Genomic DNA, 72089 nt, shown 5'->3' with positions numbered 1-72089 from the left:
TAAAATTGAAAGGGTAGGACAAATTTGGGGTATGACAGCTGCCCCTATTTAATCGTCTTAAACCTGAAGGTGAGATTGGCGTCAGCCTTTCGAACATTCGAGGTAGAAGAAGATTAAATATCAAAGTACCAGAAATTTGTCCTGAAGAGAAGATGGTGTAAGTGTTATCTTTATTTTTGTATTTTGATATCTGCTGGGGAAAGAGATTTTTTGTTTTTTCTGGTGGAAAAGTTTATGGTAAGCGATGGTTGGATGGTGATAGCTTGTAACGTAGCCTAAGGTGCCAATACAAGGTTCCCAAAGGAGATGCTTCATGAAACAATGACTGAAAGGAAATAGATCTCGTGCGATCCACGACTCAACATCGACTCGACAACAAAAGAGGAAAGAAAAGATCTCGTGCGACCTTCAGGACAAAAACAGAAAAGGATCTCGTGCGATCTAAGACCCGACATCGGGAGAAGACCTCGTACGATCTTCAAAACTGAAAGGAAAAGATCTCGTGCGACCTATGACTCAACATCGGGAGAAGACCTCGTACGATCTTCAGGACAGAATAGACCTCGTACGATCTAAGACTCAACATCGGGAGAAAACCTCGTACGATCTTCAAAACTGAAAGGAAAAGATCTCGTGCGACCTATGACTCAACATCGGGAGAAGACCTCGTACGATCTTCAGGACAGAATAGACCTCGTACGATCTAAGACTCAACATCGGGAGAAAACCTCGTACGATCTTCAAAACTGAAAGGAAAAGATCTCGTGCGACCTATGACTCAACATCGGGGTTCGGTTTTGAAATGGTTTGCCAAGTTGACAATTGGGCTTTGAAAAAGGTTTGCCAGGTTAGGAACCGGGCTTTGACAACACGGTGGTTGGACTTGAAAAGTTTTCCCGTGCGGGGGAAGGGACCACGGAGACTAGTGACGACTAGACTCGATCAAAAGACGTAATCACGAAGATGTTGATGCTCGCGAAGCATAAGAATTACATTAATCCCTCAGGCCAAAGGCGGGGTGTAACTCTTCAAGAGTGGCAATCGTTCGAATTGCCACACACCAAGTATGGTTTATTCAAACGCTTGAAAAATGAGATGGGTTGAATGCCCACCCTCATTCACGCTCTAATATGCACGCAGCATGCGGGAAATAACCTCGGAGACAACGATTCTGACGAAGAAAGACATTGTATCCGATCCATATTGGAGATAGAAGGTAAGATTTCTTTTTGGGGATTGAGAAAACCAAGTATCGGCATCGTGGTTTGAGGAGATTTGTAATGCAGTAGCAGATATCAATCGGCGTTTGTAAGGACAACTTTTTATGTGGGGAAGTATCATCGTCTTGATTGAATGTTGATTTGTATTATCTGGCTTATGCTTTGTATGCATGTCTGAATTTTTCTGTGGCGTAATGATCCGCTTTGACGGATATGCTACGCATTTGAGGATGCAATGTTATATGCAGTGAACACTATATGCAGGATGCCAAATAAAGGCATTGGTGAGGTAAACACCAGGGAGAATCCCCTTAGTGTTAAGGACCATGCGGAGGTGCCAATAGGTATTGGACTTTGATTTGTAAGATGCACCTTGAAGAATAGCTTGTGACTTCTCACCATGTGCCACCGCTTGGAGGATTTTCAACTTGAGGAGATTCCCTCGATTCACCATGTTGGGGATGAGAGATCCAGATAAGAAGCCCAGATGGGGGAAGTAGAACAACTCCTAGGAGAAATAAACTCCTATGCTTGAGGGATGGAACAAACTCTCGGGAGAAATAAACTCGATGCTTGGGGAGGGACCAAGATTCTAGGAGAAATAAACTCCTATGGTCATGGAGCGACAAAAAACTCAGAATTGTGCCCCAAGCTTCGTGACTTATGGAGGAATTTGCCCCCAGTGGATCCTTGGAGAGATTTGTCAAATCTCGACGTAACTGCCCCAGATTGGTTGAATTTGAGAGATTCCTCGATATGATTGCCCCAGTTTGACCAAAGCTTGAAGAGATTTATCGACATGATTGCCCCAGATTGATGGAATTTGAAGTCAAACAAACATGGAAACAACTTTACCACACTCAACGGAGTTTTCGAACTCTTCCCTTCAAGGTAATCAAAGGAAGCGTTAACTGTTCATGCCCAACGGAGTTCTTTGAATAACTTGCCCCTTGATGGTCAACATTTGAAATGATTAGCTTTTACTCCTCGGAGTTCTCAAGTCTTGTTGCTTTGACATGATCAAGTTACTCACTGATTCTCATCATGGTAACTTCCTTGATGTTAAGCACGTATTTGTATGCAAAAGAATGTTAATTCTAAGAATGATAATTCTAATGCAAAGCCTATGTTAATCTTGAAGTTGTAAAACTCTTTATGATATGAGGTTGCGACCTCTTGTGACTGAATCACTAGTTGACACAACCTCGATTTTTTGCATGTGAAAGATAGAGCAAACATACGATACCAACATGGATATGAGTCTCGCTTCATTGGGAGTCAGTTAAACGCTATCTCATAGGAGTGCGTCTTCGAAATAAACCCTACTTCAATTAGGACTTTTAAGGGTTGTAACTTGGCCGGGTTCGCGGTTTTCAAAAAACAAAGGAATTTTAGGCTCAAAATTATTTGTACCCACCCCCTTCGTGATGTTCTCCATTCCTACGTTCAATTAACTCGACATGAGTGTTCATTCCTCACAAGGAATTTGGAGTGGTTGAGGAATCAATGAGGTTTTTTGGACATGGCGGTCGCTCGCCTTTTATTCTTCTGATTCATTATCACACGACTTTGTTCTTGCTGGGCAATTTCATCATCTTTTTTTTTTTGCCATTTTCTTTTCACCTTTTATTTTCATTATTTTTCGCCATTTTTTTTCTTCTTTTTTTTTTTTTAACAAGTCGTGTGACCTCGCTTAGTCTTTGATTCGTTGGAGGTGATTGCGACCGCCTCACTCCTTTGATTTGATGAAGCATTACCATTGTGGTATCGTCATCTATTGATCTCTTGATGGAATAAGGATAATCATTGCGGTTTTGACATTCCTCAACCTTTTGAGGGATAACCATTGTTGTATCCTTGGATGCATACCCTTTTGGTGAGTTTTGAACACTCGATCAAGTTAAATGGACACTACCCTGCCCCAAGGTTAAAATAAGGGTTTTTATGATTAGAAAAGAAACTCCTTCTCCAGGGCTCAAAGGGGTTAACGAGGGTCTATCTCCCTTATATCTCCGGTGTTTGGGGATTCGAAACAATGCCTGTACATCCTCAGTAGGATTTTATTCAAAAACACATAATTGGAGATTTTCGCATTTTTATTTTTCATCATTCTCCCTCCGCTCTTTGCCTAAGCAAGCGATTAGTAAAGTTGGTATCGTAATGCCAAAAACATTTTATGAGTGAAAACGAATGGGTTTCTTCAAGACAAACATAAACAATGTATTTTTATTTTCATTCAACGATTAACAAGCTTTTACATGCTAACAATGCTTAAACAAACAAAGGGAAAATTACAATGAGAATGCAGTAAGAAACTAAATGAATGTCATTGTTGAGGAGACTTGACTCCGTCTGGACTTGTTGAGCTTGAATACTTTCCGCAGTTTCTTCCAAACACTTCAGGTTACTTCAAGAGAAAATTCCAACAAAGTCACCCAAGAGTTGTAAACTTTGCCTTACTTTTAGGGATTCGAGCAATGCGAGTGATGCAATGCTCAAGATAAGAGTACGTCTTGCTTATCCCTCGTGCGGGAGCCCCAAGCATAGTTGCTAGAGTAGTAATCGCCATCATAAATGGGAAGAATCTTGTATGATCATCAACTCAAGAGAGATACTTGTGGTGAAGAAGACCCAATACTAGAATCTTAACCAATTGTGATTCCAACAAACAGGGGAATGAATGAGCACAAGGCAATAGAATCACATCAATTTGTTTCTCATATTCTTCTTGTCTCTGTTAACTAGCAAGGCCACTGAGAAGGAGATCCTGAGAAGAGGCAACTAATATATGAAGTAGAACCTTGAGAATGAGAAGCATTGTGAAGAACACTCTTGATTATCACACGGAAGAAGATTCTGACGAAGTCACCCAAGAATTTGTAATGCTTTAGGGATTCGAGCAATGCGAACGATGCAGTGCTCAAGATAAGAGTGCGTCTTGCTTATCCCTCGTGCGGGAGCCCTAAGCATATTTATTGAAGAAGTATTTGCCATCAAACATGGAGGAACCTTGCGTGGTCATCAAACTTAGAGATACTATATGTTGTAAGGAAAGACCAAAACACCAACTGAAACACTAACCTCCACAGATACAACTGAGTACAAGAACCTTGAGAATGAGAGGTGCTTCTACAGAACAATCTTGATTATTTCTTGGAAAGATTCTGACAGAGTTGCTCGAGAATTTGTGGTGTTTTCATTATTATCATACCAACGAGTTCAAACAAGGAAGTGGCCTTCTACAAAATGAGAATACGAAAATGAAATGATGATTGCCATAGTTGAGGAGACTTGACTCCTTCTGGGCTTATTGTTTTTTTTATGATACTTTATGGAATACGGACATTCACTTGTGCATGAACTCTTCGTTTTATGTGCAGATCATTTGGGGTGAATGATATTGCTTTGGAGTCAATGAGATCTTGGACTTTATGTTTCAAAACATTACAATCCTCAGTTGAATGTCCAGATGTCCCAGAATGGTACTCACACTTTGCATTTAAGTCATATCCCTGAGGAATCGGTGTTGGAGGGGGCTTAAACTCCCTTAGTTGGACCATAGAATCCTTGAGCAAATGAGAAAGCAGCTGACTATAGGTCATAGGAATTGGGTCAATCCTTCTTGGTGGTCTCCTTGGCATTTGTGGACCCTGTTGATGGCAATGGTTCAAGTACCCATTCTGTTCGGGTGTCTTCCTCTTTTGATCTGGCTGTGAAACAAACAGAGACTGATGAAGTGGGAAATTTGGAAACCCAGATGGTGCATTTGAAGTAGATCCGACATAGAAGCATGAATCAACCTTTTCTTCCACCACATATGGAATCCTATTTCCTTGAACAATCATACCTTCGGGGGTGAACGAAATCACTTTTGAATCAACGAGATCTTGAACTTGATGTTTCATCGCCTTACAATTCTCAATGTCATGGCCAGGTGCCCCAGAATGGAACTCGCATCGAGCATTGACATCAAAATTGGGGGGAAGCTTTTCAGGCGTAGCCAAATCTCGTAGCTCAATCAACTGAAGTTCCAGCAAGCGAGGAAGTAACTGAGCATAAGGCAACGGGATAGGATTGAGAACTCTCTGAGGTATCTTAGGCTTTTTCCCACGCATTTGGCCCCCTTGATTCATTCTAGGGACATGAACAGATTGATGTGGAGGTAATGGCACTTGAAATTGAGGGAGAGCTCCCTGAGGCATTCCATGAGTGGAAAGGAATCCTATTGGGAAGAAGGAATCAACAACTTCTGTTGCGGTAGCAGGAACAACATCACCTTCCTTCCTTAATACCGTCTTCAGAACTTCCATGACCAAGCTCAATTGAGTCTTCAACTGACTATTCTCCTCTTTTAGTGCATCCTGATTACGGACCAAGTCTCGCATCTCCAACATAAGATGACCCATTTGTTCCCTCATCTCATCCATTTCCTCACGGAGTTGTTCCATATTTGATCTTGGAGTTGTGGCAGTGAGAAGTCAAATCTGTTGTTGATCTTGAAATCTGTTAGAAAGGGTCCCATAAGTCTCTGAGAGAACCATGAAATGCATGATAGTATGAATGCATGTTTCATTTACGAGAGATCCTAAAGTCTTTTCATACACTTTCATTTTTCTTTTTTTGGAATCGAAGCTTCTCTTTTTTGTATAGAATATCTTTTCTTTTCTTTTTATTTCTTTTCTTCTCCTTTTTTTTTGAAATAGACTTTAGGATCTCACATAAATGAAGTGGATAAATCAATGATGTTATGCAATGGAACATCATGGGATCAAGGTCCATATAATCTTAGTAACCACTGTACAATCCTCTGAATAACTGATGTAGGTCAGATGTCATGAGATCAAAGGTCCGACACCTTTTTGAATACCAGGAGAACCAATAGTCACCAACAGAACAGAATAGTCACCAACGGTACCTGTCATGTATATCCCTCCCCACTCACAGGTGAATCTAGGTCAGGGTAAGGTCATGAAACGCAGCATACGGTCCGCCCGGAGGTAAGCATCATCACAGCGCGGATGCGGGTGACGATAATACCTCCGTTTGAAACCACTACTCTGCTCGTAGTTACATGATCCATCCCGAGACGTACACCTCGAGACAAACCATGCTCCCACTCTATCCTAGGGTACCTAAAGTGCACTCATAGCCTGTGTATTGGGCCTTTTACCTCATAGAATCATCCCCACCCAACCTGCAAACAGAGAAAATATGTGGCCCCCACGGGGACCCATAATATAGTCCAGATGCATGCGGAAAGTAAACATGATATGCAAACAGGAAATAGACATGATATACAAACATATATACAGAATGTAAGCACATAAACAAAACAAAGAAACACCCAATAAAAGAAACAAACAAAGGCTAGGATCGACTTGCTTAGGTAGTCCCCAGCAGAGTCGCCAGCTGTCGCACGCTCGCGAAAAATGAACAGAGTCGCCACCAATATATTTATCCCATAAGGGAAAGGAATATCGGAAAACCTAACAAAGGAAGGAACAAGGTCTTGCGACCAGAGAATCAAGGTACGGGAGTCGGTTACGCGAGGGGAAGGTATTAGCACCCCTCACGCCCATCGTACTCGATGGTATCCACCTATGTTTGTTTCTATCTAAAGGGTGTATAACTATGTCTATGTCTAAATGCAAAATGAATGCAAAATGTAGGGAAAATAAAGAATTGTACTCGCACAGGCCCTACCCCGCTGCCTACGTATCCTTTTCAGGAATCAGAGTTACCGTAGCTCGGCTAAAGATTTTCTGTTTGTTTTTGTGTTTTTTAGTTGGGCGGCGTTAACGCTCGCGCTCTTGCATAAGGGATCGCCTAGGATGCAACGGAGCGGAGATAACTTGCCCTTGAGAAAAGAAAAAAGAGATTGGTTTGTATCTTTTAGGGTAATTCCATGATGACGAGAACCCACTACAAGGTCTCGCATCACTTCCTTACTTTGTGTTAAATCTGACCATTTATTAGTGTTTTAAGTGTTTTTGGTCGGTGTTTTTTAGGGGGATTTAATTTGTGACTTAGATCACACCAAAAAGAGTTTTGTTTTGCATATTTAGAGAACGCACATCGAGGCCTACGCCACAATCGTTTCTCTAAATAACGGTTAAGAAATATATCGAGGCCTCACACCTCAATCATTTCTTCTCCGCTAAGTAAAGGAAATACAAAAAGAAGTTATTTTGCGAATATTTAGAGAATGCACATCGAGGCCTACGCCACAATCGTTTCTCTAAATAACGGTTAAGAAATACATCGAGGCTTCACACCTCAATCATTTCTTCTCCGCTAAGTAGGAAAGAACATACATCGAGGCCTACGCCCCAATCATTTCTTTCCTACTATGAAATATAGTAACGGTATGATCTTCATCGATATTTATTAAGTATTTTAAAAGTTGAAAAGAAAAGAATGAAAGAAGGGAACTATTCTAATTCTAGTCTAAGTTGTTCTAATTCCTATTTATGTACAAAAGGAATCTAAAATAGGCCAAAAATATGGCCAAAGTCAAGTAACAAAGTCACACAAAAAGTCATATAGAAATCAATATATAAATGATACAAAAGCAATTCAAACATTAGTGCAAAATTAAACTAAAAAAACTATTATTTTTATGCGTTTTTCTGAAGAACTTAAATGTCAAAATTAACCTAAAATCTACTTAATTTTATGAGATATTTATGTGGGAAATTTTATCAATTAATGACTAAAAGAAACTACAAATTAAACTCAACAAAAGAAATCTAAAATCGATCAAGTTTATATGAGTCAGGGGGTGCAAACTGAGATTATGGGTGTGCGGTAGTAATCCTGGGCGCAGGCCCTAACATGAACTAGGCCCAACAGTTGTTCAATTTTATCAACAATGGTGGTGGTGCACGATTGGGCCGAGGGATGTGATTAGCGTTTTTGTGCCAGGCCCACTGTGATTTTTGTTACAGTTATTGTTCAGCCAAAACATGCATGGGCCGGAATGGGGTGCAGTTAACAATTTCGTGCTAGGGCCCAAAGAATTGTGATGATCCAAACAGATTTATTTTACAGAATTTGCCAATTATTGATTCAATTTGCATCAGATTGGATTTAACCCACATTAACAAACAAATTATTCCCCTTAATGACTCAATTATTATGATTAAACTAAAAATTAATACAAATTGAATTGAAAGAGGAATTAGGGTTTACCTGGTTGTGACTCTTCACATATACGACTCAGACTCCCTCCTTCTCCCTATGAACTCGCGGCGGTGGCGACGGTGGAGCCTCCTTCATCTTCTCCGACCTGCTTCTCTATTCACCGAAACCCGACCATAGCACCACTGCCTCTCATCTCCGATTCTTTTCTCGAATTGCTCGTCTCTCGCTCTCCGTTTCTCCGCTTTTGTCTCCGATTCAGTCTCTTTGCTCACGTCTCTGACCCCAACAATTTGTCTCCGACTCAACCCTTCATATCGTCGCCGGAGTGTTGTCCGGCACGTCTTCGAAGCTCGGGTATGATACTCTTTAACTTCTGCAATCTTCTTCTTCCTCTTTCCGTAGGTACGCTAACGTTCACGATTGTTGCGAAACTGTCATTACAGATGAATTGCAGAGAAGTTGATTGAAGATATTTCTTGAAGAATTGATGCTGGGGTGATGAAGCCAATTGGATCTACCGACGCGAGAACACGGAGGGCATATTCAGGTGAGTCTTCGATTCCTCTCTTCTCGAACCCTTCTTCTTCCTCCGTTTTCTGCGTGGGTGAGATGTTGTTGTGCGTATATGCAGATTCGTGTTGATGATGTATGTTGATGTAGAGCGAGGGTGATGATTTCTGCAGAGCCAGTTCAAGGAAGATGATGAAGGTTGTTTCGTTGTTGACAGTTGAAGAAGATGATGGATTTAGGGAGTTGGAAGATTGGGGGAAGAAGGCCGTAGAAGATGAGATGTGAAGACGAAGATGAATGTGGAGGGATTGTGAAAGTGGTGAATGTGCAGTGTGAAAGATGATGGGTGAATGATGCTTCTGCAGATGAAGATGTGGTTGATTGAAGGTGATTGAAAGTGATGAAAATGGAGGTTCGTGTTGGTTGATGAAGATGATGAGAGGCTCTAGGTATGAAGATTAAAGATGGAAGGAGAAGAAGTTTCAAAAGATGGTGAAGATTAGAGCCCAGGAAAAGATGGAGGTTGGTCTGTTATATAGAGGTTAGTTCCAAATCCTGTTTCGCTGAACCCTCTTCTTCTTTTCTGTTTTCTGTTATAAATTGGTTATATGAGTGAGAGTTGGTTAGAAATCTGTTATGGTGGTTATGATTCTGTTACAGGATGTTAGTATGGTTAGAGGTTGGTTACAAAATTGGTTATGCTGTTAGGATTAGTTACCTGTTAGTAAGTTAGTTACAATGTTATGAATAGGTTTTGATTCTGTTAGAACAGTTAGGAAAAAATGAAGGTTAGGAGTGTGGCTAGTAAGTTATGGATCAGTGAGAAATTCTGTCTTTGCTGTTTGTAAATGGTTTTTATTTTGAATGGGAAATATGAGGTTAATATGTATATATGGCAGCAGGTTAATTTGTGTTTATGCAGCTGGTTTTGTTGGTTTTATATGGTGCAGGGATCGGTTTCAGGTTCAGTCATGGACTTGGGTTGTTTTGCATAAGTATTGGGATTGGTTTTGAATTTGATTTTGATGTGAAATTGTATGGCTGGATGTTAATATGTGGGGCTGTTTGGTTTAGGAATTTGAACACTGTTATTCCACCTCTGTGCTGATGTGAATTCTGTATTGGTTTTGTCTTGATGCAGGGACTGTTCTTTGGCTTTATGAATGACATGGGAAGGACTTTGGGATGAATAACTCAAGATGGAGTCATGGAGATCTTTATAGTAAAGCAAAAGGCGAAGTCAGGGTGAAGTTGAATGAAGACATAGAAAACTAGAGGGAATAGGTTCTCCTGTAGATTTTTGTATTATTTTTGTAATGGAGTTTGAATGATAATGGACCTAGCTTTTTATCCAAATTTGGTTTTGATAGACTTTGGTAGTAAGTGTAATGGTTTTTTTTGGATTTTGTAATGAACGTGTAATCTTGCGGAAATTTGAAATGTATATTTGAGATTTTGGTTGATGATAATGGATGAACCCAAGATGAATGTTTTAAACTTTAAGTACCTTGTCTTCCGAATGAACCATACGCACACCTTCACCGACTTGTATTGTTGAATTGATTCTTGAAAACTTTGAATGGATTTGCATTAACAACCTTGAATCATGCTTCTTTCCTATTTAGGAATATCGAATTCATAGTACTTTCCAAATTAAATCTTCCATTCCTTTTCCCAACTTGGATCTCTAGCACCAATGACTCATGAAATGGGTAGATCTTGGATTAATGGTAAATAATTGCAATAACATTATGAAGAACTTGAATTTTGCAACTTTCATCAATAATCCCATGCAACTACTTAAGAACCTTAATCGTCTTTGAACTCAAATCCACTCCATATATCAATGAGCAATTCCAATCAACCTGATCTTTAATGAACCCTTTAACTCAATGCTAACCAATTCAAACCAAACTTGCGTATCACGCAACCAATGCACGAATGACTCTCTGAGTACAATGCGATCTTCAAGTTCATCCTTTTGCACCGTGGTTTATCAATGATCTCAAAACCTAATTCGACGATCCTTAGTTAGAAGCTTCCTCAAGCCCAGACACAACAGGTGAAAACTTTACCTTTGGTCAACCATAGGGAAATAAACCCTGATCCCCCACTTTACCGCTGGAAACATCAGAAGGATAAGACTTTAGTTGCCATGAACGCCTCAAACTTAATATGAAGCTCTAGGATTTCAAAATCCTTGATCCCAATGCCAAGTTATTGATTAATGAATGCATGAGTTATGTAAATGACCTAATGGGAGGTATGTACATGAGACTATGAAATGCATGAGCCTAAGCCAGATAAAATTGAAAGGGTAGGACAAATTTGGGGTATGACAAACGTGCCCCCAGGTAATGGGCTTGCCCCATGGGCTATTCAGCGTCCTTGAGAGGTTCCATGGATCTTGATTTGATTGCCCCATGTAAATGGGGTAAATGACGAGTTATACCCCGTGTGCATTTCAGCTATCTCAGTCATGTGTGAGAGATGCTTCTTCTTTTGACGAGCTTTTAAAAGCTACTTCGTCAGTCAGTTGGATTTTTAGACATTAACCATGCCCCATGCAACTTCTCCCTGATGTTAACATTTAAATCTATATAGACAAGTGTACTTTATAATGAAATGCAAATGCATACGTCTGTCTTGAAAGTTTGAAAACATTTTTTTTGAGTAAAACAAAGTTTTTTTTTTATTTTTTTAGAAAGTGATATCAACTCAAGAGTTATAGTAGACCTTAAGGAGTCAGGATACCCTTAGTAACGTTATGCTTTCGAACTAACCATGCTTCAGTTAGGACTTTTAAAGGTTGTAACGTGGTCTGGTTCACGGTTTAAAGAAACAAAAGATAAAGGCTCAAAGTTTATTTGTACCCATCCCAATCTTCGTGATGTTCTCCGGTCTTATGCTCAGTTAGCTATGCGTTTAGTCTCCAAAAGAATTTGGGAATTGTGACTTGACATTTATGATGGTTCAAGAACCAAAGGTTTATCTGCAAAAGCAGTCATCCTCCTTTTTTGTAGTATTTTCCTTTTGTCGAAGGTACATAGTAACCTTTTTCGACTTTGTTATCCCTAACTTTTTATGAACTGTTTGTCTTAAAACTACAGTCAGCGGGATGCCCCAATTTTGCCTAAGTCTCCTTAATAGGTTTTGACTTAGCAGGCTCTTGCATTGCTTTCTTTTTCTTTGAGGACCTTGACTGCCGGTCTTAATGATGACGGAGAACCATCGGTGGTTATGTTCAAAGGAACAGTTTGGAATAATTAAGTTAACTGAGCAGCTACCCTACCCCAGGTTATAAATTAAGGGTTTTATTTATATGAAGGAAAACTCCTACTTCTTTAGGCTCAAAGGGGTTAACGAGGGATTAACATCCTTATATCTCCATTATTTTAGGGATTGAACAAATGCCTGTACATCGTCAACACGGTCTGTTCGAAAGCGTAGTGTATGAAATTGTGGTATCGTTTTCGTCATTCTCCCTCAAAAGGTGTAAAACTTTCCACTAGAGTTGAATATCACAAACGAGAAAATCGAGTAAAAACACAGTTTTAAATATAGTGAAAACACTAGGAATGGATCAAGACAAACGTAAGCAATGCATTAATGATTTTTTGAAAAGTACATAGCATATGTCCTAAGACTAATGTTTAAACAAACGGAAAGAAATTGCAAATGGAAACAAAACTAATGATCTAAGAAATCCTCCTTCTAGCCACCTATGGTGTTAGACTTGCTAGGATCTTCGAACTCAATGAGCCCTTATTCAATCAAATCTTGGATCTTGTGCTTCAATGGACCACAATCCTCTGTGTCATGACCAGGACTATCTGAATGATAAGCGCACCTAGCATGATGCTTGTACCCGGGAGCGGGGTTAGCCGGAGCTGAGTATGGAGGCAGCAGAGTTACCAAGTTCTGACTGAGCAAATGTTGTAGAGCTTGAGATAGTGGCATGTGCAACGGGGTGAATGACCGTTTTGGCTTGGACCTCCAGGGGCGTTGGCCACCCTGTTGTTTTTGTTGTAGTGCCGGGGTCTGATTAACCAGGATTGCCCCCACAGTGTTGGGTTCCTTTTTCCCATCATATGATTTCTTTGCTTGATAGGAACCTGAGGGTGCCCCTTGTATCTTCCCATTTTTGATTCCATCTTCAATTCTCTCACCAATGACTACCAAGTCCGAGAACCCTGAAGATATGCTTCCGACCATCTTGTCGTAGTATGGTCCTTGCAAAGTGGTCATAAATATGTCCACCAGTTCTTTGTCCATTAGGGGAGGTTGGACTCGAGAAGCCATCTCCCTCCACCTTTGGGCATACTCCTTGAATGATTCATCCTTCTTCTGTGACATATTTTGTAATTGCATCCGATCGGGTGCCATGTACAGGTTGTACTTGTAATGCTTTAAGAAGGTGTTGGCCAGATCATTCCAGCTTCGGACAGAGGACTTCTCTAATTGCATGTACCAGTCAATAGACGCTCCGCTTAAACTTTCTTGAAAGAAATGTATCATTAGCTTTTGATCGCGGGCGTAAGCAGCCATTTTCCGCACATACATGCGCAAGTGATTCCTCGGACATGTGAGTCCTTTGTATTTCTCGAAGTCGGGAATCTTGAATTTGCGAGGGATAGTCAAGTCTGAGACCAAACTCATTTCGAAGGCATCCACATCAAAGACATCGTATCCTTCTATCACTTTTAGTCTCTCCTCCAGTGCCTTGATTTGTTCACTACCCTTGGAGTCTTCCCTAGAGTTAGGAATAGACTGTTGTGTTTGAGGTACTTGGTCTGAGTTGTCCACCTCTTGCACTCCGTATTGTAGATCCAGGTAATCATCGTCCTTAGGGACATTGCTAGCAGGAATGCGCACTGTGCGGGTTGTCCCTTTTGTTTGTGGAGTGGGGACAAATCCTTCTTAGGAGGCCTCTCCTTTCTCTTGGAATTGGATAGATCTCCTAACAGATCGGACTTGAGGTCTGTCCTTAGCAGGGCCAAAGCCTGGAACAAATCCTAGCAGCGGGTTTTCGTCATTGGGGATCTCATCCTGAACCAGGGTATCCCCAGACTGAACCTCTTTTGCTTTGTCTTGTTTGTCTAGGAGGGCTTTCATGAACTCTAGCATCTGAGCCATACCTCCTTTAACCTCTTCCACACTGACCTTCAGTTGATCTACTTCCTCACGAAGGGCGGCTTGATTCTGTTCCAACTGATCCATTGATTTCTTCTGCTGAAATCTTGTTTGATATTATGGTCGGGATGTTAGGTTATCCTTCCCAATGGTCCCTTGCTCTGGAGATAGAAGAGGAATCTTCTCTTAATGTCATGAAAATGATGTGTATGCCATGCATGATGCGTATGATATCCTTTTTTCTTTTTTCTTTTTTTGAATAAAATACGATGCAAGAATGCACATGATGTATGATGAATGAAAAAAAGAAATAATAAAAATAATGATCAACACAATATATACATATAGGACAAATCACATAAGTTCATAGGTTCGACGTAGCGGCTCTTGGGAGCCAACCTTTTAATAGGGGGTGTTCTAGAAGGTCTCATGGGGTCGTTCGTAGCCTCCGAGACTTTTTGTCTCTTCGGATTTTGGAACAACTCATTTTATCCATGAGGTTCGAATTTTTGGGGTAGGTTCCCGGAGAGATCAGCTAAGTATCCAGTCCAGCCCTCCACAAAGTCGAGCTTCGTTTCGGACCTTTCCAAATACCTAACCCACTCCGAGTGGAGTTATCAGTGAGACTCGTAAGGCGATTCATGTCCCCTTTTGGTCTCAAAGTTAACTCCCACACTTAGGGTTTTAACACTACATAATATATCCAGCAGTATATAAAAATATAGCAGGAAATAAAAATATAAACATATTCACATAAGTGATCAAATATAAACATATCCTGAATAATTAAATATTTTTAAATAAAAATAAATAAATAAACAAATTTAAAAAAATTAGAAATAAAAATAATTATAAACCCTAAAAAAAAAAGCGCGTTAGCCAAACCCTAAAAAGTTGCCAAACCTAAACCCTGCCAAAACCTAAAACCTATAGGAGCATAGTAATTCACCGAAATAATTGCCCCCAGCAGAGTCGCCAGCTGTAGCAACCTGCCTAAAAATTAACTTAGAGAGTCGCCACCTATTCTGAAGGGCGAATAGGAAACCCTATGCAGTATAGAGATCAGGGTAAGATAATATATTCAGGTCGAGGGAAGGTGTTAGGCACCCTCAACCCTTTCCTATTGGCTTTGAATCTAAGGTCAAGGTTTATGACTAAAATATTGAATAGGGGAAAATTGAGATTTTGAGGAGGGGGACTCGCCTTGTTGCCAAGTGCCTACGTATCTCCTTATGGAGAATCAGAGTCAACGTAGTTCGGGGGACGGGTTGTACGCCCTTAAGGTTTGAAATTTGATTTGAAGGTTTGAAGGCTTTGAATAGCCTATCGTAGATAAACATCTGTATTTTTGAATTTGAAGTTTGAATGGATTTTGGAATTATTTTAGGGTTTGGGCGTACAACCCTGATATGGCACAATTAACCGCAATGACCAATAGGTTTGATCACCATAGTCAAGAGATTAGGGGTTTTTTGCACCATTACCGATTCAAATCGATTGATTCGATTATCGCCAATAACGGATTATTGTATTTTATTGAATTTTGTTTTGTATTGTTATCCCTCATAACCGATTGATTCGGTTACAAATAATAACAAATTTAATTCGAGCCAATGGGACAGTTAATCATCACAACTAATAAAATAGTTGCAACCATTTAACTAAATAGAAGTTATTTGTATTTTATTTTAATTAAATAAACATTTTAATTAAAATCATTGTTGACCATAGCGATTAATCGATTTAATCGGCACGAACAACAAATTGAAAATTTCAATATATCATATACTAAATTATTTATAAAAATAATTAGCATCATATAAATAAATATATTAAAAAGGATTAAGTAAAACATCTAATTAATTAAAATTAATTTAGATTATTTAGTTAATAGAGTTTTGGTTTAGTGTGGTTAGGCTTGGGGTGTATAGTATAGGGAACAAGTTTGGGGTGTCTGATCTGAGTTAGTGATGAATGGAGGGTCAGATCTTGAGGGATCATGGTGTCTGGCGCAAGGTGGATGCACCGGATCCTTAAACAAGTATTTTGTGTAAAAATTATATGGGAGCGAGGGATCGAACCCTCGTCCCTTGGCTCAAACGCGCTTCCACTCACCAACCCAACCAAACATGATATCTGCTTATTATATGCGCTTGTACCATAATATTGAAATCCAGAAACCTAAACCCCAAACGCGCGCGAATTTTGAATACGCCAGTCAGATGACGACAACACATCATCTTCCTCAAACCAGACTGAAAATCTTTGACAATTAGCTACGAACCTGCTATGGTTTTGTTCGTAGCCACCATCCCTATAGAAATAGCGAACAGCATGTAGGTGCATAAAAATAAGGCGCGACCCCTCGATTCACTTCGTCTCCCTCACACGAATCTGATTATACCACTAATTAGGCTTAATTTGACCTGTATGGGAAAACCCCAATTGAAACCCTAAAAGCTTCGTTTGACTTCTAATGGCATATCATGTATCAGACACACAAACTTCAAATAAACTATCCAGAAACGATCACGGTCATCACACCAAGCATAACATACACATAATTAACACATGAATGCGACAATTATGCACATCGAGCAAAGATTCAGAACCACGTACCTGGGCTTATATGGAGAGATTCTGGGGTTGTTGATGATGCGTAATGATCCCCACACGTTCAGAATCGCTTGAGGAACGTTTTGCACTTCTTAATTCTTCTTGCAAACGGTTAATTCTCCAAAACCGAATCTCAAGTTTTGGGTGAGTTTTTGTGTTCTTGAGCTTGTGCCTCTGGTCCAGATTTTCAACCCTGATTCGTATGCATACCTTTATCTACTTATAGGCTTGTATTAGGTCAAGAATTTGAGGCCCAATGATCACTAAATCCACTCTTGCCAAGTTGTAAAAATTGATTCAAATCTTGAATATAAACTTTCTATTTTTGCCAAATCTCATGCCAATATTTTTCAATCATTTGTGCACGAAAATTATATTGTGTTTTGACATAAATGCTGATTGAATTTGATCAATATGCACCTTTTAACAAAATATTTGATTTTTATCTTGATTAAATCATTAAAAAATGAAATAAAATCCTTAAAAATTCAAATAAAATATTTAACTTCGTGGCATGTGTCTTGGGCAGCCTAGATATCTTATGGATCAAGTTTGGATTGCAAAACATAGGCCCACTTGTGAAAAATTCCATTTTGACCCCTTTTATTTCACATTTGGTCCTCCAAAATCACCCTACTTTGACCAAGCATATCTCACTCAATTTTTAAGCCATGAGGGAGTTCTAAGACTTTTTGGAAACCTCAAGAGGTCCTCTATAAGCCACTTTGGAATATATTTTTCATTTGGAGCTTTTATCTTGATCATATCCTCTTCGGGAAAAAACTGCTTTTGAAGGATGCCTGAAAATGACCTGTAATCTTTTGCATTGTATCTCTCAAATGAATAATTTCTAGCCCTGGCTTGTGAGAGACAAAGTTGTAGAGAATCCAATTTCCTTCAAAATAGGCTTTGAGTGGGGAATTTTTGATGTTCCATGTGAAAGTTATGCCCAGTCAAAGTTGGGTTGACTTTCTCCTAAGAAACCCTAATTTGAACCTTTTTGCATTTGTTCATCTCTGAGTTTCTATTAATGGAATCATGATCAATCTTTGATCAAATGATGGTTATGCACCTCTATACTTGATGTTTGACCAATGATCATAGTTTGAATCATGCTTTGATTGCAGTTGACCTTTCAAGTTTGAACCAGTTGACTGTGGATCTTGGGGATTTTTTGAGCAAAGCTTTGGCACTGAATCTTGAACCTTGAATCATTGTGAATGGAACATGGAGGGCAAATTTTGGGGTATGATAGTTACAAAAAGTAGGTGCATGTGATTATATTATAACACATCATAATGTCAGTATAATGCGTTTCTGTCAAAATGCAAAGTATAAACGGAATGAATTCAGAGCAATAAAACGCGACATATATAATCACACAATTTCAGATGAATTCATCATAATACCAGTAATTTGAGAAAGAAATTTACCTCGGATGTTACCGAACTCAAGAAAACGCCAAACGTCGAACTAGGTCGGGAAACGATCGAACTTTCACTCTTCACAAGTAACCCCTATAGCAAATTCACAAAGTTAGTAACCACCAAGACAAAATCGATTGAAAGAAATTTGAAATACTAACTTTCCTTTTAATTTTCAATCAAACAAAAATAAATCTATATGTATAATCGATTGAAAAAGCATTATAATAGATTAAGCTTCTAGCTCCAACATCAACGTACAAATACATATTCTTAAAACTTATATCAACCATTGCAGATAGATACTAAAGCGTTATAATCGATTAAGCTTCTAGCTCCAACATCAACATACAAATACCTATTCTTGAAATTTATATCAACCATTGCAGATATATACTTTATGTTGCAGATAGATACCTATTCCAAGAAAAAATTACAGTAAATAACATATATCAACCATTGCTTTTCAAAGTAATCCCTGGCTTCAACAATTCCTTCCCAATCAATGGCTCTACAATTCTAATCAAATTGATTATAACATTTCAAGAATTTCTCATTCGAATCAATGGAAAATCAATTCTAACCCCAAATCAGTATACAACATTTCTCATTCGAATATTAATCGCTATCGAATTTACCAGCAACATCATCATTAACACATTCATTCTTCAACACAGTTTCATGTATACAAGCCGTTGAAGGAATGAATTTCACTACTTTGAAACAATGAAACAAATCAAGGAATGAATTGAAACTATACTATCTTTAGATTTTGTGAAATGAAATACCGTGAATCCTCCCAGTTTCAGCGTCCGAGAAATGGCTGAGATGGTGAACGTTTTTTCCGACCTCGCGAACGAGCCTTCCCCAGAGGTTGTGGTTTGAAGGTGATATCGGAAGGTTAATGAAGGTGATGTGGTGAACGGAGAGCAATGGTTGAGATGGTGAACGGTGAATGGTGGCTGAGATGGTGTTAACGGAGAACAGAAGAGAGAAAGAGGGTGGCAACGGTTTTTGAGGGCAGCAGAGAACAGAAGAGAGAAAGAGGGATGTATATGTAACACTCCTATTTTTATTTGTGGGAATAATTTTTCGTTTTTAAAGTGGACGATTATATCACGTAATAAAAAATACGTGAAGGTTTTGAAATTTTCTTATATCTAAACGATCGATTGATAAGAGTATAAGGAGTAATTTATCCATTACAAAAAAAATGGGATCCTTGCTAACTAATAGAAGGGAGATAAACTTCAAAAATCTAAATTACAATATTAGGTATGCAAGTTAAAATCGAAGATTGATATGGTTTATAGAAATTATGAGAAAAGTTTGTGTTAGCGATTTCTCACAATGATAGACCAAATATTATTATTGGTTTGTTACAATTATGAGTAAAAATTTGTTAAAGATGGACATACTTGTAATTTAAATATCCTTTCGGTCTCATTTATTTTATTAGTGAGGACCGTGAATTCTAAATGAGATATTAAAGAGTTTTTTAAAGACAACAATTTTGGATTATGGAAAGAGATGATGCAAGTAATTTTAATTCAACAGAAGTGTGTTGAACCATTGAAGGGTGAAGCATCAATGTATGCACACCTAACACAAGTAGAGAAAAAAACCACGATAACGGTTAAGGTCAGAAATTCTATTATCTATTATTCGGGAATAAATCTCTAAGGGAATTCGTCAAGGAGATGACAACTGCTTTAATATGGTCAAAGATTGAACCATTCTATATGACTAAGTCTTTGCCTCACATAGTCACATACTGTGTGTGAAACAATAATTTTCCTCATTTTGAATGGTAGAGAAAAAAATACATAATGGAGAAATTGACTAAAGTTCGGAAGATTATTTATGATCTAAAGAATATTGAGTTGAAAATTGACGATGAAGACAAAAATATACTCGTTAAATAAGGTGTTTTTACTTTAGATGAAGTCCATACGAGTGTGAGACCCAAATAACTTTCATCGATAAAAGATTTGAAGGTTGATGATAATGGTAAACGCTTAAGTGTCTCAGGAGGGAGTGAGAGAAAAGGGAAGTGTAACGAGTTAATGAATAAGTTATTTATGTGGTTTTTTCAGTTCTAAGTATGATGCTTTTCCAATGACAAAAAGAATGAAAGACACAAGAAAAGAACAACAAAAGAACAGAGAAATCATAGTTGTTACATAAGTTTGAAATGCGGATTGAGAAAGTATGAAGAAGAGTAATATTCAACAATATTTTATTTCATCACCAGATACCTCAATAAGTAAGGTTTGAGTTAAATGATTTCACTGTTTACAGATTTTTTTTATTATGAATGTCTATGTGATTGTTCATCTACTAGGCTTTGCTCTATTTCTGAATTGTTGTCAGTTTCTTCGCTAAACCCCTATAATTTAAACAAAATTTAAATCATGATAAGCTAACAACATCAACATCAACTTTATAAATATACATAAATTACATGTATATGGGTAGTTAATACCTTAGTCCATGAGTTAATAATGCCTCTGTAGACAATATTCAACATATGTATCATAACATAGTATTCAAATTCAAGTCGTTGGGTTGTTTTAGCTACTACAAATAATGTTCATATAGTTACTAATTAATACAAACAAAACATAAGTGATACATTAGCAAAAATAAAATAATGTCAAAAAGAACAAGTAATACTTACATGTTCTTCTATGAACATTGGCTTTTTACAAGCTACTTTATGTTTCACAAAACTTTATCCCTCCATAGCTCTACATGTCGGTAAAAATTAAACATGAATAAAAACTATTCAAAACTAAAGGTAAAATTTGAGTATTACAAATATTACCATGTGAGATATTGGATCAAACTCTAGTATGGTTGAAGGGTGGCTTCTTTGTTCCACAATTCAACATGTCTTAGCATGTCATCAAAGTCTATTCACATGATGTAGTCGAAGCCCTGCAATGCAGTAGTCGAAATGCTAGGATTGTTGGCATGTTGAATTGAGCCTATTTATTAAGCCTAATTATTTAAGTTAGCTTGTTCCTTAAGTTAGTTTGTGTAATGGGTCTGTATGTAAAAGCCCATTAGTTTAGTGAGTTATATTTATTATAAATAGCATATTATCCTATCATCATTGTACAACGCAAATTCTAATTAGGGTGAGACAGGTTATTTGTTATTTTATAACACTTGTAAACTTGTTTCAAAGATAAAGTAAGAAATAGTTGTTTATAACCAATTTCATTGTCTTCTTTGCATCTGACAAGGTTTTCTTGGTATTTAAGAATTCTCTTATACTTTGTTCTTGGCATCGTTTTTCACAACAAATTCGTGCGGAGAGCGTGGAGGAAGATGTTTTCTTCAAAGTATGAGGTTGAAAAGTTCACCAGAGTGAACAATTTCAGTCTGTGAAGCTTGAAGATGAAAGTCCCACTGGTTCAGCATGGTTGCTTAGAAGCATTGAGGGGAGCCACACCCATGGACATTGCGTTAATGGATAATGAGAAGACGGCCATGGTAGAGAAAGCCCATAGTGACATCTTATTGAGCCTCAGTGATTAGGTTCTTCGACATGTGTCAAAGGAGACGACTTCGTCGGGTTTATAGGTGAAACTCGATATTTTGTACGTAACAAAATCGTTGGTCAATCGTCTCTACCTGAAGCAAGCTTTGTATTCATTCAAGATGAGTGAAGAAAAAGTATTGTCAGAGCAGTTGGATATGTTCAACAAGTTAAGTCTTAATCTTGAAAATATCGATGTCAAGATCAATGATGAAGATCAAGCGATGTTATTGTTGTATGCTTTTCACATGTCACATGCTCACTTCAAAGAAACTCTCTTGTATGGAAGAGAGTTTCTAACCTTTGAAGAAGTTCAATCAACCTTGTATTCTAAGGATTTGAACATACGAAAGGAGCACAAGCCATTTTCGACTAGTGAAGGTTTGTCAGTTAAGGCGAAATTCACAAAAAGAGATGGAAAGTTTGACAAGAAGAAGGGTAAAAGTCAGTAGAAATCTTATAATGGTGATGCATCTGGTATTTTTTGTTATCACTGTAAGAAGGTGGGTCATACAAGAAAAGTGTGCACTAAACACCTAAAAGATCATGGAGGTAAGATAATGGCAACGCAACCATTGTTCAAGATGATTTCGACTCATGATGTTCTTGTGGTTTCAAGCAGCGACTCAAGTAAAGAGTGGATTATGAATTCCGACTGCACTTGGCACATGACTGTTGAAAGTATTTTTGGGTAAATATTTTCTAATATATCGTATCCACACAGATTGAGTCAATATTACTGTTGTTCTATAGTCGAATTATAATGAGTGGTAAAAAGCATTGGTTTTGATTATTTAGTCTAAAAGTGCGTATAAGAAAGTAATAATTAATTGACTGAAAGCTTAAAGAATGAATAACAATGGTGAAGAATATGTTGAGTTTTAGGATTCATCAACCTATTCATATGCAATTGATCAATTAATCCACAAGTGAACCATTATATAAGTTATTATCTTCACTCATCCTCAAAGTTGACCTCATGTCTAAGATCAATTTAGAACCACTTATACCAATATGATATTCGATCTCTCAGAATAACAATAAGGATAAAGGGAATTAAACACATTGATTTAAGAAAACTTATTCATAATCCCATCTCTGCGAATCAAGAACAAATCAATATAAAAACCTAGGGCAAAAGTATGAACCCTATCTCTCGATTGATAGTTCAACAATGATATAAAATAAAAGCAAGGTTCTTTATTGATAATAAAAATTAAACAATTGTTCACAGGAATTAATCAAAGTTATTGCATCTTCATAGGTTAACTACTACCTTAAACTCAACACAATGGGGTTTAGCTCTCCATAGTCATGAAGAACACACAAAACTTCATAGATGGATTCATCTTGATCAAGGGAATGTCTTCGATTGATGTTGAATTCTCCGTCGAATGTTGTTTTCAGCTCTGGAATACGAATGCTCTCTGAATTTCTCTCACCAAAGATATCTCCTTTATGAGGATTAGGGCTTCTTTTTATAACAAAGTTTCTTTTAACGAAGCTCCCGCGGCGCGGCACGGGTTAGCGAGGCGCGAACTGGGACCTGAAGGTTTGGCGTGTCTCGCCCAGTTTTGCTGCGGCTCGGCCTCTGCTTTATCCCACTTGTTTGTGATTTTGTGTCTCCAGTGTCCTTACTCCTTCGTGTTTCCTCGTCCTTGCCTTCTAGCCTTAATACCTGCACAAATAACACCCAAAGTGATTCAATTTGCTCTACAATTAGCATCAAACTTCTAGAGTTCAATTTTAACCATAAAATCACTAAAAGTCATACAATAAGCTCGACTTCAGATCAAACAATAGTTATTTTAACACATGAAAATACTAATAATTCACTCCTAACAATGACTCCAAACAAAGACTTGTTCGAGGAACTATGTGATCGAGATGGTGGATTTGTATTAATATGAAATAACAAAGATTGCAAGATTGAAGGTGTTGGATCTATGAGATTCAAACTCCACGATGAATCAATAAGGTTGTTGACTGAAGTTAGGTATGTACCTGATTTAAAGAGAAATATGATTTATCTTGGAGAATTTGACAAGAAATTATATGCTTTCCAAGGAGAGGAAAGTATCCTAAGAGTCATGAATAGGTTGAAGAAAGTATTGAGAGGTGTAAAAAAACAAGGCTTGTATACCTTTGAGACTTAAGTTGTAAGTGGTTTTTTTCGATGTTGCATCCACAAAACCTTTGTCGAAGAGAGAAATCTGACACATGAGATTGAGCCATGTCAATGAAAGGGGTCTGGTCGAATTGTGTAAACAAAATATGCTTGGTGGAGACAAAGTCGAAAATCTAAAGTTTTATGAACCTTGTGTACTTGGAAAATATTGCAGAGCGAAGTTCAATTAAGGCAAACAAAGACCACATAGATCCCTTGATTACAACCATACTGATATTTAGGGGCCTGCAGGGTGTCCATCACATTCGAGAGCAAAGTATTTTCTATGATGATTATTCTAGAAATTTATGGGTATTCATCCAGAAGACTAAGGGTGAAAATTTTGAGAATTTTAAAAGTTGGAAGACTCTGGTCGAAAATCAGACTAGCAAAAAGGTCAAGAGAGTAAGAACCAAAAATGACCTTGAATTTTGCAATGAGGCATTCGACAGTTTTTGTGAAGCCCCTAGTATCGCAAGGCACATAACTACTATAGGTACTCCCCAACAAAATAGTTTAGCTAAAAGGTTTAACCAAACTATTTTAGAAAGAGTTATCGGCATGTTGACTAGTGTTAGGTTAAAGAAGGTGTTTTAGGCAGTAGTTATTTTGACAGCAACATATCTGATAAATAGATGTCCTTCGACTGTGTTAGATATGAAGACACTTGAAGAATTTTTGTCGAGACATCCACCATATCTCAACAAACTTAGAGTATTTGGCTGCACAGTCTATGCTCACATTAGGCAAGACAAGGTCAAACCTAGATCTATGATATTCATGTTCATGGGATAACCTGAAGGAGTTGAAGCTTATAGTCTATGATTCCTAGAGCCAAGTCACAGGAGGTGCATCACTAGTCGAGATGTAGTTTTCAATGAAGCTGAGATGATTTTCAAGAAAATTGATAACATTGGTCGAAGTGTAGAGATAGGAATAAATTCATGTTAAGGTGGAGCATGTAGATGTTGAATTTCGTATCCCATATGTCATACCCCAAATTTTGCCCATCTCATTTCATCTTTCAAAGGTCCCCAATGGATTTCTCTGAAGAAAATTAATAAATCAAGGTCCCCAATCGATTTCATGTAGCTTATGATGTTTCAAACTATCTCTATGGAAAAATACAAGCTTCAATTCCAAGGAATGCTCAGTCAATTGTTCAGAAAGTCAACAGTCGACTAGTTTGACCTAAAAGTCAACTGTGGTCAAAGTACATTCAAAATTCCTGATTTTTTGTCAACATCTTTATTTCGAAGTATCATTCATCACATGATCAAGGATTGATCATGATTCATCAAGGAAAGTTCAGAAATCAACAAAACCTAAAGTTTCTAAATTAGGGTTTTTTGACCTAAAGTCAACTAAACTTTGACCAGCCATAACTTTCACATGGAACATCATAATTTCTCCATCCAAAGCTCAATTTGAAGGAAATTGAATTCTCTACAACTTTGTCTCTCACATTCCAAGTCTAGAAATGCTTCATTTGAGAGATATAGATCAAAAGATTATAGGTCCTTTTTGAAAGTCAACCAAAAGTAGTTTTATGTCAAAACCCATATCATCAAGATAAAATCCTCAAATGGAAAAAAATCTTCCAAAGTGGCTTGTAGAGGACATTTGAGGTTTCCAAAAAGTCCTAGAACTCCTTCATATCTTAAAAATTGAGGGAGATATGCCTTGTCAAAGTTGGACAATTTTAAGAGAAAAAAATGTGAAGTAAAAGGCTTCAAAATGAATTTCTTTGCAAATAGGCCCATATTCTTAAGATCCAATCTCCATCTTCATGATATGTAGAGCCCAAAATCCAAATTGCCACGAATTTTTGGTTTTTATTTGATTTTTTATTAATTATTAGTCAATTAAAAGTGATAAATAATTCATATAAATCATGTAAAATCAAATATTTGATTTGGAAGTATGTAGGAATCAGATTGAATCATCATTTAAGCCTCATAAACAAGAAAATTTCGTGCAAGCAAGATTGATTGAGAAAAAGATTGAAATATGGACAAAATTAGAAACATCCATGAACCATATTTTCTAAGATTGCAAATCAAGGATTTGATTGGATTTTTTTCAAATTAGTCAACCTAAATCCTTCTACTATATAAACATAAACATTGCAGATCACTAGGACAAAAATTCTCTGCCTCAAGAACCCTAGTCCGAGCTCCAAAGTTCAAGAAAATTTCAAACTCGATTTCAGAATTGCGGGCCGATTCAGGAGCTTTTGTTGATCCTAACACGTTCCTTGGTGTTCACTGAAGATAACTGGATACTCACACGCCATCAACACCCCTAGAATTACCTCCATTAAGCCACGGTTTGTATAAATTTAAACTTCTTCGATTTCTTTAATTCATGGCATATAAACATGTTTTGATTGCACTATATGGTTTATTATGATGTAAGGATCGTTTCTGGGTAGTTAATTGTTTGTTTGCGCGCCTGTATCAAATTATACCATTGTAGGAAATTAGTGTTTCGTTTTAGGGTTTTTTGTTGCAGGTACCGTTAGGCCAAATTAAGGCCATAGTTGAATTCGTGAGGCCTAGACGAACTCAATGGTGGCCTCGCGAAGAATTTTTGTTGGTATTTGCATGTATTCGTAAGCTACATGTTTATAGCCATGGAATTGTCCATCTTTAAAAGTGTTTGCAGACCTAAAACGACGGTTGGGAGGTTGAAGATGACCACGCGTCACCCCCCCCCCCCCTCCCCATTAGCTGGACTGCGCGCGTTTTTCGTTTGAATCAGACGGATCCAATGCTTTAAGACGCACGTAAGTAAGATGCTCCCTCAGCGCATCAGCCTTTGGATGAGTCTCCCAGCAGATCTAACAATCCACAACACGCAGGCGCAACGTACACCCTCGGAAGCCAGCCACACTTGATCCAAGCTAAGTTTTTTTTTTCTAATTTTTTTTATTTTTAATTGCATGATTCTTTTTAGTTTATTTATTTATCTTCTTTTATTTTTTAGTTTATTAAATATTTGCTCTTTTTTGTGTATTTAACAAAAATGTTTTTTTTATAATAATTTATTTTATCGAAAATTCGACTTTTTTTCATAATTCTATCAATAATTTTTTTTATATATTAAAATTCAAATTTTCACATATACTTTTAAGGGTTAATGAACTTTTTCGTCCCTTTAAATATTTCAAATTTCGTTTTTAGTCCCTCCAAAATTTTCCTTCAAGAAATCGTCCCTTCAAAATTTTTCTTCCGAACTATTAGTCCCTAACGTCAAATTTCGTAGCTAATCAGTGGCTAAAATCGTAGCTAATCTCTAGCAATTTTGACGTTAGGGACCAATAGTTAAGATGAAAATTTTTGAAGGGACGATTTCTTGAAGGAAAATTTTATAGGGACTAAAAACGAAATCTGCAATATTTAGAGGGACCAAAAAGTTCATTAACCCTACTTTTAATCGATTAAATAATTAGGATTTAATTCAATAATTATTTAAATGTTATATTTAATCGAACTCTCGATTTTCTTAACCTTTAATGGTTATTTAGAATATTAATTTATTTACCTTTCATACTTTTATTTAAGCTATTTGTTTTAACCCTGATTTATCCTGATAAATTAGGGTTGTCGATCTTTAATGCACTAACCCTTCTCTTCTTCATTTTTAATTTTCAGGGTTGATCAAGGATCGATGAAGGCTCAAGCCATTTACCCTGAATTAATTATTTTCTTTTTTCCTTTTGTTTTCCCCTTCCCCGCAGGTGTTTATTGTAATAGCGTAGGATTTTTAAATTCTACCTTTAATTTTTGTATTTTTTTAAACTGCGTGGTTAGTAATCCTAGGGAGTGCAAGCTTTGAATCAACCTAGAATAATTAATTATAAGATAAGATAACTGAATTTAACCACGTGATTGTGCCACACACACCTTTAGGGTAACCTCTCTTATTGCCTTGTTGCCTTATTATTTGTTGCCTTTAAAATAGTCAAGTCCCTCGATTCCGATGATACCTAAAGCAAATGTTTCCCTCGGTTCATTAATCATCAATTTTGTCCCTCTATGTTGCCTCGGTAAATGATGATTTGTCCCATTGCTAAGGTATCCTCGCCTGTTTCCTAAAAAGATTAATGACTATTATATCCTTCCCTAAAGACTACCTACCTCTATATGGTAGGGACAGTCTTATGGCGAACGATAATCTTCGAAGACCCGCACATCCAATGAAAGGACTTCCTACCCTCTTATGGTATGGATAGCCTTTTCAAACTGAAAAGCTAAAAGAACAATTTTTCTAACTTAGGGTAATTGCTTTAAATTGCTTACTCATTATTCAAACTTCAAAAATATTTTCCCACTTCTTTCCAAAGAATCAATTCAAAAAAACTACGCTTATTTACAAGCTAAAGTTCTTCTTCAAAAAATCTTTTCTTATTCACACACTACAAACTTTTTTGAAAACAAAAGTGAGCTAAGCAATTAAGAGCCCATGGATAACCATGGATACATAGGGTGCTTACACCTTCCCTTTGTATAACTTACCCCCCGAATTCAAAATCTTTTTAAGGTCTTTTTCTGTTCTTTTAGCCTTTCTATATATTGGATAAAATAAAAGTCGGTGGCGACTCTTGCTATCCGCGACATTTAGAAAAGTCAGTTCTCTCACCGTATGACACCATATGAAGTCGGAGAAGAAGCACAAGATGTTGAAGATACTGAGGAAGTCGAGGAAACTGTCAATGACTACCTATTGGAAAGAGATAGGTCGAGAAGATTTGTCAAGCCATATGAGAGAATTAGGTATGTAGATCACATAACCTATGCCTTAATATCTGCAAGTGAGGTTCTATATGAAGAACATATAGACAATAAGGACAATACGTGGAGTTGAAATAAGACTTAATAGTTAAAGGCCATGGCTGATGAGATGAAATCTCTTTGTGTTAACCATACTTAGGAGTTGATCAAGAAATCTTCCGAAGCCAGGTTACTCAGTTGTAATTGGATTTTCAAAGTTAAGGAAGGAATCAAAGGAGTGACATCGAAAAGATACAAGAAAAAATTGGTCGCAAGGGGTTTCACTCAAAAAGAAGGTGCCAACATCAATGATGTGTTTTCAAATAATGGTGGCACAGTTTGACCTAGAACTGGAAAAAATGGATGTGAAGACTGCTTTCTTGTATGGAGATCTAGATGAAAAAATTCTAATGAGGCAACCTGAAGGGTATGCAAAAAGAGCAAAGGAAGGTTATGTGTGCAAGATGAATAGGTAATTATTTGGCCTGAAACAATCTCCTCGATAGTGGAACAGAAGACTTGACAAGTTCATGGCATACATAGGTTTCATTAGAGGTCAGTTCGACCATAGTGTTTACTTCATATTTCGACCTGGTAATTCATTTATTATTTTGTTGCTTTATGTGGATGATATTCTCATAGCAAACAACACTATCGAAGATGTAGTGAAGGTAAAAGCTGAATTCAATAAGGAGTTCGACATGAAGCATCTGGGAGCTGCATCAAGACTTATTGGGATTAACATCTGAAGAAATAGAAAGCAGTCGAAATTATGTTTATCTAAATAGAAATACCAACATAAGATTCTCGAAAATTTTGGTATTTCGAATTCAAACCCTATTGTGACTCCCACAAACCCTCAATTCAAGTTGAGTATAGATCAATGTCTTAGTGCTGAGGTTGAAAGAGCTTATATGAATAGCATCACATATGCTAACATAGTAGGTTCTTTGATGTATGTTATGGTTTGTACTAGACCCGACATATCATATGCAGTAATTCTTGTAAGCAAGTACGTGGCGAATCCTGGAAAGGCTCACTTGCAAGTTTTGAAGTGGATTGTAAGGTACATAATTGGGTCTCTAAATAGAGCCCTAATTTATGGTGGGGCTTATGGTGAAGATATAAAAGTAGTAATTGAAAGGTGTGTCGACTCTGATTATGAAGTTTCGACATATCACAATGTTTTTGATATGATCTCCAAGACCTTGCCAAGTTGTTAGTTTTTCCACTGTATGCAGTTGATACAGCTGTAGGAAGAAAGCTAGTTTGTGCCCTTGATGTTGTAGAGTTTGTTCTAAGGGGGAGATTTGTGAGATATTGAATCGAACTCTTGTAAGATCGAATGGTAGCTTCTTGGTTCGACAATTCGACATGATCTTAGCATGTCACCGGAGTCTGTTCACATGACGTAGTCGAAGCTCTGTAACGTTGTAGTCGAAATGCTAGGATTGTTAACATGTCAAATTGGGCATGTTTGTCAAGCCCAATTATCTAAGTTATCTTGTTCCTTAAGTTAGCTTGGGTAATGGGTCTGTGTGTAAAAGCCCATTAGTTTAGTGTGTTAGTTTTCTTATAAATAGCATACTAGTCTCTCATTATTGTACGGTGCAAATTCTAATTAGGGTGTGAGAGGTTATTTGTTAATATTCTTTAAAAAAGAAAGTAAAGAATAACACTAAATTTATAACAAATTTCAGTCTTTTTACATCTGCAAGGTTTCTTGGCAGTCAAGAATTCATTTATACTTTGTTCGTGGCATTGTTTTTCACAATATTATCTTATCATGAATCTCATAAACACTAGTTTTTCTTGGTTGATGCAAGCATTGTATAAATATTTTGTTATTATAGGTGCAAATATGTATAGGTTGAAATACTTATAGGTTTTATTGGTATAAATTTTGTGTATGCCAAATGTCATTATAAGCATTGTACATTTGGTTTTGTAAACAATGTAAATTTGGTATTCTGTATAAAATACAAATGATTTGATTCGGTCACATAATGTTTAGGTTATGTGTAAAAAATTATATTGGTCAGTCAAAATGAGATTTAAAGCAAAAAATATATATTTGGTTTTGCCCCTCGGTTTTATCAAAATTTGACATAAATACTAGCATCTTTCCTCGGTTATTAACTAAAACCGAAAGGTATATGCACGCTACATAGTTTTGAAGATAAAAAATGTTGTTGCTAGGGATCAAACCAATTACCTTTTCACCTATCCCCTCGGTTATTCAGAATTTGAGGGTAAGGAGGCAGGTTTTCATGACGTCCTTCCTCATCTTGCCTCTGTAACCGAGGTAAAATTTCCTTCATGTACAAGGTAAAATGGGTATATTTACAGTAGTGAATAATAGACACCAATCATAGCTGAGTCATCACTTATATTCCTTGCTTCAATCCAACATAATCTAAATAGCTTTTCTTCAAATTTATTTATACTCAACCCTTCTCTCAATCTCACTGTTCACTATTTTTTATGAAATAATATTGTAAACACTCATTCACACGTAATTGACATCAAACATGCAAATTTGTAACATTTCTAAAAATTCATCATTTTCTATTTGAAAACACGCTTTTGAGGTCTTTCAAAGGTTATAATGTGGCTTATGCCTAGGTGGGATATTTTTGATCGGTAAGTTTAATTCCTTGGAGTTAAGTACATGCTACCTTCCTATTTTACCACCATTCTTACATATTACTCTTTTTTAACTAATGGGTACTATAATTTTGAATATTTATTTTTTCCAATAGCTCTAAATTTGAACAGAGACAAGACTTTTCTAGCTTCTATTAATTCTTTTCTTTTTTCTTGTCATTTTTTTATTCTCGAATTCTAGTACCTGTACCCAAATTTAAATCGTTGTTCATTTTAGAAGAAACCCCAAACTTAGAATTTTGCATGAACTAGAAAAAAAATCTACCTAACTCCAAGGAGAGAGTGGAAAGATTTCTCTTTCATGTGAATTGAATAAATATGTGGCTTAGTCACCGAATGAAATGGATGAGGCTCAAAGGGTTCAACAACAAATAAGTTTATTTTTTAGGGTCACCTAAGAAAAGTTCTAAGTTAAAAACAAACAACTTGCCTCAACGTGTAATCAAATAGACAAACAATAATTCAGAAATAGAGCAAAGTCAAGTAGATGAATAATCACATGGTCACTCATAACAAAAAAAGAAGGTAACTAATGGAATTATTTGACTCAAATCTTACTTGCTGAGGTATCTGATGATTGAGTAAAAGATTGTTGAATATTACTCTTCTTCATACTTTGTCAATCCGCGTTTAAAACTTCTGTAAGAACTCTACTTTCTCTTTTATTTTGTTATTAATTTCTTGTGTCTTTCATTCTTTTTGTCATTGGTAAAGCATCACACTTAGAATTGAAGAAAACAATAGAAATAAACTTATTCATTCAAATAAACTTATTCATTCAATAAATAACAAGTAGTTTCATAATAGGGAAAAATGAAAGGAAATAACTAAACTTATTCATTCAACGGTTCAACACACTTCTGTTGAATTAAAATTACTTGTATCATCTCTTTTCACAAGTTAAAATTGTTATTTTTAAAAAACTCTTTGATATCTCATTTAGAATTCACGGTGTTCACTAATAAAATAAATTAGAACAAAAGGATATTTAAGTTACAAGTGTGTCCATCTTTAACAAATTTTTACCCATAATTGTAACAAACCAATAATAATATTTGACCTATCATTGTGAGAAATCGTTAATTAACACAAAACTTTCTCTTATTTTCTATAAGCCATATCAATCTTCGATTTTAACTTGTTTGTAATTTATGAAATTTATCTTCATTGTATTAGTTAACAAGGATCCTATAATATTTATTTTTTCTTTGTAATGGGTAGAGTACTCCTTGTACTCTTATAGATCTATAAAAAAAAATTCAAAACCTTCAAGAATTTTTTTTATTACATGATAAATCGTCCACTTTAAAAACGAATATTACATCACTTTCTCTAAAATAATATGTCTAGCCAGTTGTTATAAACCAACTCAATCTTCAACTATAACTGCTTAGTTAATCATCACATTAGAAAAATAAATACTCAACAAAGTTAAAGAAAAATTAATATTTTTATTATGCCCGTACACTTGCGATTAGAAATAGGATAAAAAATAACGACAAGTGATAAAACAAAAATAGGATAGGATAAAAAATAGGAGCATTACATGTCAAATCATTCTCTCTACTTTTTTTTACAATATATCCAAAAACATATTTATTTTTTTATAAATATATCCGCCCCCTGTTTTTTGTGACCCCTGGTAAAAATCCCAAAATGTCCTCTGTTTTAGAAATACATTTCGAAATACAAAAAAATGTTGTTTTCGGAGATGCATCTCTGAAAACGCCTTCTTTATTTTTTTAAAATTTGTCTTAATTCGGAAATGCATTTCCAAAAACAGGATTTTGGAAGTGCATTTCCGAAATACTGCGCGTTTTGCAGATTTAGCAAAACAACCCCTCCCCCCAATTCATTTACCCTAAATCACCATCAACACTTCCTCAAAGAGATTTTTTGCAAACCAAGTTCCAAGGCTACATCAAAGGTTGTTTCTACTTGCTCTACTACATTCAAAAGCTTCTCAATCACTTCAATTTGTAAGTTTCATAATCCTTAGATCCATAATTCAAATGCATGTTAGGGTTGTTAGAAATTACAAAATTGATATAGGGGTAGGTTGTTAGTAGTATTTAGGTTGTTTAGAAGCATTATAACATGTTTGAACATTGGATTTTGGGTTCTGCCATGGAAGTTGCAGAAGTTGGCTTCGCATGGGTGTTTCGGAAGTTCATTTCCGAAAACACCTCCCTCACCAGTTTCGGGGATGAACTTCCAAAATATGTCCAAAAGTGGTTTTTTTTTATTTTTTGAATTGTTTCACATTCTTATGGATTTCAATTGTTTCAGGAATATGGCAGGCAACCCAGCACGCATCAGACAGGGGAGAGAGACTTAGACAGCGTCGGCTAGACGCGAGCGGACGGCGCAGTTGGCATCGACGCAGGGACGGGGTCGTGTCCGAGTACCCGTGCATAAGCCTTGAATTACATGGTTAGTGACTATTTTCAAAAATATTACAGGTTGAAAATAAATATAAATTACAGGTCGAACTGGGAGACTTAAATTACAAGTTGCACTTTAAAATATTGCGTTTAGCAACGAAAGCGCTTTCAAAAACGCTCTTAAAAGCCTACATACAAAAGCGCTTTCTAATTAAAAGCGCTGCCTAAGATAATAAAAAGGGCATAAAAGATAAAAAAAAAAGCGCTTTCTGGAAAAAGCGCTGCTGTAGGGGATGCTACGAGAGCGCTTTTCTAGAAAAAAAAGCTGCTATAGGGGATGCTACGAGAGCGCTTTTCTGGAAAAAGCGCTGCAATAGGGGTACTACGAGAGCGCTTTTCTGGAAAAGCGCTGCTATAGGAGTGCTACGAGAGCGCTTTTGGCGTACCAAAAAGCGCTGTTTTTATCTACGGCAGCGTTGCCTATGGCAACGCTTTTAAGCGCTCTAAAAGCCCAAAAAAACGCTGTGAAAGTCCTTGTACGGCGTAGTGGCACTTGTTATAAACCAATTCAATCTTCAATTATAATTGTTTAGTTAATCATCACATTTAGAAAAATAAATACACAACAAAGTTAAAGAAAAATTAATATTTTTATTATGTCCGTACACTTGCATTTAGAAATAGGATAAAAAATAGGAGCATTACATATAAATAGGATAGGTATATGCAGGAGGCATGTGATGTCGTCTAAATTGGTGGTAACCTCACCATGAGGCAGATGGAATGACGACGACTCTGGGTACCACAACTCCTACGGCTGTTGTAGAGATGAATTCTTCCGCCCGTGGTTGTAAAACTTCTAGGAAGCCCTTTCTTGAAAATTTTCAAAGTAAACACTGTTAAAAAATTTCCACTGAGGACAAATAAGTAATAAGTCTAAGAAATTTTACCTCTCTGTCCCATACATGTTTAGTTGTATGATCTACACACCCTATCAACAGGGATAAATTTGAAGGACCTTCTGGTGCATCAGTCTCCTCGTGCAACAGGTCAACGCCATCAGGAGGTGGCACGGGAGATCCAGCATCGGCCGGAGGTCACACAGGAGTAAAAGATTGTTGAATGTTACTCTTCTTCATACTTTGTCAATCCGCATTTGAAACTTCTGTAACAGATCTACTTTCTCTTTTATAAAAATATACAATGACACATTAGTCATATATATAATTGTAGTTAAGTTAGTAAAATTTATGCCTTTTTTTTTTCGGTCTTGAGTTCAACTCTTAACAACCACAAAATTATTATTCAAAAATACATTTTAAATGTTTAATTTTAAAATTTATATTAGGCCTTTCATATATTTATTTTTTCTTAATGTTTTAAACCAATTCAATCTTCAGTTTTGTTGCGATAAACTTGCGAAAATAGTAGCGTTACCTGTCAAATCATTTTTTGTCAATATATTCAAAACATATAAATGTGAAAATATGAGAGAATGAATCAAATATGGTTATCCGAAAAAAGAAAATGGAAGTTGTCAATATTATGTAGGGGAGAGTGTTCATAATAAATAATAAATTTTGACTCTTGAGAATACAAATTGCATTATTCAAAAGGAAAATATTGAAAAGTGTTTGGCATGGATGTGATGAACTGGCAAGAAACAATAGTATTTGTCAATCAAGCAACCAACCAAAGGAGAATTGGTCAGAATTGTGAATATGGAAAAGGTTGAGGAGCGAGTTATCAAACCGCGCGCGGACATCAGTGACCATGACGTACACATTCTCTCTCACACACAACAAACTATATATATGCATGGTATTCTCTCATCATTTCATATAATTCATTCTTCTTAATTATCTTGCTAACATTCATTCATATATATTTTCTCAACACTTCTATGGCTAATACAATGATCACTGCTACTAGTTTTGCTGTTACATTGGTGCTGCTAGCCACAATGTCAATATGTGATGCACAGTTGTCTTCTACTTTTTACGACAGTACATGTCCCGATGCACTAACCACCATTAGAACTGCCATTCGTACTGCTGTCTCTAAAGAGCGTCGCATGGCTGCATCTCTCATTCGCCTTCATTTTCATGACTGCTTTGTGCAGGGCTGTGATGCATCAATTTTGCTCGATGACAGTACCACAATCCAGACCGAAAAGACTGCACTTCCTAATCTTAACTCAGTAAGAGGATTTCAAGTCATCGATAATGCAAAATCACAGGTAGAGAAAGTATGTCCCGGAGTCGTGTCTTGTGCAGACATAGTTGCTGTAGCAGCACGTGATGCATCATTCGCTGTAAGTATACAATCTTTTGATGTTCATATTAATAATCTCTCACCAAAAACATATTAATAATTTCATATTATTTGCAGGTTGGTGGTCCATCATGGACAGTGAAACTTGGAAGAAGAGACTCTACTACAGCAAGTAAAAGTTTCGCCAATACTGACCTTCCTTTGTTTACAGACGATCTTCAAACTCTTATATCTAAATTTACAAATAAAGGTCTTACCGCCAAAGAGATGGTTACACTATCTGGTATATTTCATTTCTTTCAAACTTCCATATTTTTATATTTGACCAAACATTTACTTATTGAACCATTTGATTTTAACTAACTCAGGTGCGCACACAATCGGACAAGCTCAATGCTTTACTTTTCGTGGTAGGATATACAACAATGCTAGTGACATAGATGCTGGATTCGCTAGCACTCGCCAACGTGGTTGTCCATCTATCAGTTCCACTTCAAACAATCAAAAGTTAGCAGCACTGGACTTGGTTACACCAAATTCTTTTGACAACAACTACTTCAAAAATTTAATTCAAAAGAAAGGTCTTCTACAATCTGACCAAGTTCTTTTCAGTGGAGGATCTACAGATTCTATCGTTTCTCAATACAGTCAAAATCCTACAGCTTTCAAGTCTGATTTTGCAGCTGCTATGATAAAGATGGGAGATATTCAACCATTAACCGGATCCGCCGGAATCATAAGAAGTATTTGCAGTGCTCCCAACTAATTCTACAAATTCACAAACAATCAATTGCTATTTCATCTTCTGTTTCAATACTTTTCAATTTCATTATTTTATTTATTCTTTTATTTATTTTTGTTCCGCTGTATACAATTGTAAAGTGTTACATAATTATGTATTATTATAATTTTATTATGAATGTATTTCTAAATGTTCACTTCACAAAAGTTTCATTACTTGTTCTATAAATTAAACGATTGTTCATTCTTATTATGTCTCAACTTTGAATGTTAGTAACACAGTACGTTAGGTCTTTTGTATATTTTAAAATTACAAAGACGGCGTGTTAAAATCATCAATTCATTGATAATCTTCATCAACAAATTTTTTATATAAATCTTTTTTCGAAACATAGTTTCTAATAAAATGATGCTTAATTTATATATGTTTTGCTCTAGAATGAAAATTCAGATTCTTTGATAGATAAAAGGCTGAAGTTTTACCACACTAGATAGGGGTCTTATTTCCCTTTATTTAATAATCTTATAATTGATGTTTCATCCATAGAAGTCGAGTGCTACAACTTACAATCGCTATATATTTTACTGTGAATAATGCATTCGTTTGTTGCCTTTTGCTAGTCTGAGAGATTAGATTTATGTACTCTCTGCTAGACCATTTGGCAGAATAGACACTATTTCTTTCTTGTATATGGGTTGGAGTACCCCTAGTACTCCTAATCATAATAGAAGAGTTGCTTATGAAAAAAAAAAAGATTTTCACTAAGACTATGTTTTGGGAGTTTTGAAAAATAGGAAGAATTGAGTGAAAAAGATAAAAAGATTTTGGGTAGGAGGGTTTTGGAGGGTTTGAGTTTATTCATAACACCAAAAATCCCATAAAATAGGGGAACCCAAAAATTGTACTGAAGAAGGGTTTTGGAGGTTTTGAAGGGCTTACATAAATTTTCTAAATATCTTTTAGATTGTTATAGTATTCTGAAAATTATAAATTTAGTAATGATAATGACTCTTTTACCATTATAAACAAAATCATTTTTTCAAAAAATGTCAAATATTTTCCTATAATTTTTTAAATTTTCATTTTTGGAAACTTTCCCCTTCCCTCCCCTCCAAACTCCCAAACATAGTCTAAGAATCTAACTACTTCAACTGGATCGACTCATCTTTCTTACTACTTTAAAGGACTTTTGTTTGAAGACAATATTATAACCACTATCACTTAATTGATTTATGATCAATAGAATTTGTTTGAGTCCGAGAAATAACAAAACATTATGAGTAGAAAAGGAAAGAAGAGTTAGTAATTGTACTAAAACCAATTATCTTTTCTTTTTATTTTTTCCTTCAAATCCCAAAGTTCCTTCCTACTTTAGTGTTAGGTTGTAATTTTTCTTGAGCATCCACTCTCTAAATAACATGATTGATGTTTCAATCCTCTCATACAACATATTGGCCACATAGATAATTTGATTTTTAGATACCCATATTTTTTTGGGTCCTTTAGGGATTAGTTCTAGAGGATTTTTTTATTCTTTAATGTTAAGTTGAATTAGCCATAGAGGTTGAGTTTTTTGGGGTATCAACTTGACTTGATGATTCATCCTCTTATTATTCTTGCTTAAATCATAGATCATCTCTACTACTACAAAATATTCGTTTAAAGGAAACATTTGGACTTGTGTCTATCTTGGAAGATTCATTAACCGAATAAGGATTCTTGAATTCAGACTCCTTCAAATTAGTGTTGGCACATTCCTGTCAGATATTCTCCCTTGAATTATTCAAAGGAGTGTAGATTGGGACTTTTGTTCGAAATCCTCACTCTTCGTCATCTCTTCGAAACTCCCTTGTATCTGGAACTTTCGGTTCCCGAACCTCTCTCGCTTTCTACCTCTAAGAGCTCTTCTTCCCAATTCATATTTGATATAGGTTTGTGTCCTTTTCAGCAAATCACTCAAGCTACAGGTTCCCTCATGCCCTAGATTTTCTGGCACAAGCAATCCAATCTCAGACCTTTATTAAATATTTAGCACTTTAACTTGTCGTTCATGCCTCTTACTACTACCGCCACTTTTGTGAACTGGTCTATGTATTCACACATATTTCTTTCTTCCCAAGTGTGACTCCACTGAGTACCACCATAGTTGTAGGTTTTTATTTTCGAGCAATGAATTGGGTGGTGAAGGTGTCGCATAGATCTTTCAACGAGTCTATCTTCTCATTTATAAGTGTTTTGTATCGTGGCATACCAGCTACATTGAGAGTTAATGCAAAGAGCTTACACTTCATGACTCCGTTGGTGTGGCAGTAGATCAACCGGTTATCTACGTGCTCGGAATGTTTGTAAGGATCCCTGGTTTTGTCATAGACAGACAACTTTAGAGGCTTCTCTAGGGACCTTGGTATTCTCTACTAAGGATACGCACAAACAACAGGTTCCTTTTTTGCTATGTAGTTGAAGTGTGTGCGTCAAGCCTTTCCCTCCTTCAAGGACGGTGCATGGGAGAACGAGGAGAACAATAAGCCTCAGTTAGGATGTAATTTTCAATCATTCCCTTGTAACCAGTAGGAGGAGTTTGGTGCCTCTTACTTTAGTGACGGTGTGGGGATTGTGGAGCCTCTTCATGTGCTGTGATTGTTTGAGTCGGGATCGGCTCTGGAACAGTAACTGGATTTTCACGTGAGGTTTCCTCTCGTAAGGTACTGCCTATTGGAGGGACATATTGCAAGTTCTCTTTAATTCTTAGGATCTTATACGCCAAGACCTGAAATTTGTGTTGGTGTACCAAGTTGTACACGCTAACTGGTTAGTTGCTTCATGCATGTCAAAATTGGCTCGTAGAAGTTGGAGGTTAGGAAGCATCTCTTGTTCAGGTATTAGAGGTTGCAACTTGCAAGGGAGGTCGATTTGATGGTTCACCTTGGCAAGGTTGTAGTGAAGATCGAGAAGTTGGAAATGCTTGGAATGCTCCTTAGAGGACTCTTGAAAGGGTCAAATCTTGTGGTGTTGGACCAGATGGAGAGGCCACTAAGGCTATGTACAATGGTTTTATTATTCAACACTCTTCTTTTTCATTTTTTATACTACACATCATCTTCTCTTTCTTCCACCTAATAATTCAACACACATTCAATTTATACTCACTAAAATGATTTTGTTTAATAAAATTCAACATCCTATTCCACCACCATTCACAACACACTAAAAAATCTAAACATTCAAAACAACCAATAAAATTTTACAAAGTATTTTGTAGACCCCACTCTTTCTACATTCAACATGTTGAAAACTTTAAACACCAATTAATACACCTCACTTTAAACACCCTATTCAACACCCTCATTGCAAGGATTCAACTATTGAATTTGTTTTTCAACACCCCCATTGTACATAGCCTAAGACTGAATCATTTATTTCTTTAGAAGGAAGATGAAGAAGTGTTTTGTTAAATTCAGCAGCAATATCAAGTGACTTTAGACGTCACAATAGTTTAAAAGATTTGAAAGAAGATCGGAGATTTGGATCTTCGATAAAGGAATGGTATTTCTTTATGAAAATTTGCGGATGAAAGCATAGACTCGTTGAAAGATTTATGTGACGGTATGCAGGTTAGCACTCCAAAGTCCAAGTCAACGAAAGATTGAAAAGCGGTAGTGGAAATGGATTTGAAATGGAATATTTTCTCTCATATAGAGTGGGAGCGATTAAAATCATCCGCGAAGGACGTGACGTGCTATGTGGACATCCATTTGATTAACCTAGACGATGGTCGATGCATCTAAAGGACAAAATCGTCTGTCTCTAAGAAGAATGAGGATACACTTGTTCCACGCAATTGCTTTCTCAGTATTTGCTTTTGGACTTCTCTCTATGGGCCTTGTGAAAGGCCTATAACATTCAGTAAAAGAAAAATACTCATTTTTACTCCTCATAAGCAACTAAAACTTACTTTTATTTTTCTATTCTAAAATATATTTTCAAATAATATAAATTTTATTTTCAATGATCTTTTTAATTTCATAAAGAACTTCAAATAAATTAAGTAATTCCTAAGTGCAATTTTAAAGATTAATTCATTGGAATAACTGAGATTCACTTAAGAGTTGACATCTTTCACCGAATGTATTTTCATAAAATTGATCAAATTTCAAATATATGATCAATTAAGACATTCAAATATCTACCACCATTTGTGTCGTTCTATATTTATGGCAAAAAAAAATTTACAGGATGTTAACTTCGAGAATTATTTTTTTCCTTAATTTTAAAAAGTTTTTCAATTGTAAAGACTAATATTAAACTTTTTAAAATTAAGGAAATAAAATGAACTTCAAGGTTAACATATCAGAAGAAAAAAAAAAGATATTTTACCTATATTTATTATATATAAAATACTTTGATAATATATTTATATTTTCTATGATATTAAAAAAATGAATTGCATTTAATTAAATTTTTCTTAATAAATATATATATATATATATATATATATATATATATATATATATATATATATATATATATATATATATATATATATATATATATATATATATATATATATATATATATATATATATATATATATATATATATATATATATATATATATATATATATATATATATATATATATATATATATATATATATATATATATATATATGTGTGTGTGAAATTAATTATCCAATAATATGTGGGAAAATTTAGAAAACTAGTCTATATTTATTTTTTTTGGGAAGAAAACTAATAAAAAAAGACGATTTCTCAATCCACCCCATGAATATCTCATACACCGTGTAAAATTTCAAAAATGCCTCTAGTTTTTCTACATGCATCTCAGAAAGCACCATTTTTAAAAAAAAAATAGTTTTTTTCGTAAATGCATCTCACGCTTCCGTATATACCATGAACTTAATTATTTGGGATTTCCCAATTAATTTGGGAAAATTTTCAATTAATTTATAACTTAAATTGATATTTTTCTAATTAATTGGAAAAATTTCAAAATATTTTTTTTTCTGTAGCTACAACTACATAAGGGTGCGTTCGTAACTACAACTACGGTAGGGTGCGTTCGGTAGATGTATCTATTAATTGGGAAAATCTCATGTTTTAACACTTCCGTAGATACATCTACGAAAAAATGGAAAAAGGTACTTCTAGAAATGCATCTACGGAAGCACAGGGACATTTTGGTCTATTAGATGGTGCGTAAGAAGCCCATAGGATAGATTGAGAAATTATCTTTAAAAAACACCAATATTCACCTAGTAATTTTATGAGAATTAACTCTTCATAAGAATTAAAAACCAAGTAGTTAGACCTCTTTAAAATATTGTTCTACTGCCGGCAAAAGCAGAAGCATCAATCTAACATCACAAAACTGTATATATTTTTTTATATTATGATACATATTCATCAAAACAGTTAGATACACCGATCAGCTTGAAGTGGACTTTATTTACACATTGGCACGTCAAAACGTGGGAACCTCTTTCAATTTCCTAAGGTCAACCCCAACGTGATGGCTACCACACACTTACATACTCTTTATTTCTCTCTTAAAACCTTATATATACATATATAGTGCAATGTGTCATGCATAAGGCAAATCATAGTGTTTATATAATATACTAGTCACATTTTCTGAGTTTAAATCAAGGTGCAAATTTATTAACCATCATGAAGAACTTAAGCATCTCTTTGTGCATGGTTATGACAGTAGTACTTGTTGGATTAGGTGGAAGTGTAGCTTCTGGCTTTAACTATGGTGATGCTCTTGACAAGAGTTTGTTGTTCTTTGAAGCACAAAGATCCGGTAAGTTACCAACGGAAGAGCAGCGAATCAAATGGCGCGCTGATTCTGGTCTCAAGGATGGGATTCAGCAAGGAGTAAGTACTCTTAACTGTTTTCGTAAGCTATCATTGAGAACTTATAGAAATAAGGTGAAAACGGTTTATATTAAATTCTTGTGTTTGTTACTACAGGTAGAGTTGGTAGGAGGGTACTATGATGCAGGTGATCATGTGAAGTTTGGGCTGCCAATGGCTTACAGTGTGACAATGCTTGCATGGGGAGCTATTGAGTTTAGCAAGGAAATGACAGACTTAAACCAAATCGGACATACTCTACGGGCCATTAAATGGGGAACTGATTATTTCATTAAAGCGCATACTCAACCTAATGTTCTTTGGGGACAGGTAAAACCAGTGCAACTAATCTGGTTGAATGTTAAGTGTGCTTATTGTGTAATATACTAATGCTTTTTTCTGCGAAACTTCAGGTGGGTGATGGAGTTTCTGATCACTACTGCTGGGAACGTGCGGAAGACATGACGACTTCAAGAACGGCCTATAAAATTGATGAACAGCATCCTGGTTCTGATCTTGCTGGTGAAACTGCAGCTGCATTGGCGGCTGCGGCGATAGCTTTCAGGACATACAACTCTTCTTACTCTAATCTATTGTTAGTCCATGCGAAACAGGTAAGTGAATACTAGCAATACGCTCTCTGATTCGCGGAGATCTTCTCAAAATTTACACTCGTTGTGGAGTTATTAATATTCTTCTATACGTTGCAGCTCTTCACGTTCGCAGATAGATACAGGGGGCTTTATGATGAGTCCATATCCTGTGCTCACCAGTTCTATGCTTCTTCTGGCTATTCAGTGAGTAAACATTTCTCTATTATTTCTTCCTTCCTTTTAGTATCCGTCCAATCGTATCTAAAACCACTTCTTTGGGGAAAAAGGATGAATTGTTATGGGCTGCTGCATGGCTGCACCGAGCAACCGGTGATGACTACTACCTAAAGTATGTTGTGGACAATGCGGTGTATATGGGTGGAACTGGATTGGCGGTGAAAGAATTCTCTTGGGACAACAAATATGCCGGTGTCCAGATCCTCCTATCAAAGGTAATAATCAACTGTGACTTGGTTCAAGGAATCATGCAATAGAAATTAAATGGTTAAACCCAATTTGCAGGTATTACTAGAAGGAAAAGCTGGCTCATATGCATCTACACTAAAGCAATATCAGGCCAAAGCAGATTATTTTTCCTGCGCCTGTTTGCAAAAGAATGATGGTTACAATGTCCCAAAAACTCCAGGTTAGTTGCTGTGAAATATTAATTTAATTCAACAATCACTTGAAAGAAACAGTCAGAGAAAAGTATAATCATATCATTTTATTTCTGCTTGTGTTTTCTCTTTACTAGGTGGCTTATTGTACCTGCATGAATGGAACAACATGCAGTATGCTTCCTCTGCCGCATTTCTTTTAGCTGTTTACTCTAATTATCTGTCAGCTGCAAAAGCACAGCTCAACTGTCCTGAGGGTCAAATTCCACCTCAGGAACTTCTCAATTTTGTCAAGTCACAGGTATCTATTGGAATCTGTTACTCCATCCCTAGCTGAACATTTTAACAGTTTACCGTGAGATGGATAACCGAAACTGTGAATTTTGGTTTACACAGGCTGATTATATCCTTGGTAAAAACCCGGAGGATATGAGCTACTTGGTTGGATATGGACCAAAATATCCTATTCATGTTCACCACAGAGGCGCTTCCATTGCTTCCGTCTTTTCTCTTCACTCTGAGGTTGGTTGCGCACAAGGATTCGACGCGTGGTATAACCGTATTCAGCCAAATCCTAACGTCATCTATGGAGGCCTTGTAGGAGGTCCAGATAGAAATGATGACTACTCTGATGACAGATCCAATTATGAACAAACTGAGCCTACAATTTCAGGTTCTGCTCCTCTTGTAGGGATTTTCGCTAAACTGCAAAGTTCATATGGTAATATTGGTGAGTAATGAATATGACTATCAATATTATGCAATATAATTTGATATTTTTGTCGGCTTTTTTCTATATGAGGCCTCGCTCACTCTTCTCTTGCTTGACACAGGTTCCTACCATAATGAATCACCATTGCCCCAGAAAAAAAATCCAAGTGAGTAAGAATTAAGGAAAAAGGGTCTATATTCTGATTTGATTTTGGAAGGTTCTAATTATATAACCTTTGCTCTACTGATATGATATCCATTGTTTGACAGGTACAACACAACTTTCCAAGGAACTAAAACCTAAAACACCACAAGGTGAGATCCAATAGAGTAAATAATGGTTATGGTCCCCAGATTTTGGTTAAAATTTCTGGAGTATAGGGATAGCGTCTGATACGTTAGAACCAAATAACTATTTGCTTAATCCAAAAAATATAATATAGGCCTTCAATTCCATTGATTTCGAATTTTCTTCATGCAAACAATGGTTTAAATTGATAAGGTAATGTTGCAGGTGCACCAGTTGAATTTCTGCACTCACTTTCCAGCTCGTGGACTGTTGGTACTACAACTTATTACAGACACAAGGTGATAATCAAGAACACTTCTGTAAAGCCGGTCTCCGATCTTAAGTTGGTGATTGAGAATCTCTCAGGCTCTGTGTGGGGTCTGTCTCCAACTGGAGAGAAGAACACCTATGAACTTCCCCAGTGGCTCAAGGTCTTGAATCCCGGATCTGAATGTATATTTGTTTATGTTCAAGGTGGACCCCAAGCAAAAATCTCGATTCAAAGCTTCCACTAACAATTTTGGTAATTAGCTTTTTTAGCACATGAGTAATATGACAGTTAAACTTCTGTCACTCAATGATTGTAAATTTATAATACCAACTTGTCAATCAAAGCATATTCCTTATACATGTAATATCATTTTCGATTCTTCGCTAATTAACCCCTCCCCCCATCTCACCAACCAAAAAAAAAAAAACTAGCAACAAAATGTTTGAAAAGTTCATTTATCAAAAAGTATAGATCAAACATTTTTATTACATTGATAATTATATGACCTGCACTTCTGAGAATATTACAGATACATAAAAGGTTTCTAGTCTACAAGACAAAATCTGGAAAAATAGCCTACAAAAAAACGAAAAACAAAATACTCTAAGTAGCCACTACATTGTCTTATTTGGGGAGAGAATCGGTACTTAATGTTGTTCCTTGGGAATGTTGAGATCCTTAAATATGGGACTGTCAACTCCAACACCCATTGCATTCAGACCATTGTCAACATATAAAACAGTGCCCGTGATAGCCGATGCTAAAGGTGATGATAAGAAAGCAGCTGCATTGCCTACCTCCTCTGTTACACGTTAAAAATTAGACTCGGTTATGCATATAATCAATGATTGAGGACGAACTGGATATTTTACAAGGAACAATCCTGATGGAAATATTATTACCTGCTGATAGCTCTTTCTGTAGAGGTGCATTAGCTATTGAGTAATCAATCATCATATCAATGAATCCAATTGCTTTTGCAGCGCGGCTTCTTAATGGACCTGGAGGCAAGAGACAACATGTTAACCACAGGAACTAAATTCACCAATTGCGAACAAAAACAATTAATGTCAACCGAGATTAGACATGAAGGCGTGAGGAGCATTAAAAAAGAAGCCACGAAGTACCAGCAGATATAGTGTTGACTCTAATTTTGCGCTTTCTACCGGCTTCAAAAGCAAGCACCTGAAAAAGCAAGAATTATGCCGTAATTTCAAACACCTAAAGACGAAAGAGCCAACTAAAAATGAATGTGTTAAGCGATAAGTTAGGAAAAAGGTTGAGGCTTACTCGTGTATCACTTTCCAGTGCAGCTTTTGCAGAACTCATACCACCCCCATATCTGCATTATCATTTAGTCCATGAATACAGTGAATCTAAATTTTATGATATATACAATTAATAAGGACTTTGTAAGGCATAATCAACATACCCAGGAATGATCCTCTCTGAAGCAATGTACGTGAGAGAGATTGAAGATCCTCCTATACACAAATTGGAAAGGTTAGTAAGATAAAACGATAAACCAAATAAGTTATTAATTAGAAACTGAACTGGGACTAAATCAACCCCAAAAGCTAGCTCAAGAGGTGAGGTTTGAACACACACACCCTCCCGCTAAGGATTGGACATGTAGAGCGTGAAGTTTGTGACTAGCCCAATATCAAATATAGAATAGGCTCTAATACAAGTTATTACAATTTCGTCTAGGCATATTTCAATCTCAAAAGCTATAGAATAGGCTCTAATGCAAGTTATAGAATGGAAGCATTATTAGATAAGGTACATGCCTGGGTTTATGATTGGAAGAAAATGCTTGAGTAAAGAAACATAGGAGTAACTAGATGCGGATAATGCAGCAAGATATCCTTTTCGAGATGTCTCCAACAGTGGTTTGGTCACCTATAGCAAAGTTACCGGCTTAATAAAAGCTGAAATCCAGTGTCATAAAGAAACTCCAACGCTTATTAACCATACCTCTGGTCCATTGGCAAGTGAGTGCACAAGGATGTCTATGCTGCCAAAGTCTTCCTTAACAGATTCAGCAACTTCCTGAAAAAGTGATGAGCGTAAGATATAACGAGCCTAGTCTTATGCAGTAAGTTAGGAGCCAGAAAAACTCCAGACCCAGTTCATATTTATAAACAACTCTAGGCTTCATTCATACTTCATTAGAGTTCCTAGATTTTTCAAGACCCATAAAGAAAATACCATGTGCTTGATTTCCGAAATGAAAATCACTTATTACTCAAGAGTAATGAATTATCTCTCTTACTTGAGAACGGAAAAATATCATAAATTTGGGCTTAGTCCCAGTCCCAGTAAGGTAAAGATTACAAAAGTCTGCTGAAATCAATATCTAGTAGAAATTTAACTAATTACAATTTTCACCTAAACTTGTAATTCACTAAATTTAAAGATTTTTATACTTGTCAAGATTTTTATCAAAGACAGTGACCAAAAGAGCATTTGGATCTTTTATAAAGAAGTCTATATACCTGAACCGTCCATTTGCTGGATCCAGCATAGCGCTTGTTTGATTTTATCTATACAATTGTCAAAAAAATAATCAGTACATGGATAAAAATCTTGAAATACATGTACTTCATATATCTTTATTAGAAAGATGAAACTCGGTATCTCTTGTTTACATCTTCTGGTACATCCTCAAGGTTGTCAAAAACAGCATCCAAGGGATAAACTTTGGTAATTTCCATCAACGAACCATCAGGCAATCTGGAAAACAGCATTTCTTATTAGCAAGGTTATATATCATATGGTTTAACAAATAAAATCAATAGCAGTATTTAATGTCATACACGCGTGATTCGTCAAATTTCCCACGTCGTAAGCTGGACTCAAAAATATTCAGAGCCTACAGCAATGGTTCACAGTTAATAAATGTATCACTACAAAAGTGAATTGGTATTGACTGGTAAGTACCCATTTTTTATCTGAAATAAAATAGTAACTTACAGGAACCCATGTGCCGAGAAGAATTTCAGCTCCTGCTGCAGCAAGAGATTTTGCAATTGCCCATCCGTACCCATTGTCATCAGCCACACCAGCAATAAAAGCTCTTTTACCTAAAAAAAACACTATTTTCCATAAATTGACAGTTTTCATTCGTCAAATACAAATATATTTTCACAGTATACCATGCTTCCTAAACAGTAGTTAGACATCATTGAGACATATATTTATGAGACTAAAAACATATTAACTAGAAAGGATAAAAAGAAAATGAAAAATAACCTTTTAGATTAATTGGCAATCCTGAAATTGGGCTTGTATCACTAGACTCAGACACTGCCTTCGTCGCAAATTTGACAGACTTTGCAGATGAAGATGTAAAGCTCCGTTGGAAGGGCTGCACCGACGCAACATGACAAGCACTTGCAAGTTTATTCCATGATCCCACCTTGGACTTGCCACCAAAAACCACGGTACTCACATCGGCAAACTTTTGTGATGAAGAAATACATGATCTTGACATTGCAATTTGCAAGCTAGAAATTGATGTTGTTGCCATCTCGAATGCGCGTACTGTGGCCGAATAAACCCTAAAGCTACACAAGGAAACCGTGTCAATAGTTTATCTTATGAAGCACTGCAGAAAACACCTAATTGATTTCTCGTTCTTCAAAACCAACACATAGTAATGAACACTCAAGCCATTAACAGAAGCAGCCCCAAAACAAACAAAACAGAAATCTAAACCTTTTACATACAGTCACAAAAAATCAGCGAGAACCACAGTTAAAATCACTATACATCAAATAATTTCCGAGATCCGCAATTTTGTTATACTGAAACAAATCCAAAACAACAATAAAGGTCGGTACTGTACACAATGCAGCAAAAAGATCAAAACTTTAGCTCATACAATGTCATTCAAACACAATTAAAGAAGACCCAATTAAAAACAAGCAGTAGATAACACATTGATGCAAAAAGTGAAAGGTGGGGTGTTACCGATTGGGTAGTAAGAGCGGAAATGTGGGGGAAACTGAGGAGTTAGAATGAATGAAGATAGTGAAGTGTTATGTTATTGTTATCGCCGCTGGCTGGTGCAGCATAAGAGAGAAACTTTGGAAGTGTCGAAGAATTGGTTGTTCAGTCTTAGTTAGCGAGGTTTTCTTTTGTGTATGTCATTCTTGTCTCTCACGCGCGGAGCAAAGACAGGTTACTAGGTGTTGTTTTCACATAGACACCTTATCTATTTTACACATGAGCTATGCTACTGGGTACGAAGCGAAACACACGAAGGCAAAATGTTTAGTTAGAAAAAAATATAAACGTGGCATTATACGGAAACATGGGGTGGGTTTAGTGTAATTCTTGCCATTCTTCTATTTGTTCCTTCGTAACAAATAGTATTTTCCTTTACACATTTACTTAGTTACAATTTACAAATGATGGATAATTTACAATTTAATAATCAAATTTTATTCATTTTAAAAAGCTTTTATTTATATATATATATATATATATATATATATATATATATATATATATATATATATATATATATTATATATGGGACGTATCAAATAAGAACTTTGGTTATTATGATAACTGAGAACTTTAAATAATAACGCTACGATTTAAAATCAATGTCTCAGATTTCACTCTTATTTTAAGAGACAATAATTAATAGATAGATTCTGATGGGTAATTTACAATTTAATAATCAAATTTTATTTTATTTATATATATATATATATATATATATATATATATATATATATATATATATATATATATATATATATATATATATATATATATATATATATATATATATATATATATATATATATATATATATATATATATATATATATATATAAGACGTATCAAATAAGAACTTTGGTTATTATGATAACTGAGAACTTTAAATAATAACGCTACGATTTAAAATCAATGTCTCAGATTTCACTCTTATTTTAAGAGACAATAATTAATAGATAGATTCTGATTTAGATACATATCACATAAGTACATATCTGACCATTGATTTTAAATCGTATGGTTGTTATTAAAAGTTCTCAGTTCTCATAATAACCAAAGTTCCAATTTGATACGTCCCCATATATATATATATATATATATATATATATATATATATATATATATATATATATATATATATATATATATATATATATATAGCATATCATATGATAATGACATATTTATATGAGAATGTAAGAATGAATCTGAATCATTGGATTTTAAAATAAATGGTGAAGATTATGGGTGAATCTTTTTTTTTCTCTCTCTCCTACATTTTGAAATAAATGATGTAGGAGAGAGAAAAAAAATTCACCCATAATCTCCATCATTTATTTTAAAATCCAATGGTTCAGATTCATTCTCATGGGTGAATTTTTTTTCTCGCTCCTACATCATTTATTTCAAAATGTAGGAGAGAGAAAAAAAAGATTCACCCATAATCTTCACCATTTATTTTAAAATCCAATGGTTCAGATTCATTCTTACATTCTCATATAAATATGTCATTCTCATATGATATGCTATATATATATATATATATATATATATATATATATATATATATATATATATATATATATATATATATATAAATATATATATATATATATATAAGGAAGGATCGGTTGAAAAATCTCGTGTTGGTTTATAGATTTAGTCGGCAATATTTTATATAGATTAAGCTCAAAAACCTACGAATAAAGTTTTATATATTTGGTATTCAAATTTTTTGGATCATGTAGATTAGTGAATTTAAGAATTTTTTAGTCATCGGAGAGATGTCTGTTTGGCCGTTTTAAATCATGCATTTGAGCAAATCAAAAAAGTTTATGGACATGTTTATGACATAAATTGCATGAACTTCAACGTCCATTGGAGTAACCGCTCTTGTTATAAGTTAAATGTTGGTTTATACGATATTACCAGAAGTGGTTGTTTTAGTATCAAGTACTCCAACTACTCTCAGGGTCGCACACGCTGTTGTAGGTGACCCTAGGCCTCCTTTTCTCCCATGTTTCACGTTAGTAGTAGGGAATATCCATATGGCATGCCAATGACAATGATGATTGTAGTTTCTCTAAGATTGACATGCATTTTGGTAAAACCAACCTAGCAGAAACATGTTGAATAAAATGCCATATAATACAGATTTCAACATGTCAAACAAGATGTTACAACATGGCAGGTATGACATCGTGTTTGCTGGAGCTGATTTGTCAAGTGTATCGGCTGGTTTATTAGCTACATAATATTGTGAAATATTCAGTTAGCTTACGTGTCATCCAAGATTGATTCAATTAGAGATATTTGTTGGTTTTCAAACTTTCTATAATTGGAGATAATTTAGGGAAGTTTGGATTGGAAACCTATTTTCTTGGAGATCAAGTAACAGACTTTGTGCAGCCTCTTTGCTGCGTTTTTGGCCCAATAAAGTCAATACTAATTCTATAAACAAACTGGCCTAAACCTAGTTTTAAGTAGAACTGATATTTGTATTTTGTTAGGCTTCTAGGAATCCTTATTTTGATTGTGTTATAAGTTCCATATTTGTTCATTCACAAACCTGTAGGTGTTGAATGTTTGATCTCCGAAGCTGTTAAGCAAGAAAAGTAGTGTCAGCTCTCATAAGCTTTTAAGCATTGAGAATTGTGTGTCTTTGAAGAGTGTCTTTTACGATTTAATTGTTTGTGTAGTTTGTCACAGGTTGTTGTGATTGAAGGGATTTGAGTAGGGCCTCGTACCTAGGTGAGTCTTAGGTAAAAGTCATAAGAAGGGTAGTGATTAAGTGAGAACTCGTAAACGGGGGAGTTTAACTTTAAATTGATGTTATTGTATATTGATTTCATCTCTGGCTTGGTAGCCCCTAAAGTAGGAAGGTTGTTCCGAACTGGGTAAACAATTCCTTGTGTCTTTATTTTTTCTGCACTGTTTTTCGTTATTGTTACCAACTTGTTACATTGAGCTCACATTCTAGGGATCTAATCTCTTCTTCCAGTTCAGTGATAGTCCTTAGCTGTTCTTCCTTCTCTTTATTCAGTTGTCGCACCAGATCCTTATGTTCATCCCTTCTTTCAAATAATTCAGCATTTGTGCAACACAACACTCTGAATGATGCAAAAAGATCATCATATGCTTAATCATTCTCATCATCTGCCCACAAGTTGGTCAAAGCATTCACATGTTTGACCGATTCATCTTCGAGGTCACTATCATAATCTTCTCCAGACCAAGTTACAAACAGACCTTTTTTCTGTCTCTTGAGGAATGTAGGACATTCATGTTTGATGTGACCATGAACCCCACATTCATAGCACTGTATACCTTTTTCACGAGAAGGCTTTTCTTATGACTTCCTCTTTCCAACATCATGTGAACTTTTAATGTCAGATGAGTTGTTCTGGACATTTGATCTTGGACTTTTTCCCATCTTGTTCATCACTCAGTTGAATTGTCTTCCAAGCAGAACTATTGCATTGGATAAACCTTCATCTGAATCCAGGTCACAATCTTCCAAACCAACTTCAGTGTTGGCAGCAAAAGCTATGCTTTTGTTCTTCTTTTCGGCTCTATCATTGATGCTTAACTCAAACGTTTGAAGCAATCCTACTAGATCGTCCAACCTCGTCTGATTGATGTCTTAGGCTTCTTCAATAGTAGTGACCTTTGTGTCGAATCTTTTGGGAAGAGACCTGAGCATCTTTCTCACCCGTTTTTCTTCATGAATCTTGTTAGACGCTAGGCTTAAGGATCTAGAGGGGGGTGAATATATCACACAGAATTTTTCGGAATTATTTCAAACTTAGGCGAAAGCGTATCGGGATCGACTTGCGTCTATTCCGAACCTCTATTGAAAGAATCGGATATGTGATGAAGCCACAAAATAGTTAAGGATTAATGATGAAAAGATCGCTTATAGAATCAAACAGTTACACTAATGTAAATCGTTTAAACTATACGCTTGATTAACTTGTTTGCAATGACTTGATAATAGTTGAAGCAATATATCAAACACTTGGTGATAATAACCAAATTGATATTGATTCAATGTGTGGTGACTTGTGATGTTTGTATTAGGTTTTAACACACAAGTTTAACACTTGAACCTTTGATCAATTTGTGATTATAACCAGGAATAAGCGAAACGTAAACGAAAAGATAAAAGCGATAAGAACACGATATTTGTTCAGGCAGTTCGTTGATCGTCCTCGCTACGACTACATCTGCCCCCAATTCCAAACGGGAATTGGGATGTCTTTCATTATGATTGAAAATAGTTTATACAAAGAAGATAACAAAGCGATAACGATAAACCGAATATGTTGATCCTTTGAATCTTCTTCCCCTTGATCTTGAGCCAGATCAAGTATCTTCCAAGAGCTTCACTTTGATTCCCTTGTTGTAGTGTGTTGAATTGCTTGAACCCTTGTTCTTCAACCTTCACACTCAGCTGAATCTTTGATAAAGCCTCTTGATAAAAACCCCCAAAATTCACCAATCTTGGAGGACAAAATCCGCAGATTTTATTCACCAAAAACCCCACAAATCTTCACCCACTAGGAATCTTCAATTCCGTTCCATGGACGTTATCGATCTTGAATGCAAACCCTCAACGCAAAAATGATTGTGTGTAGTTGTGTTGGAGTTGTGACGAAGATCGAAGATGAGAAGCATTTGTGTCTCTTTCAGTTGTTGGTGTTCTTTAGAAAATAATTAACATAAGATGATATATAAGGAGTTGGTATGTTGGTGCTGAGCAAACATTCAATTTGGCACTTTTTGAGGAGATAGGTTGACCTACTTAATTGATTAGGTCGACCTAAATGGAGTATATTAAGTAAGTTTGAATTTGTTGCCAGTTGGGTCGACCTGTTGGGAGTTCAGGTCGACCTAAAATCAGTTAGAATCCATTCTTGAGACTTTTCTTCAGTTTAGGTTGATCTGGGAACGTGAATGAGTCGACCTAACAGTGGCATGTTGTTTTTTGCTTTAGTTTGAGTCGACCTGATTGTGGGCTAGGTCGACCTAGCAGAGATATCCTTTATTTGCTTCAGTTTGGGTCGACCTGGTGATGAACTAGGTCGACCTAACAGATGCAAAGATGGCCAACGCTTGCTTTTCCTTGAGTCATACACTTGTGCTTTTTGTATTTGTTTGCCATGAGTCAAAAACTCTCCTTGGTGAGTGTAAGCTTGTACTTACAAATCTTTTCTCCCAATGCACTAGACGCATTTGCTATCTCCAGGACATTCATGTGAAAGTCATGAATACTTTCATCCTCCTTCATTCTTAGATTCTCAAATTGAGTGGTTAACAGCTGAAATCTTGACATCTTCACTTTATTGCAACATTTTTGGCCTACGGCCACGCTAAATTTTTCCACAACTCAAAAACGGTGGCCACATACAAGCTTTGGCCAGGGTTTTCAAATCGTAGACATTAGTTTTGAAACATTGAATCTAGAGTGTGAAACTGTGGTCTTTTCTTCATAAGCCACTGTTAACAAACAATAGATATTTAAGCCACAACGAAAAATTGCGACAGTATAATTTTCACTTCAAGTTGTGGCCTTTTAGATTAAAAAAAGAAAAAAAAATAGAAAAGAAACTCTTCCTTTCCTCTCCACTTGTTATAACTCTCTTTTTTTTCTCAAAGAAACTTTCTTTCTTCCTCACTTCACACGTCGTCGCTACTGTACTCGATCGCTCTCTCTCTCTATCTCTTTCCATCTGGGCACAAAATGTGGTGGTGCAGTGAAGATGGTGGCAGATCCACCGATTCTACTCGATCTCTCTACGACTTACCTCTTCCAATTTCTTTCTGATTTGTTTGATTCATGATAGTTTTTGTTCAACTACATGTTTTATTAACCTAATTTGTTTGATTTTTACAGAGATTAACACAAATTCTAAAAGGGAAAACGAAACCCTAGTTGGGAAAAAACGATTTGCAGAAAAAAAATGCAAAGGGAAAAGGAAAGAAAGGAAAGGAAAAAGAGAAAGAAGAAGCACAAGGGTGTGATTTGCAACTTTAGCCTTGGTGAGATATTTCTGATCTTTTGCTTTTTTTGTGTTTCTGGGATTTTCCTTGTCTCTGAGCTTTGATTCTTCATCTTTCTTCTTCTATTTTCATGAATTTCTGAAGGGGTTTGTAGATTTAGGGAAAATGATGAGAAATTAGGGTTTGTTCTTATTGCTTCCGTTTTCTGATGAATGTGAACAGTATTCTCCTCTGATTTACTATGGTAATTTCTTCTTTGATTGCTAAATTCAAATTTTGTACTTGTTTATTTGTTTTTACTGCACGCTATGATGTGTTTTCCTGAGTTTATTGCAGTGAATTTTTGCTTCTTGTACTTCCATTGTGAACCAGGGACATATTTTTTGTGATTTGCAATGGAAGTATTTTTGGCCTATAATTAGAACTCAATTTCTGATTTTGTATTGTGAAAATATATGAGGCCTTTGTTAAACATGATTTGAAAACATTCCCCTTATAATTTGTGATTCCTTTTTATAAACCCCTAATGATGACTTGTGGAGAAAAACCTCTTGAGAAAATATATTGGCTTTAGTATTATAGTGGATTTTCTGTGGAGAAAAACCTTTGAGCGTGAGTTTGTCAATATCCTTCACGAAGGGTTTCCTGTGGTTGTTGCATTCTTTGATGTTTAGTTTATCATAATTTATTTGGAATGGACTTGTTTATGGCTATGTTGACATATTTCCTTAAATTTTACAGAATATGGGAATGTAACAGACATGCAACTGGTAGATTCACTTCTCCTTAACACTTAATATTATTGTTTTCTTGGACAGTTTGGTTGCAAGTTGATTTTCTACCATATCTATTTGTCATTTTTCTTTTAATTGGAATTTTATCTTATATGATGTTAAAGTCATAAAGTAAACTCTACATGTTTGCTTATGTCTGAACTTTTTGGCCTCAACCAACACAAACAATATTTTTCACTAAACTGGAGTGAGTTTTTGTTCTTGATTACTCTTGGTTGCTAACATACATATGATATTGTTTGTTGCAGTGGCACCTTTAACAAAAACTCCCCACCTACTATTGATCCGGATTATATATCGACTCTCGGGACTGCAGTATATCAAGGCATTTCCAAGGGTGACAAAGATGTAGTGTGGGTGATGCAGGTATACTTCAATTGATTTTGGATCTTTTCATTTTCTTTTTTTAATTCGTTACATATTATTTATCCTAAATGCATACTCTTTTTTATAAACATTTCAATTTTGGAAGCAACTCTATTGTGAATTATATGTATATTATTTTAATAAAGTCATATGTTTGTTTTACTATATCTTTTGACTTTTGATGTGAGTGTTTTTCTTATTGGTTTGTGTTATCGAAGCGTTACAGTTATCCTCTTTACCACTGAGTTATAGACTGGTTTATTTTATTATTTGTACCCTAAGCTGTTTTGAACTTAAAATAAGATAATTTAAACTAATTTGAATGTGAAATTAGTGGATTTTGTTAACTTAATTGTAGAGAAAATTGTTTTCAATGATGAAGAACAGTGCAAATATGATTTTGATTATGCTACTTTACTAATGTAATCTTAAATTGGTTTTCTATTGTTTCAATTTAAGATATGCTAGATTTTTCAATGACTTATTTCTTTTCACACTCTGTCAATTGTTTTTCATTGCAAAAGTCTACCTGTAATAAATTCTTGAAGCTTTGATTACTGTTGTGTCAGTACAAAAGGTATACTTATGATTATAATGAATTAACTCCATAAATTTCAATTCCTTAAAGCAAGCCTTCATATGTGTCCAAGGTCACCAACTCCACATTACTTCTATTGAGAACCAACAAAACTATTTTATCTATGAATATTGAGGTTTGATAAATAATAATATCTATTGGTTATCACCATTAGATACAATAGAAATTACAACAACTTGAGATTTTTGTATGACATGTAATGTAAGTAGAAGTTGAAACACCTGTTCGTTGGTATTTCTACAAAAGTTAATGTTAGGCCGTGTCAAATTTAATGTTAGATTGTGTTAAATTTAATGTCAAATTTTTATGTAGATAATGATATAATTTTGGTTTTACATTACACGAATCCATGTCATATAAGATTGTTTCTTATTCTTGTTCAGATAATTGTTCTGTGGAGCTGCCGTCATGTAACAAAAAAATGACTTATTTCCCTAGTTGATCAATGCCTTAAACTCAAATCAATGAATGTATGGGGATCAAGAGTTCATGTGGAATGTCTTGACAATTTGCTTATCATGACTCCAACTCTTCAAATAAAAATCTAAAGCTAGATTTCACTGTTATTTTTATTTAAATGTACAGATTGTTTACTTATCGTACTCTTCAATTTGATTCATGAAAAGATGAATATATCAATATTCTTTCTTGGATAATGAGCAAAAAACATCATGTTGTAAAGATTTTGTTTACAGAATAAAGTCATAAGATAGGATTGAAGTACCTTACTGGTTTACCATTGTTTGAAAGAATACAAATTGTAATAATAGTTAGGATTCAATCATAACAAACCAACCATTTCCATGGCCAACAGTTTCGAATCATCCTGATAGAGCAAAATTTAGCCGCGGTTTTAATTAGTGGCCATAACAAACCGTGGAAAAACCTACGCAACTAAACCATATGTTATACATAAAATAAGAAATGTGGCTAGATTTGGCCACTGTTAAGAATTGAGGCGCAAGATAAACAGTGGCCTTAACCTAAATACCTAAGTCGTGGCCCATACAAGCCACAAATGTATATAAAACGTGGCACAAACAAGAAAACTGTGGCTTATACTTTAGGCCACGCCTGCGTATCCCACAGTCGCGTATTTGTGGCCAAAGCGTAAGACCATGGTTATTTTGCATCTAGCCGCGGTTTTTTGGCCGTGGCGGATGACCTTTTTTTTTGTAGTGTTTAGAGGTGCCTTCATGTGCTGCTCTAAGGATCTCCCATGCATCTTTGGCTTTTCTCCAATGAGAAATAGATTTGAGAGCAACCGGATTTGATTTAGTTGAAGATTTGATTTGTTTTTCATAAACCTCCACCAAAAGATTTGATTTGATCTTCATCCATTTTAAATCTCCGTGTAATTGGATTTGATCTTGTTAAATTATTTTTAGCATACCTTACTATATAACAATAAATCTTCTTATCAAATATAATCTCGCTTAGAATAACTCACAAATCTTGGTCTGAAGAATGAGAATAGATGTTGCACAAACGCTGGAACATCTTGTCCTACATGTTGCCTCTTCACAAAATACATTATGTACTAACCATGTTACTTTACCTAAACTAGACAATTAACAGAACAATAGATTCCTTGCCAAATGAAGATGACGAGATGTTAACGAACAATTTCGACTATAAATCACAGGATAATTTTGATGTTATTTATAATATTGTCTTTGTCTTGCCCATTGAATATGATATGGTTATTGAGGTGAAAAAATAGGATGATAAACTTGCTGAAGAATTAACAAACCATAAGTCTTTGTGTTATTATGTTATGAATAATGGTTGTATAGACGAAGACAAGGTCATTTTTTAAAGGCTTGATTTAGGGATGTTGTTCTAAATTGGGCCTATGGCTAGCCCACCATCGGACATAACTCAGTCCAACGCTACTATAATGAAGGCCCAACAAAGTGGCCCAAATGGCCATTGTCGTTGGGGAGCTTCTCCCCCACATGCCCCTCTTAGGAACACGTGACCGACTGCCCTCTGGATTCCGGGGTAGTTGACCCATAACCTATACCACATGTTGGTGTTCCTTACCCACGTAGGATCCTGGAAGTCTTCTATTTTGAACATAGGAATCCAACCCAAAATAAAGATCTTGGCCTAATGTTGGGGGCACTATAAATACCCTATTCAAAAGAGGGCCAGGTATTATAATCTCATTCATAACTTCGTACTTGCCCTATATTCACTCTGAACCTCACTTTGGCATTAAAGTGTCTTACAAATACACCCTCCTTTTTCTTGCACCGACCATAAACTCAAGTGTTACAGGCCACTAAAGATTCTTCTGATCCCGGTAAGATCAGATGCAACAACACCTGAAGCCCCTTTACATATGGGCTAAGGTTGAGAAATGTATGGATTAATAAAATCTTACCAGATATAGGGGAAACAATCAACTTAATTCCATAATCTTTATTAAGTAAGATTGGCGAATATGTCACTGACTTGAAACCCCCGTAACATGTTTCTATCCAACCATAAAGCAAATACGAGTAAACCATTAAGGGTCATACAAGTGAACATTATTGTAGGAACCATTAATAGACCAACCTTATTTTGGTAATTTCGACGAATGCAAACTATAACTTATTGCTTGGTCAGGAATGGATCATAAGGCATGAGCAGTATATTCGATCTTACGTCAAAATATCTCGATTTGGAAACTTTGTAGGATTGTAGAGAATGTTGAGGTAGACCAGAGTTACTTTTTAACCTAAGTAATCCACACATATAAGAGAAACTTTGATAGATAATTGGCGAACATTCTGCCATGTACGCCTGCTGGGACAATATTTTCTCTGCATGGAGATGTGTATTATCCAATAAAGTCACATCCTACACATGAGTTCATGTTTGAGTACGAGATTGACAAAGGTATTGGGTGGTCATAGTCAGATGATAACGATGATTGAGTCGAGTACACTTGCTCGAATTTTGGCTTATATGGTGTAATACGGTGAACTGACTTTTTATCGATCGAAATGTCGCGGTAAGCAAGAGTCGCCACCGACTTTTATTTTATCCAAACAATATTCGGAAAGGCAAAAAGAAACAGAAAAAAACCTTTGAAGAAATCTAAGTTCGGGGGGTAATTTATGCAAAGGGAAGGTGTAAGGCACCCTTTGCATCCATGGTTTTCCATGGGCTCTTAATTGCTTTGCTTGCTCGTTTGTTTAGAAAATGTAGATGAAAAAGATAGGGACTTTAGCTTGTGAATAAGCGTTGCCCTTTTGAAAAATTATGAGAAAGAATATAATAAAAAGGTTTGAGCATTGCAAGGCAATTAGGGGCAATTACCTTAAACTCAGATGATAGGTCTCTTTTTAGCCTTTCAGAATGAAAGGGTCTATCCTTGCCATAAGAGGGCAGGAAGCCTTTCGTTTGGAGGTTGAAGGGTCATCGAAACATCCTTTGCCATAAGACAGTCCCATGCCATAGAAGGGCAGGTAGTCTAAGGTAAGGATCAGAATAAGCCTTTTCGTAGGCAGCCAGAAGATACCTCAGCCTTATTCGTAGGCAACTTCCGAGGGTCGAGGTCATGTTAGTGTATCGAAGGCAGCATCATTTTTAGGGTCTCATAACCTTTATCCGAGGCAACATGACTGAGGTATCTTCGAATTCGAGGGACGTGGCTTATTCTGCAAAAACACAAACACAAAGGCAACAGGCAACAAGGCAACAGAGAGGTTACCCCAAAGGGTGCGTGTGTGCAACAATCACGTGATTATATTCAGATATTTATCTTTTAATTAGTTATTCTAATTCAGTTTAAGGCTTGCACTCCCTAAGATTACTAACCACGCAATATACAAAAGCAATAAAAATATGGGGAAGAGAAATTGTAACCAGCGAAGGAAAGGGGATTTGTAACCAGCGGATATAAAATAATAGGTCTGAACAAGTAATAATTAAATAAGGTCGAGGTTTTAGGGTTACCGACTATTCGAGCTTTGGCAATTGGCGAACCCTGGAAAGAAAGAAACGTGGCAAACAAAAAGGGGTGAGTGCATTATCGATTCGGGAACAATTAGGGTTAACCCTAATAAAATAAAAGATAAATAAATTGATAATGAATAATAAATAATACTTAGCTTCGATTTGGATTTGATCTGATATGGTTAGAGTCGGAGGAAACCTCGGAGGTAACCCTGAAAAAGACATAGAAAAATAGATATTCAGTGTATTGGAATGTTCCTCGTAAACCCTGATTAGGGTAAAAATTGAATTAACGTAACACAATCGATTTAATTAATTATTGGTCTCTCGGCCTAATTAATTAAATCGGGATAAGGAAATAAAATCGAGAGTAAAAGTAATTTTTAGGAATTTTTTGGAATTAAAATAAAATAAATACGAATTTTTGAACATATTTAATTAAATCAATAAATAAATGAATAAACAAATAATAGATATTAATAATTAAATATTATTATTATATGTAAAAAAGGTTTTTAGAAAGAAAAAAAAAATATGTATATAGTTTTAAAAAACCAAATAAATAAAATAGATATATAAATATTTAAATAAATAAAGCATTATATAATTAAAAAAAAAAAAATTGGAAATCTTAGCTTTTGATTCCATGTGGCACGCGCGTGGAGACTATGGTAGACTGGCAGCTCCTGGGCGTTAGATGCGTGGCCTGATGAGATGGATGGCTGTGATGGCGAGGGATCACCATAAGGCGTGTTTCATAACGCACTAGATTCCCTGGCACTACAATCCCTTCGCGCGCGCGTTTATTTGAATCCAGCCAATGAGGAAGCGACACGCAGTCGTCTTCTTCGTGAACCAAACCTGTAAACATCTTTTACAGCGCTTTTTGGTTTAGAGCGCTACGAAAGAACCTGCATATAGAACTTGAAAATAGCGAATAGGGCCAAATCGTCATAGAAATTTGGCGGACCTCCATCAACGTGATCGTATGATCCTTGCGAACCTGGCTATGGCATTAGTTTACACTAATTTTACTTATATAAAAAAGCCCTAAATCGAAGCTTAAACCCTAATAATGGCATATCGTTCAAAACAACACAATAATGTCCACAGACCTCCAGAATCGATCAGAACATCAAGATAAACAAGAATATGCAATTATAATTGAGTTATGATGCATGATTTAGCGAGATCGAATGAGTTTAGAAAAGTGCAAACCAATGCTTATTAGCGTCGATTCTGAGAGCTTTGCTTGATGAGAATGATCAGGTTAGCTTCAGTGAACCTCCAGGGATGTATTGGAATCAACGAGGTTTCTTGAATTGGCTTCAAACTCTGAATCAACCTTGCAATTTTTGCTTGATTTTGAAACTCGGACTTAGGGCTCCTGGACTGCAAAAATTCTTCCCCCTTATGATCTGAATAGCTTGTATATATATACCAGAAGGATTAGGGCAAGAAAATTTGATCAAATCTCCTTTGAATCTTGAGTTGCAAGTTTTGGAAATTTGTTTGAAAATATGTTTTCAAATCTTTCTAAATTGGATCAATTTCAATCTTTTTCACACTTTTAGCCTATGCACGAATTTTGGATGATATATTGGATTAATGATGATTGGAAAATAGGCCTAAATCATATCTTTTTATGTTTTTTTTTTATTTTTCATAATTAATTCATGATTTAAATGATTAAAATCACCAAATAATTAATGGAAAATAATTAAAATGTGAGGATATGATCTTTGGGGCGTGCATGGGCTTGTAATGAAGATTGGGTGAAGAAATCATAGGCCCATTTGGAGAATTTTGGATTTTGAACCTTTTCTCTTCACTTTTTTTTTTCTCAAAAATAGTCCAACTTTGACAAGGTATATCTCCCTCAATTTTTGAGGTATGGAGGTGTTCTAGGACATTTTGGAAACCTTAGAGAGTCCTTTATCCAATGCCTTTGGTCCCATATCAAAATCTTTTTTCATTCTTGTTTTATGACTTTTTGAAAAACATGTCTTTTTGTTGACTTTTGAAAAGGACCTGTAATGTATGAAGCCATATCTCTTAAACCATTGACCTATGGGCTTTGATTCTTGGACCATTGGATAGAGGAATGAATTCCCTTCAAAATGAGCTTTGGTGGGAATTTTTCTGATGAAGTATGAATATTTGGTGAATTTTCAAAGTTTGGTTGACTTTTTCGGTTCATGCCCAAAATAGTAACTTTTGGCTTTTGACTTTTCTGATCTTTCCTTGCATCATCATGATCAACCCTTGATCAAATGATGATTTTAGGGTTATGAGGATGTTGTGGAGCAAATATTTTGAATTTTGACTGTATATTGACTTGAAATGACTATTTTGCCCTTGAGAGTCGACTGTTGACCTAATCAAGATTTGAGGGACTTAACTTGCTCTGATTGATTTGAAACTTTACATGGAGATTCTTTGGGATGTTGGGGACCCTATGGAACCACCTTGAGCCATTGATTCAGTGATTTTCCTTTGAATGACCCAAACCCTAATTCAGGGCCTTGTACAGGAGAGTGTGTCTATGAGCTTTTGCATATGGATTTGAATTTTGAATAAGAGAAATAATGTGGGCAAATTTTGGGGTATGACAGCTGCCCCTGTTCAATTATCTTAAACCTGAAGATGTAGAGTGGTTTGTATGCCAATCGGTATCTGAAGGTGGAAGATGATTGAACACTAGAATACCAAGAAATTTGCCCTAGTTGAAGTAGGGACTTTTATCGGAGATGGGCTTGAAGATGCCATCCAGTTTGGATAAATACGAAATTCAGAATAAGTCGTGCGTTAGACTATATCTGAGCTCAAAGTATTGAAAAGTGTTTGTTGGAGATGGGCTTGAAGATGCCATCTGGATGTTGGGAGTGTGAAATGAATTAATTGTAGTGACTCTAGTGTCGAAACTCCATCGTTGTGACTTCATTGTCCTGATTGTTTCTGAATTGAATACCGGGATTAGATACGTGACTCAATCGTCGTGACTCCTTTGTCGTGATTCTATTACGGTGACTTAGTTGTCATGATTCCATTATCGTGACTCAGTTGTCGTGATTCCTTTATCGTGACTCAGTTGTCGTGATTCCTTTATCGTGACTCAGTTGTCGTGATTCTTTTATCGTGACTCAGTTGTCGTGATTCTTTTATCGTGACTCAGTTGTCGTGATTCCTTTATCGTGACTCTGTTGTCGTGATTCCTTTATCGTGACTCAGTTGTCGTGATTCAATCTTTGAATGTTTATCGTGTCAGTACCGTTCGTAGTAACTGAATTAGACCTGGGAAGATTGGAGATTTTGTTTATCTGCTTGCACCTGTATCCTGAAAAAAGGTAAGGTTAGCCTTTATGCAATGTCATGATGCATGTATTATGTGACGAGTCTCTCAAAGTAAATGAGAAGCTTGTATGTTTATCATGTAATTTGAATGAGGTTCTCGAAATAAACGAGAATAATGTATGTTATGTATGTATTGTGAATGATGCATGAATATGATTTATGATGTCTTGATTGAGAAAATAAATCTCTGTGTCATTGCGATTTTGATGTCTGATCTTGTTTTGAAGATGTTCAGTTGGGGATTTATGATTTCTGCTTGGGGATTAGAGTCATTTGTATGAATGATACTTGATGCCCCTGACTGGGAATAAAAACCATGTTGGAAGAGAGCACGGTGTTGGGGAACCAGTAATGTTGAAGATGTAAACTCTGTTGGGGAGCCATGTCTTTGTCGGGACAAGAGCATTTGAAGGTATCTTCTTGGTGATTACTCTGTGGGGATATGATCTTGCGAACCCGGCTCTATGGGAAGACGTGGGTGTCTTGAATGTTGCCCCTAGTATTATAGTACCTGCCATTCCTGGATTTAGGACATGTCACTGAATGTTGATCAAGATGTCAAACTGGACTTGCATAGATTTGCCCCAGTTAATAGGGACTTTGGTTTGCCTCGCGAGGACTTTATGAGATGTGCACTATGGGCGAACATACCTTTAGTAATCATAGGTCTAGGACAACGTCCCATGTTGATTGGGGAGTAGCTTTTAGATATACTTGGATGCATGCCCCTGGTTATTCGAGCATCCGTGAGAGATTCTCGGAATCTTGATTTGGTTGCCCCAGATTGATTGGACAAAATATGTCATGCCCCTTGTATACGTAATCTTGTCTGTCGGGATAGCTTTCAGTCATTAGTTATACCCTGTGCAAGTTCTTTCTGATGCTAACATTTGAAGTTATGTAGCAGAATATGTTTAATAATGATTTCATGAGATGCAATGCATACATTTGTCTTGAGTTTTTGAAAAACATTTAAAACGGGAGATGTAAAAGCGTGATGTTTATAAGAACGTGATTTTTTGTAAAAACAATATATCAACTTAGCATTTGTAGTAAACCTTAAGGAGTCGGGATACCTTTTTGGTGACAGTATGCTTTCGAACTAACCATGCTTCAATTAGGACTTTCAAGGGTTGTAACGTGGCTTGGTTCACGGTTTAAGGAACAAAGGATAAAGGCTCAAGTTTTTATTGTACCCACCCCTCTTCGTGATGATCTTCAGTCCTAAGCTCAGTTAATTTAACTTATGCATTCGGGTTCCAAGAGATTTTTGGATTTGTACCTTTGATAATGATGATGGTTCACAAACGAAGAGAACTTTTGAGATGGCAGTCACTTCTTCCTTTTGGTAGTCACAACATTGTGTTGTTCAGGAAATTGTTGACTTCTCTTTTTTCATCCTTTTGATATCCCTAACTTTTTGCCTGAACTGTCTATTTTGAGCTTACAGTCAGCGGGATGCCTTGATTTTTGCCTAAGTCATCTTTTTGATTTTTGACTTAGCAGGCTTTTGTTTTTTCACTTTTTCATTCATTTTTTTTTGAAAGATATTGACCGCCTTGCTTAATGATTGATGAACCATCACTGGCTTTTGATTGACATCTCCAACACTTCTTTGATGTGTGCGGATGAACGCTTGTGATTGAAACCTTTGTTGAAAGGTGTTCTGAATGATTCTCTAAAAATAGAATGTACAGCCAAATTAACTGAGAACTACCCTGCCCCAGGTTATGATCAAGGGTTTTAATTAGTATAAGAAAGAAACTTCTACTTCTTAGGCTCAAAGGGGTTGATGAGGGATTAACATCCTTATATCTCCAATATTTAGGAATTGAAACAATGCCTGTACATCGTCAACATAGTCTGTTCGAAAGCATATTGTATGAGGTTGCGGAATCATTTTCGTCATCCTCCCTTAAAAGGCTTACAACTTAGCAAGAGTTGAATAAACACAAAACATATGCAAAGTAAATACGCAATTTAAAATGAGTGATAACGAAATAATGTATTCAAGACAAACATATGCAATGCACTGATGATAATTATTAAAACAGATAATGTCTATCATAAGTCGAATGTTTAAACGAACAGAATTTGCAAATGAAAGTAAATCTAATGATCTAAAAAGTTCATCCTTCTAGCCATTCACATCATTAGTAGTTGCATTAGGGGTCTCAGGAGGATCAAACTCAACTTCCCCAGCATCGATCATGTCTTGGATTTTGTTCCTCAATGTCCAGCAGCTATTCGTATCATGACCAGGACTATCGGAGTGATATGCACACCTCAATTTGGGATTATAGCTACAAGCAGAAGTACTAGGATTCTTAGGGGGGTCCTTTAGAGTGATCAACTCTAACTTCAACAGGTGTTGTAGTGCTTGAGCCAGTGACATATTGATCTTTGTGAACTGACGCCTAGGCGTGTCTTGCGTGTTTTGACGACTTCTCTGAGGTGTCGGCGTGGAGATCAAAGCTGCCCCAACAGATTGGCCGTGGTTATTATTTGAATCTGACTTCCCATTGAGAGGTTTCTTTGCAGCACCTGAGGATGTAGCAGATTGAATCTTACCACTTCGGATGCCATTCTCAACGCGTTCCCCAGTCAGTATAAGCTCTGTGAATCCAGATGATGAACTTCCCAGTAAATGACTATAGAAAGGGCCAGTCAGTGTACTCATAAACATATCGACCAATTCTCTGTCAGCTAAGGAGGGTTTGACTCTTCCAGCTAAGTCTCTCCATTTCTGAGCATATTCTTTGAAACTTTCATTAGAGCCCATAGACATGCTTTGTAGTTGCATGCGAGTTGGTGCGAGGTCGGAATTATATTGATATTGCTTATAGAAAGCAACGACCAAATCTTCCCAGGTACGGATGTGGGTGCCCTCCAGTTGATAGTACCATTCGAGTTGAGTTCCAGATAAGCTCTCTTGAAAGAGATGGATCCAGAGCTTCTTATCAGCAGTGTGAGGCTGAATCTTCCTTACATAAGACCTCAAGTGTAACTTGGGACAGGAAACCCCATCATATTTAGCAAAGGCGGGAGTCTTGAATTTTGGAGGAATAATGACTCCAGGAACGAGTCCCAGTTCTTCAAAATCCAGTCCAGGTATCTTTTGAATTTCTACGGCTTTCATACGCTCTTCAAGCAGCTTGTATTTATCGTCTGGATGTTCATCCTCATGGTAATGTTCTCCTTCTTCTTCAGAGGGCTTAGCAGAATCGTGGTTACCTTTTGCATCAGTCTTGACACTAGCATCATCATCTTGCTCATCCTCATCACTGTCTTCAGAGATTTTGGCATCCCTGAGTTGCAAGATTGGTCTAAGCTTTTTCACCTGAGTCTTCTTACCCTTTTTCTTCTTGGTAAGGAGTGCTTTCAGTTCATCTTGCCCCTTGGACAAGTTCAGAATCAGATCTTGAAATTGGGTGTTCTGAGCTTGAAGGTCTTTGACTGATTGCTCGAGATTCATGATGTTGAAATAAACAGCGAGGAGGTGAGAAACCTGTGGGGGAAACCTGTGATGCAATGTTATGAATGCAGATGAAATGTTTTCAAGGATTTTTGGGAATTTAGTTAGCAACATTATAAATGATTTGGTCGCATCTTCGTTCGAAGAATTCTGACTTTCGTTTTTGAACATCTTTCTTTGAGAATCAAGCTCGCCATATCGAGTGGGTCATCGCCTCTGATTCAGGATACTTCTTAACTTGGAGGTACATGGCTAGAGGAAAATAAGTCCTCTTTCCCCTTGATAGGCACTTGTGTCTTTGAATTGGAATGTATGTGGCTAGAGGAAAATAAATCCTCTTGCCCCTTGATTAGAACATCAACCTTTGATAGAGGTACCTGAAACTGTGCGCCCTAAATCCCTAAGATCCTTGAAAGGGTTAGTTAAATCATGTTATGCTTATGATTTCATGATGTCATGATGTTATACAGATGCAATGCATCAGGAAAAACGTAAGGTAACAAGGACGAATGAGTCCTACAAACCATTCCTGCAAGGAAATAGATGGGTTAGTAGCATGTACAAGTAACAAGCAAGTCACACAGGTGTCCTTAAGTTTAAAGGCTTGCTTGAAGTTCGTAGGGAAGTACCCTCCCCACTGACGTTTAGTTGGTTCAACCTGTCCTAGAATAGTAACCGGGTTCTATGGTGCTCATATCCCTGATCTTTCTCGCGGGCATTGTCTCAACATGGCACTCGATCGGCCAGCCAAAAGCATCCCTAGAGTCCAATCTCAATGAGTGTAGCATCGAGTATCAACCGGCTTCAGTCAGGAATCCAAAGCCAGCTATCTCTCTACTTCCTATAGGCCAAAGTCAAGTTCAACTAGGGTTCTAAGGGCGAGTTAGTGCTTATGACACCGCGCGGTAGCCAAATGTCTCCTCGATCATATTCAAGGGCCATCAGGACAAACCAAAGCGTCGCACTAACGGTGGCCACCAGTTCAACCATAACGATACATGTCGTACAGCTTCCCTGGTCTCATGCCACATACTTAAGGTACACTAGATCCGGGTGTAGGACCTTTCACACAGCAGAATTCCCAAAACAGCCTTGAAAATTAAAACAAGCAAAACAAACAATAGAAAACAATTAAAGTGAATCCTAAACTTTTAAGGTAACCCCTCTTTTATCGAATTTTATCCCCAGCAGAGTCGCCAGTTCTGTAATACGGTGAACTGACTTTTTATCGATCGAAATGTCGCGGTAAGCAAGAGTCGCCACCGACTTTTATTTTATCCAAACAATATTCGGAAAGGCAAAAAGAAACAGAAAAAAACCTTTGAAGAAATCTAAGTTCGGGGGGTAATTTATGCAAAGGGAAGGTGTAAGGCACCCTTTGCATCCATGGTTTTCCATGGGCTCTTAATTGCTTTGCTTGCTCGTTTGTTTAGAAAATGTAGATGAAAAAGATAGGGACTTTAGCTTGTGAATAAGCGTTGCCCTTTTTAAAAATTATGAGAAAGAATATAATAAAAAGGTTTGAGCATTGCAAGGCAATTAGGGGCAATTACCTTAAACTCAGATGATAGGTCTCTTTTTAGCCTTTCAGAATGAAAGGGTCTATCCTTGCCATAAGAGGGCAGGAAGCCTTTCGTTTGGAGGTTGAAGGGTCATCGAAGCATCCTTTGCCATAAGACTGTCCCATGCCATAGAAGGGCAGGTAGTCTAAGGTAAGGATCAGAATAAGCCTTTTCGTAGGCAGCCAGAAGATACCTCAGCCTTATTCGTAGGCAACTTCCGAGGGTCGAGGTCATGTTAGTGTATCGAAGGCAGCATCATTTTTAGGGTCTCATAACCTTTATTCGAGGCAACATGACTGAGGTATCTTCGAATTCGAGGGACGTGGCTTATTCTGCAAAAACACAAACACAAAGGCAACAGGCAACAAGGCAACAAGGCAACAGAGAGGTTACCCCAAAGGGTGCGTGTGTGCAACAATCACGTGATTATATTCAGATATTTATCTTTTAATTAGTTATTCTAATTCAGTTTAAGGCTTGCACTCCCTAAGATTACTAACCACGCAATATACAAAAGCAATAAAAATATGGGGAAGGGAAATTGTAACCAGCGGAGGAAAGGGGATTTGTAACCAGCGGATATAAAATAATAGGTCTGAACAAGTAATAATTAAATAAGGTCGAGGTTTTAGGGTTACCGACTATTCGAGCTTTGGCAATTGGCGAACCCTGGAAAGAAAGAAACGTGGCAAACAAAAAGGGGTGAGTGCATTATCGATTCGGGAACAATTAGGGTTAACCCTAATAAAATAAAAGATAAATAAATTGATAATGAATAATAAATAATACTTAGCTTCGATTTGGATTTGATCTGATATGGTTAGAGTCGGAGGAAACCTCGGAGGTAACCCTGAAAAAGACATAGAAAAATAGATATTCAGTGTATTGGAATGTTCCTCGTAAACCCTGATTAGGGTAAAAATTGAATTAACGTAACACAATCGATTTAATTAATTATTGGTCTCTCGGCCTAATTAATTAAATCGGGATAAGGAAATAAAATCGAGAGTAAAAGTAATTTTTAGGAATTTTTTGGAATTAAAATAAAATAAATACGAATTTTTGAACATATTTAATTAAATCAATAAATAAATGAATAAACAAATAATAGATATTAATAATTAAATATTATTATTATATGTAAAAAAGGTTTTTAGAAAAAAAAAAAAAAAATATGTATATAGTTTTAAAAAACCAAATAAATAAAATAGATATATAAATATTTAAATAAATAAAGCATTATATAATTAAAAAAAAAATTGGAAATCTTAGCTTTTGATTCCATGTGGCACGCGCGTGGAGACTATGGTAGACTGGCAGCTCCTGGGCGTTAGATGCGTGGCCTGATGAGATGGATGGCTGTGATGGCGAGGGATCACCATAAGGCGTGTTTCATAACGCACTAGATTCCCTGGCACTACAATCCCTTCGCGCGCGCGTTTATTTGAATCCAGCCAATGAGGAAGCGACACGCAGTCGTCTTCTTCGTGAACCAAACCTGTAAACATCTTTTACAGCGCTTTTTGGTTTAGAGCGCTACGAAAGAACCTGCATATAGAACTTGAAAATAGCGAATAGGGCCAAATCGTCATAGAAATTTGGCGGACCTCCATCAACGTGATCGTATGATCCTTGCGAACCTGGCTATGGCATTAGTTTACACTAATTTTACTTATATAAAAAAGCCCTAAATCGAAGCTTAAACCCTAATAATGGCATATCGTTCAAAACAACACAATAATGTCCACAGACCTCCAGAATCGATCAGAACATCAAGATAAACAAGAATATGCAATTATAATTGAGTTATGATGCATGATTTAGCGAGATCGAATGAGTTTAGAAAAGTGCAAACCAATGCTTATTAGCGTCGATTCTGAGAGCTTTGCTTGATGAGAATGATCAGGTTAGCTTCAGTGAACCTCCAGGGATGTATTGGAATCAACGAGGTTTCTTGAATTGGCTTCAAACTCTGAATCAACCTTGCAATTTTTGCTTGATTTTGAAACTCGGACTTAGGGCTCCTGGACTGCAAAAATTCTTCCCCCTTATGATCTGAATAGCTTGTATATATATACCAGAAGGATTAGGGCAAGAAAATTTGATCAAATCTCCTTTGAATCTTGAGTTGCAAGTTTTGGAAATTTGTTTGAAAATATGTTTTCAAATCTTTCTAAATTGGATCAATTTCAATCTTTTTCACACTTTTAGCCTATGCACGAATTTTGGATGATATCTTGGATTAATGATGATTGGAAAATAGGCCTAAATCATATCTTTTTATGTTTTTTTTTATTTTTCATAATTAATTCATGATTTAAATGATTAAAATCACCAAATAATTAATGGAAAATAATTAAAATGTGAGGATATGATCTTTGGGGCGTGCATGGGCTTGTAATGAAGATTGGGTGAAGAAATCATAGGCCCATTTGGAGAATTTTGGATTTTGAACCTTTTCTCTTCACTTTTTTTTCTCAAAAATAGTCCAACTTTGACAAGGTATATCTCCCTCAATTTTTGAGGTATGGAGGTGTTCTAGGACATTTTGGAAACCTTAGAGAGTCCTTTATCCAATGCCTTTGGTCCCATATCAAAATCTTTTTTCATTCTTGTTTTATGACTTTTTGAAAAACATGTCTTTTTGTTGACTTTTGAAAAGGACCTGTAATGTATGAAGCCATATCTCTTAAACCATTGACCTATGGGTTTTGATTCTTGGACCATTGGATAGAGGAATGAATTCCCTTCAAAATGAGCTTTGGTGGAAATTTTTCTGATGAAGTATGAATATTTGGTGAATTTTCAAAGTTTGGTTGACTTTTTCGGTTCATGCCCAAAATAGTAACTTTTGGCTTTTGACTTTTCTGATCTTTCCTTGCATCATCATGATCAACCCTTGATCAAATGATGATTTTAGGGTTATGAGGATGTTGTGGAGCAAATATTTTGAATTTTGACTGTATATTGACTTGAAATGACTATTTTGCCCTTGAGAGTCGAATGTTGACC

At 36.1% G+C, this 72089-nt stretch overlaps 3 protein-coding genes across 3 annotated transcripts; 2 read left to right on the top strand and 1 right to left on the bottom strand.

The window, feature by feature from the left end:
* Positions 1 to 35449: 35449 nt before the first annotated feature.
* Positions 35450 to 36787, top strand: LOC131607120 (lignin-forming anionic peroxidase-like). The gene is made up of 3 exons (XM_058879155.1): positions 35450 to 35900; positions 35978 to 36143; positions 36229 to 36787. Exons 1-3 carry the CDS (start codon positions 35490 to 35492, stop codon positions 36624 to 36626), a joined length of 975 nt encoding a protein of 324 aa, XP_058735138.1. The 5' UTR covers positions 35450 to 35489; the 3' UTR covers positions 36627 to 36787.
* Positions 36788 to 42202: 5415 nt separating this feature from the next.
* LOC131602210 (endoglucanase 5-like) lies at positions 42203 to 45339 on the top strand. The gene is made up of 11 exons (XM_058874254.1): positions 42203 to 42500; positions 42597 to 42809; positions 42893 to 43093; positions 43190 to 43276; positions 43360 to 43524; positions 43595 to 43718; positions 43827 to 43990; positions 44086 to 44419; positions 44523 to 44567; positions 44671 to 44715; positions 44915 to 45339. Exons 1-11 carry the CDS (start codon positions 42291 to 42293, stop codon positions 45202 to 45204), a joined length of 1878 nt encoding a protein of 625 aa, XP_058730237.1. The 5' UTR covers positions 42203 to 42290; the 3' UTR covers positions 45205 to 45339.
* Positions 45340 to 45388: 49 nt separating this feature from the next.
* LOC131602211 (enoyl-[acyl-carrier-protein] reductase [NADH], chloroplastic-like) lies at positions 45389 to 49194 on the bottom strand. Its single transcript, XM_058874255.1, has 13 exons — positions 48936 to 49194; positions 48216 to 48529; positions 47937 to 48046; positions 47780 to 47835; positions 47612 to 47696; positions 47459 to 47506; positions 46938 to 47012; positions 46751 to 46862; positions 46393 to 46444; positions 46251 to 46302; positions 46088 to 46145; positions 45863 to 45961; positions 45389 to 45762 (listed from the first exon to the last, which is right to left on the bottom strand). The coding sequence occupies exons 2-13, from the start codon at positions 48490 to 48492 to the stop codon at positions 45608 to 45610; spliced, it is 1179 nt and encodes a 392-aa protein (XP_058730238.1). The 5' UTR covers positions 48493 to 48529; positions 48936 to 49194; the 3' UTR covers positions 45389 to 45607.
* Positions 49195 to 72089: the final 22895 nt, after the last annotated feature.

The sequence above is a fragment of the Vicia villosa genome, linkage group LG5, assembly GCF_029867415.1.
Source record: "Vicia villosa cultivar HV-30 ecotype Madison, WI linkage group LG5, Vvil1.0, whole genome shotgun sequence".
NCBI lineage: Eukaryota > Viridiplantae > Streptophyta > Magnoliopsida > Fabales > Fabaceae > Vicia > Vicia villosa.
This window is presented reverse-complemented; position numbering and strand designations above follow the sequence as displayed.

What these genes read in the sequence shown, in the direction of transcription:
- LOC131607120 (XM_058879155.1), top strand. Translation starts at nt 35,490, where the DNA reads ATGGCTAATACAATGATCACTGCTACTAGTTTTGCTGTTACATTGGTG. An exon ending in CACGTGATGCATCATTCGCT is followed by an intron (nt 35,901 to 35,977) that starts GTAAGTATACAA and finishes TATTATTTGCAG; the next exon opens with GTTGGTGGTCCATCATGGAC. An exon ending in AGAGATGGTTACACTATCTG is followed by an intron (nt 36,144 to 36,228) that starts GTATATTTCATT and finishes TAACTAACTCAG; the next exon opens with GTGCGCACACAATCGGACAA.
- LOC131602210 (XM_058874254.1), top strand. Translation starts at nt 42,291, where the DNA reads ATGAAGAACTTAAGCATCTCTTTGTGCATGGTTATGACAGTAGTACTT. An exon ending in ATGCTTCTTCTGGCTATTCA is followed by an intron (nt 43,277 to 43,359) that starts GTGAGTAAACAT and finishes TTGGGGAAAAAG; the next exon opens with GATGAATTGTTATGGGCTGC. An exon ending in AAAACCTAAAACACCACAAG is followed by an intron (nt 44,716 to 44,914) that starts GTGAGATCCAAT and finishes GTAATGTTGCAG; the next exon opens with GTGCACCAGTTGAATTTCTG.
- LOC131602211 (XM_058874255.1), bottom strand. Translation starts at nt 48,492, where the DNA reads ATGGCAACAACATCAATTTCTAGCTTGCAAATTGCAATGTCAAGATCA. An exon ending in TCTTCCAATCATAAACCCAG is followed by an intron (nt 46,445 to 46,750) that starts GCATGTACCTTA and finishes ATTTGTGTATAG; the next exon opens with GAGGATCTTCAATCTCTCTC. An exon ending in ACAGAAAGAGCTATCAGCAG is followed by an intron (nt 45,763 to 45,862) that starts GTAATAATATTT and finishes AACGTGTAACAG; the next exon opens with AGGAGGTAGGCAATGCAGCT.